General features: G+C 36.2%; 3 pseudogenes; 1 reads left to right on the forward strand and 2 right to left on the reverse strand.

Annotated features, from left to right (window-relative positions):
• The first annotated feature begins 34,126 nt into the window (after window positions 1-34,126).
• On the forward strand, window positions 34,127-34,534 carry LOC103011110 (putative 60S ribosomal protein L32'; annotated as a pseudogene).
• A 24,031-nt stretch (window positions 34,535-58,565) lies between these two features.
• Window positions 58,566-58,829, reverse strand: LOC130707397 (bolA-like protein 2; annotated as a pseudogene).
• Window positions 58,830-64,035: 5,206 nt separating this feature from the next.
• Window positions 64,036-66,061, reverse strand: LOC103015516 (cytoskeleton-associated protein 2-like; annotated as a pseudogene).
• Window positions 66,062-72,089: the final 6,028 nt, after the last annotated feature.

Here is a 72,089-nt window from a genome sequence, read left to right on the forward strand (position 1 = left end):
AATCTTAGAATCCAATCAGTGGACATAGACATGTACTATTTAGAAGATTTTATTCTCTGCTTTAAATGTATGATCACTGAGAGCTCAGAGGCAATATATTCTTCCATGAGATACTTAAAAATCGTGTGGAATAGGAAAAGCTTCATAAATAATGTTTGCTCTTATCTTGGATAGAAAATGAATGAAACTCTCTCCCAATGAAATAGAAAAGAATGGGTTATTTTTCTCTCTTCAGTTTGCCACTAAGAAAACATCTGCAACTGGAATAATTAGTTATTGCTTTCAGCCGATGGCTTTGACATTCTTTTGCTGTAAATGTCTGCCATATGTATCCCCTCTTCCCCTGAGTGGCACTTTCCACATTTCCTCCAGACACTCTTCTCATCAGAATTCTTCAATAGTTCCCACTACATTTAAGATAAAAATCTAATTTTTTTTACATGGTATAAAAGGGCACTTTGGCCCCTGCCAGCCTCTTGAGAAACAAATATATTTTCTCCCTTCACTTTGATGCTGTACAATATTGAATGTACAACACTCTCCCCTGCTTCTGCACCTTTGCCCATGCAGTTCTCTCCATTTGAAATACTCATATTTCATAACCAATAGCAATGTATTACTTTTGCAAACTCCAACCCATCCCTCAAGTCTTAATTCAAATGCCTTCTTCTGTAGGCTTCTTCTCGCATGCTCATTCTTTATTTTATACTTACATATATTGATATTATGGCACGAATCTTTAATATGAATATTACCTTCTGGGTACTAATCTCTTTGGGGGGTAGGAGATTACTTTTTTGTATCTCTGGTTCCTAGAGCAGTATCTGGTATACAATAGTTGGTGAATACATATTTTTGAATGAATAATAGGTTGTTTTACCAGTTTCAATAAGCTGTAATAAATAATGATGTAGCCTGCTAAAGAGTCCTATATCACAGATCTATGAAACTGTAATTGTACATTTAATTGTCTTGGCCCCAAGTACATGAATTATATTCCCATATAATTGTACAAAGTCCCCTTTGTGTGTTTTTCATACTTTTTAATAGTAAAACTAAAAGATTAATTATTGTAGGACTGCTGATACATTAGTAACCGCTTGAATGCCAATTTCCTTTATATAAGTAAAAGAAAAATATACATAAAAGAGGTTTATATTTCTAGGTGATACAGAAACGGCACAGGCAGGTACAAGCAATGCTGTTTGATTGAGTACAGGTTAGGCCAGTTTGGTGCAGCCTTCTCTACTCCTCTGTACTGATACAGTCTTGCATCTTTTTAACTACATGACAAAAGCTTGTCTTCTACGATGTCCCTATCTTTCATAAAACACCTTTAATGATGAGCCAGATTAAGCCTTCAACACACATTGACTAAATGCATTGAGTGATTTGGAGTTCAGAGAGAGAATTATTTTTTTCATTTTCATTATTTATTTAAATTATTTCATTCTGGGACTTTATCTTGGTAGTTGAGAGTAAAAATGAAAATAATTCTAATTCATCCAATAGAATGGTAATGACTGGGTTTGTCACAGAAGGACTAAACGATTTACTCTGTTGTCTTTATGTATGTTTGTGTGTTTTGGAGAAAGTACCTTGAACTTGGGGTTCACTTACCCCCAAATGAAAGGGATAAAACAGGGTGTTCTCAGATGGATTTAAGGAATTAAAAATACATGTAAAACCATTACTCTTTGTCTCTGAGTTTTCTAATAATTTACTAATCAATTAATTATGGCACGAGGTTTATTTTAATAACTTTCTGGATCTATTATCATAAGTCATTTCATGAATATTCTCTATTACATCATAATGTAAAGAGAAGACCATACATGCTCCATATTAAGTGGTGCTAAGCCTTTTTTTTTTTTTTTTTTTTTTTTTTTTAGGTCTCGAATCCATTTTGAGTTTATTTTTGTGTATGGTGTTAGGGAGTGTTCTAATTTCATTCTTTTACATGTAGCTGTCCAGTTTTCCCAGCAACACTTATTGAAGAGACTGTCTTTTCTCCATTGTATATCCTTGCCTCCTTTGTCATAGATTAGTTGACCATAGGTGCGTGGGTTTATCTCTGGGCTTTCTATCTTGTTCCATTGATCTATGTTTCTGTTTTTGTGCCAGTATCGTATTGTCTTGATTACTGTAGCTTTGTAGTATAGTCTGAAGTCAGGGAGTCTGATTCCTCCAGCTCCGTTTTTTTCCCCTCAAGATTGCTTTGGCTATTCGGGGTCTTTTGTGTCTCCATACAAATTTTAAGATGATTTGTTCTAGTTCCGTAAAAAATGCCATTGGTAATTTGATAGGGATTGCATTGAATCTGTAGATTGCTTTGGGTAGTATAGTCATTTTCACAATATTGATTCTTCCAATCCAAGAACATGGTATATCTCTCCACCTGTTTGTATCATCTTTAATTTCTTTCATCAGTGTCTTATAGTTTTCTGCATACAGGTCTTTTGTCTCCCTAGGTAGGTTTATTCCTATGTATTTTATTCTTTTTGTTGCAGTGGTAAATGGGAGTGTTTCCATAATTTCTCTGTCAGATTTTTCATCATTAGTGTATAGGAGTGCCAGAGATTTCTGTGCACTAATTTTGTATCCTGCAACTTTACCAAATTCATTGATTAGCTCTAGTAGTTTTCTGGTGGCCTCTTTAGGATTCTCTATGTATAGTATCATGTCATCTGCAAACAGTGACAGTTTTACTTCTCTTTTCCAATTTGGATTCCTTTTATTTCTTTTTCTTCTCTGGTTGCCATGGCTAGGACTTCCAAAACTATGTTGAATAATAGTGGTGAGAGTGGACAACCTTGTCTTTTTCCTGATCTTAGAGGGAATGCTTTCAGTTTTTCACCCTTGAGGATGATGTTTGCTGTGGGTTTGTCATATATGGCCTTTATTATGTTGAGGTAGGTTCCCTCTATGCTCACTTTCTGGAGTTTTTTTTTATCATAAATGGGTGTTGAATTTTGTCAAAAGCTTTTTCTGCATCGATTGAGATGATCATATGGTTTTTCTTCTTCAATTTGTTAATATGGTGTATCACATTGATTGATTTGCGTATATTGAAGAATCCTTGCATCCCTAGGATAAATCTCACATGATCATGGTGTATGATCCTTCTAATGTGTTGTTGGATTCTGTTTGCTAGTATTTTGTTGAGGATTTTTGCATCTATATTCATCAGTGATATTGGTCTGTACTTTTCTTTTTTTGTAGTATCTTTGTCTGGTTTTGGTATCAGGGTGATGGTGGCCTCATAGAATGAGTTTGGGAGTGTTCCTTCCTCTGCAATTTTTTGGAAGAGTTTGAGAAGGATGGGTGTTAGCTCTTCTCTAAATGTTTGATAGAATTCATCTGTGAAGCCATCTGGTCCTGGACTTTTGTTTGTTGGAAGATTTTTAATCACAGTTTCAATTTCATTACTTGTGATTGGTCTGTTCATATTTTCTATTTCTTCCTGGTTCAGTCTTGGAAGGTTATACATTTCTAAGAATTTGTCCATTTCTTCCAGGTTGTCCATTTTGTTGGCAGAGTTGCTTGTAGTAGTCTTTTAGGATGCTTTGTATTTCTGTGGTGTCTGTTGTAACTTCTCCTTTTTCATTTCTAATTTTATTGATTTGAGTCCTCTCCCTCTTTTTCTTGATGAGTCTGGCTAATGGCTTATCAATTTTGTTTATCTTCTCCAAGAACCAGCTTTTAGTTTTATTGATCTTTGCTATTGTTTTCTTTGTTTCTATTTCTTTTATTTCTGCTCTGATCTTTATGATTTCTTTCCTTCTGCTAACTTTGGGTTTTGTTTGTTCTTCTTTCTCTAGTTCCTTTAGGTGTAAGGTTAGATTGTTTATTTGAGATTTATCTTGTTTCTTGAGGTAGGCTTGTATAGCTTTTATAGCTGTTTTGGATTGTTGTGTTTTCATTGTCATTTGTCTCTAGGTATTTTTTGATTTCCTCTTTGATTTCTTCAGTGGTCTCTTGGTTATTTAGTAACGTATTGTTTAGCCTCCATGTGTTTGTGTTCTTTACGTTTTTTTCCCTGTAATTCATTTCTAATCTCATAGCGTTGTGGTCAGAAAAGATGCTTGATATGATTTCAGTTTTCTTAAATTTACTGAGGCTTGATTTGTGACCCAAGATGTGATCTATCCTGGAGAATGTTCTGTGTGCACTTGAGAAGAAAGTGTAATCTGCTGGTTTTGGATGGAGTGTCCTATAAATATCAATGAAATCTATCTGGTCTATTGTGTCATTTAAAGCTTCTGTTTTCTTATTTATTTTCATTTTGGATGATCTGTCCACTGGTGTAAGTGAGGTGTTAAAGTCCCCCACTATTATTATGTTACTGTCGATTTCCTCTTTTATAGCTGTTAGCAGTTGCCTTATGTATTGAGGTGTTCCTATGTTGGGTGCATATATATTAATAATTGTTATATCTTCTTCTTGGATTGATCCCTTGATCATTAAGTAGTGTCCTTCCTTGTCTCTTGTAACATTCTTTTTTTTAAAGTCTATTTTATCTAATCTGAGTATTGCTACTCCAGCTTTCTTTTGATTTCCATTGGCATGGAATATCTTTTTCCATCCCCTCACTTTCAGTCTGTATGTGTCCCTAGGTCTGAAGTGGGTCTCTTGTAGACAGCTTATATATGGGTTTTGTTTTTGTATCCATTCAGCAAGCCTGTGTCTTTTGGTTGGAGCATTTAATCTATTCACGTTTAAGGTAATTATCGATATGTATGTTCCTATGACCATTTTCTTAATTGTTTTGGGTTTGTTTTTGTAGGTCCTTTTCTTCTCTTGTGTTTCCCACTTAGAGAAGTTCCTTTAGCATTTGTTGTAGGGCTGGTTTGGTGGTGCTGAATTCTCTTAGCTTTTGCTTGTCTGTAAAGCTTTTGATTTCTCCATCGAATCTGAATGAGATCCTTGCTGGGTAGAGTAATCTTGGTTGTAGTTTCTTCCCTTTCATCACTTTAAGTATATCATGCCACTCCCTTCTGGCTTGTAGAGTTTCTGCTGAGAAATCAGCTGTTAACCTTATGGGAGTTCCCTTGTATGTTATTTGTCGTTTTTCCCTTGCTGCTTTCAATAATTTTTCTTTGTCTTTAATTTTTTCCAATTTGATTACTATGTGTCTCGGCGTGTTTATCCAGTATGGAACTCTCTGTTCTTCCTGGACTTGGGTGGCTATTTCCTTTCCCATGTTAGGGAAGTTTTTGACTATAATCTCTTCAAATATTTTCTCTGGTCCTTTCTCTCTCTCTTCTCCTTCTGGGACCCCTATAATGCGAATGTTGTTGCGTTTAATGTTGTCCCAGAGGTCTCTTAGGCTGTCTTCATTTCTTTTCATTCTTTTTTCTTTATTCTGTTCCGCAGCAGTGAATTCCACCATTCTGTCTTCCAGGTCACTATCCATCCTTCTGTCTCAGTTATTCTGCTATTGATTCCTTCTAGTGTAGTTTTCATTTCAGTTATTGTATTGTTCATCTCTGTTTGTTTGTTCTTTAATTCTTCTAGGTCTTTGTTAAACATTTCTTGCATCTTCTCAATCTCTGTCTCCATTGTTTTTCCGAGGTCCTGGATCATCTTTACTATCATTCTGAATTCTTTTTCTGGAAGGTTGCCTATCTCCACTTCATTTAGTTGTTTTTCTGGGGTTTGATCTTGTTCCTTCATCTGGTATATAGCCCTCTGCCTTTTCATCTTGTCTGTCTTTCTGTGAATGTGGTTTTTGTTCCACAGGCTGCAGGATTGTAGTTCTTCTTGCTTCTGCTGTCTGCCCTCTGGTGGATGAGGCTATCTAAGAGGCTTGTGTAAGTTTCCTGAGGGGAGGGACTGGTGGTGGGTAGAGCTGACTGGTGTCTGATGTCAGGTGGGCAGAGTGAAAATTATGGCTAGGTTTTATTTCCTATTGTTTTCAGAAAAATGTATTCATTAATTACAAATGTGGATATAAGTTATTTTAAGGTGCTAATTTGAAAGTACTGCAGATAAGCATAAAGTAAAGGAAGACTAATTCTCGGGCAGTTCTGCTGCATCATGGAAAAGGGTGTCTTTTTGGCAATTTGATAATACATTTAGAATATATAAATTGCAATGAAACATTACATTAGGCAAAATGTTTTGAAAATACCTTTCTTTTGTTGTTTAAAATGAAGGTTCTGCCTTAATAAATATGATTTCTTGATTAACTCTTTTTTGAGGGTGATAAATATTGAAAAGTTTATAGTCAAAATATGAAATATTTTGAAAACTTGGCATGTTTATAAATGGACAATTTTATCTGAAGTTTTAAAAACTGTCAGAGATAAGAGAAGATCTTTTAATTGAAATATAAGCATGCTACTACTAAATTTTGATGAGTAAGTTGTCAAATTTTTTTATATATAAAATTTAAATGGAATATATGTTCAAAATATGTTTATACATTTAAAGTAAAATTCTTGATAATTCACAGAATTTTAAATTATGCATACTATTAACAAACGATTTCTTCTTAATTTTTATGTGTTTTTGTTAAACTATACTTGCTGTTTAAACTGATCTTTTGTCTTTTGTTTTCTATTTTCTAACAGCTCCTTCAGGTTGGAAGGAATACCTTTATTTGGAGGCATGTCAGTTCATTTTTGTCACTTCAGATTCATCATTATGACTTCTTGAGGCCAGATCTATTTTTGAAGTAACCAGAAACCTGTCCATCTTGGAGCAGCAAACCCCTCAACTTGGAGCACAAATGATCACTGATATGGTCTACATAAAACCACCTGCCTCTAGTCTGACAGCCATGAGCAGAGCCCTGGGGGCAAAAAAAGCCACAGCCTTAAATCTCTTTACTCAGATATTACCAAGAAGATTAAAAAAAAAAAAAAAAAAGATGAAAAGGACTAAACAAGCAAACTTACAAAAAACCAAAAAGGAAACAAACAAAATCCAACTTATTTTACCATTGAAATTATTCCCAGATGTGAACACCAAAAAATTTATATTCAGTAATTCAGCCAGTAAATTATAATTTAATTTATCATTTGGGAAGGTGAAAGTATAGAAATAGGTATCTATAGCCAGAACTACTCAGCATTTCAAAATATGTAGACAAAAACAAACAAACAAACAAACAAAACTGAACAAATGATGGAACACTGCAGCAATGAACAGTATTAGAACAGAATGTTGCTGTTTGCAAAGAGAGAGGACGTTTGCCATCTTCTGTACACATTCAAAGCCATAATGGAATAAGAGTATTGTCAATTGCTTGAAAATTTTCTGCATTCAATCCTTCACCCCATATTGGTTGAGAGAGGAGGGGTCAGTTCTTGCTGATTACTTCTCAATGCACTTCTACTATTTGCACTGTCATTTCCATTCAGGGTAATGATGTGTGTTGTTATTTGCACAGATGGTCCCATGAGTTTTGAGACCACAACAAAGTTTCTTGCAGGAGCCCAAAAAGGAAACATTTAAGAATTCTCCAGACATTGATTTCTCTTTCTTCTATAAAAAATCAGTTATCTAATAAAAAATGGACTTGTCTCAGATTAAAGAACAACTACAAAATAATAATGAAAAAAAATCAGTGTGGTCGAATGAATGAAAAAGGAATCAAAAGTTTTTTTTAGTGAGGATCATTTTATATCATTAACAGCCAAGAAGTCAAATACAGTGAACTGTACACTAAACATCTGTGTTGAACATCTATTTGTTCTCTTAATTAACAAAACCATTTGTAATTTGTATTTGACATATAAGAGATTTTTATAGCCATTTATCTATGCTTCATGGGAAAATGTACTAGACAAACAGCATTTTCAGTTTATTTTTCTAAATAAATGTGTTGTTTGTATTATTTGTAGTTGCTTATTCGATTTGGTTTTCATTACCTGGAAGACATTTACTTTGGTCATTGGCAAGCTTTTATCATACTAATTCAGAACAAATGGAAGACTGAAATTTCAAATATTTTTGTGGTATAAAATTGCGCTTTCTATTCCCTAAACTCTGAAGAAGAAGTGATATATTTTTCACTAGAACCTTCTTGTCAAGAGTTATTTTAATATTCTAGTTATGCTAACTATCTGCAGTTAGTTTTAATATATTGGGGACATTCAAAACAGAAAATTTGAGTATTATATCAATAAGAATTTTCTCTAAGTTATCTTCTTGGAAATCTGCTCTAAAAGAAGATAAAAAATTAGATTTTTTTTTAGGCCATTAATTATACCTAATGAGTCCTCAGTCCCACCCAGAGATCCGCTGAGAACTTCCATCAGTGCGTATAAAAATGACTAGGCAATCCTACTGGAGCAAAAACAGAATTCTCAGTCAACAAGGGCTTATTGAGTGCCCACAAAGTTCTCACCCTTACTTGAGACTCATCAGCTGGAGCCTTGATCATTGCTACCACCAGTAAGTAGTGCACAGCTCCAACAAATTATTCTTTTTTCAACTGGAGTATAATTGACACCATTATGTTAATTTCAGATGTACAAACGTAATGACTTGATATTTGTATATATTGCAAAATAATTACCACAATAAGCCCAGGTAACATTTGTCAGCACACATAGTTACACATTTTTTTTCTTGTGATGAGAACTTTCAATACCCCTTCTCCTAGCTACTTTCAAATATGCAATAGAGTATTATTATTATTATTATTTTTATTTAAATTAATTAATTAATTTATTAATGGCTGTGTTGGGTCTTCGTTTCTGTGCGAGGGCCTTCTCTAGTTGCGGCAAGCGGGGGCCACTCTTCATCGCGGTGCGCGGGCCTCCCACTATCGTGGCCTCTCTCGTTGCGGAGCACAGGCTCCAGACGCGCAGGCTCAGTAGCTGTGGCTCACGGGCCCAGCCGCTCCGCGGCACGTGGGATCTTCCCGGACCAGGGTTCGAACTCGTGTCCCCTGCATTGGCAGGCAGACTCTCAACCACTGCGCCACCAGGGAAGCCTTGCAATAGAGTATTATTAACTATAGTTATGTTTGTGATGCTCTGGAGTGTGGCCAGGGGAGAGCAGGAAGATAGTGCCAGCCCTCTGAGGTCTCTGGAAAAGATGCACTCAGCCTTTAGATAAGTGCTTTAATTAGAGACCCTCAGGCTGAAGCTATGATAATCAGTTAACAGGTTTCTTTCATAGAAAGCCTGATCTCCTGGGTCTGTTTCCTCTTGCTGTGCCGGGGTGTGGGGGGAGGTAGTAGCCCTTTAAGGACTTGTTCTCCCTTGGTTCAAGTCCTGCGGGACCCACAAGCACAAACGCCACTGGCTACCAGAGCCAGGCAATGTAGAAGTGTTCCCTGGCAGCAGCCGCGAAAATTGGGTTGTCAGACAAGGGTACAATAAACTCCTTTCTGGGACACACCAGTGAGACGGAGCGAGGGGGAAGGAGAGAGGAAAGACTGCACGTACCAGCCTCCATACCCACCCACCTACCCCCAGGCCCTTCCTAGACCCGTAAACTGTGTGCCGGACCAGAAGCCTGCGCCTCAAGCCAAAGCTCCAGGACAAGTAAGTAGGCCCCTTTCTCAGAAAGACCGGGGGTGTGTTTCAGTCTGGTCTTTGTGCAGCGCCCTGGGGGTGAGGTCTGACAAGAACTGACTCTCTGATTGTTGCAATCCCATAGCGCCCAGGATCACAAGGCCCCCAGCCTCCAGAGCCAGGCAAATAAGGGGCGGCCCCTGAGCAGCAGCCCCCAAAACCGAGGGCACTGGACGTGTAAAACCTCCCCTCAGAGAGATACTGGTGCTCTGGAGGGAGGCAGAGGGGCAGTGTATAGACGGCGCCCATGGGCAGAAAAGAAAGGAAAAAAAGCTTAGAATTGGGGAGAAAAAAAAAGATGGGATCTGCCGGTTAAAAGGAGCCAGGGGCGGAGCATGTAAGCGGCTCCTGCTGGGGGGAAAAAAAGCAAAGATGGCGCCTGCTGGCTCCAGCGAGTCGGGGATGTGAATTTAGACGCCTGCCCGCTAGGCTGATGCTTTAAGCCTCGTTCACTTAAAAGTCTCCGAGCTTCTGGATCGGCTGCCTCTGCGTTGGGCGCCCTGGGCCAGGTGAGTCAGAGAGCCCTTTAAGAGCGTTCCTCCGTTTGTGGGTCTCGCGGTCATCGTTTTCAAAGCTAGATGTCTTGGGGCCTCGTTTCTCAGGCACAGGTTTTAAAAGTTGAGGTGCCCAATGTGGGGTTCAAACCCTTTGCTCCTCAGGGAGAAGCTCATGGTTGCGTTCCCTCCAGACTGTGGGTTTCTGCACTGCATGTGGGGTTTCTGGTGACCTTGTGTTCCACCCTCCCCCACCCGCTTCACTGTGGGCTTCCTCTCATTAGCCTGGTGCAAATGAGTTGCTCGGTTTCTAGGTTTTCTTCAGAGGAAATTTTTCAATATGTAGCTACAGATTCGGTGTGTTTGTGGAAAGAGATGAGTCCAAGATCCTCCTAAGTCACCATCTTATACTGGAAACCCCACAAACAAATTATGTTCAACAAATTAAAATAGGTCTTTAGGTTTATTCCCAAACTATGATCTGAAACCAAATTCCCATTATATTGTTCTTCACACTTAAATTGATTTACTCTCTGCAATCTCTCTTGGTAGTACTTAGAGTGTCCTGTAACATGATGAAGAAAATTAGTTTGTTACGCATGATTTGAACCCATTAAAATTAAGACATTGTACATGAAAATAACTCAGCTAGGAATCAAATTGCCAATTCCTGTGGGATGTGAGGCATTGAAGTATGGATACCTGGACTCATTCAAATTCTTTTAAAACCCATGCTGATTGCTTCAAGCTGTGAATTATTTAAGTTCATAAATAGGAAAGTCAACTGTTCTCCAAACATCTAATAACAAAATCCATCAAGAATAAATGATAAAAAATTACAGTTCTTCATTTTATGAGTATTCTTAGCAATAAGCAGTACTATATCTGCTGTAGTCTGTGGAGAGTGTCTAAAAGATTTTGCAAAGATGTGACATTATCAGGCCTGCTATTCAGCAGGATAACCCATAGTAATTTATAAAGGGAGTTGGAGTGAGGCTAAGGAAGGTGGGGCACAGACCAGAAAAAAAGTCTAAAATTTTCCTTGGATTTAGTTTATTTATTATCTTCCACTTTAATTACATTTACTTTTCAAGTAATTTCACTTGTCCATCACTGGATCTTCTTTCATCCTCTTTAAGAGGATAGCTTTGCTATCTTCACAATTCAGTATTACTTTTGCAAAACCTATTAAAGAATATTCAGTTCCCATTGAGAAGTACTATTATACTTACACATATTTTTAGAACTTAGAATGCCAGTGAAGTTAATCTCTACTTTCTTACATTTGCTTTTAGAGCACAGGTGTGTTATTTACATGCACCTCTCTCCCTGCTGGCCCCACTTCACGAAATTATCAGGTTTATTGACATGGGTAAGATAATTCTCTTTATTTACTGAGTGCCCACTCTGGAACATGAACTGTCTTGGGCAGTAGGAAGAAACAGGTTACAGATCCTATTCTGATGGACTTTATAATCTAGTTGGAGAGAAATACATTAAACATGTAATTTCACCAGTTAACAAAAAATACAACTGTACTAAATTCTATGAAGAAAGTTATATGGTATGCCCAGACCATATATCCAGTGGATCTAACTCAGTGAGGAAAGTAAACTTTGGCTGAGATCTGAAAGGTAACTAGTTGATAAACGGGGCAAAATCGTGTGAAAAGCAGTGCAAAAAGGAAAGAAAACAGGATGTTCAGACCACCTGAAAACAAACCTAATTAGCTTGGAGCAATGAGAGTAAAAAGCATAGCGCATAGAAAACTGGTGAGGTGGAAGCAAGATCTTATCTAGTAAAGCAGAGAACAAGCATCCATGAAAGGTAAAAGTAGTAAGTATACAGAAATAACAGAGGTAATAGCAAGTCTCTCTGATATAACAAATGTGGCTTTAATTTCTGAAAAGACCACGGCTGATCCCACTCCTTCCCTGCCACACAAACGTTTTACTTCTACTTCCAAACAAAATAATGCAGACAGTTACATAATAAAACAGTGGGTGAAATTATATCTGATTGAATGCAAACCATAAGAAAAAGGGGTTCAAGATGAATATCAAAGAGCAGAATTACAAATAAAAAATTAAGAATGACACTGGGAACATTTTTTGTTTATATAAGGTATACTTCTCAATGAAGGTATAAAAAATGCTTAACTAGACACCTGTGAATTCATAAAGACTTGAGCAACTACAGGTAGACTAATAACAGACATTTAGAAATATGTTGACACCAATTTCTATAAAACTAGGTTTGCCTATACGTGTCAGACCTGACTACTCTCTAAAATTAAAAGGGATCCAGGCTTTTTTAAATTCTCTGCTCTGACATCCTTAGAATATGACCTTTGTCCCTGTGCTGCAAAACAGTTACCAGAACTCCAGGTATTACCTGCATATTCCAGGCAGCATGATTAAGAAACGGCTCACTTCCTCCTTTTTAAGGAAACTTGCTAAAACATGTTCACATGATATTTTAGTATATTTGTTGTTGTTCAAACTGGCCACACCAGCATAAGGAGGACTAAGGAATATAGTCCCTGGGCTGGGTACATTGCCACCTTAAATAAACTTGGTATTCTGACACCACAGAGGCTAGGGAGAATGAATGATGTTGTACAAAACTATCTAATTCTGCCACAAGACTTTAAAAATGTAGCACCGATTCATCATGCCATGAGCTTACTGTTGGAGATTTTAGATACTAAATTATGTGCAAACCTTAGGGAATAAGATTTTCAACTCATATCTTTGGGAGCAAACTAACACTGTGGAGTCATATCCTGTGAACATTTAATTTTTATGGATTCTACTATACTCATGTCTATCCCTTTCCATGAACATTTATACCCAACATTAGTAATGACATGGAAAACCTCTATGTGTCTCCTGTTGTGAACATCTCATCACACTGACTGTGATTCTGGTCCAGAAGGCACTGTGCATGTACAGATGATATGAGAGATTTTCACAGGACATTTTGACTCTGGGGCTTTCACACTTCATCATTGTGATATTCTAATGTGTTGGTAAATACAATATTTCAATAACTCATTTGTGCATGCCTTAGTGCATGCCTTAATGGAGTATTTTATCAATTGTTTTTGGGGCAAAAGGAGTATTGGAATTGTCCAACATCTTTTTACTTAATAGGTACCTAAGTTTGGGAGCTCATTTTATGTTCATTCTAAGAAAACATTTCTTCCTTTTTGTTTGTTTGTTTGTTTGATTATAGCTAAAAAGATGTTTGTTCATTGGTTGTGGTGACAAAATCCAGGTATTTCAGAGGCTTTGGTAGAGGAAACCAATACACCATAAAATTAAAAAGTAAAAAGTAAATTAAAATTAAAAAGTAAAAGTAAAGTAAAAAAGTAAATTAAAAGAGGAAACCAATACACCATAAAACTAAAAAGTAAAATTAAAAAGTAAAAAGTAAATGTGCTGTCCTTGCAGCACAAGGACAAAGGTTCCCATAGAAAATGCGGGTCCACACAGATGTGTGCACTTGCCTAACCAGACTTTCTTTGGCCCTGTGCCAATTCAAATGCACACAATAACAGCTAAATGTGTTTGAGATTATTTAAAATTTAGAGGTGAAAAGTAGAGCATATTGTGGCATGCAGTGTCATCTGTCAGAGAAAGGATAGTCCACACTTTTCAAGTTACTTCAGTCTTTTTAATCATAAAATAAAACTAATCCATGACTGACAATTTAACCAAGCACAGCATGGCGACGTATGCTCTGTAAGCTCCCTTCAGTTTTTCTAGGGAAGTATTTAAATATTTCAAAAGTGTTTATTCTTTATTACCTAATGTACAGATTGAATCAGCAATTTGCTAGCCTGATATATTCTTCTGAATAATTTTTTGTTTCTGTATTGAATGCCAATAAAATATAGAGTAATTTTTTAATGAGACATGAAGATGAGACTACAAAAGTGAATAACATTTAGTGCGTTAACAATTCCTTTGCAAGATTATCAAGAAGGAAATATGTAATATTTTACCATAATCTAAAGAAACACTCTATTTTTAAACTGAAGTCGAGTTGATTTACCATGCTGTGCCAATCTCTGCTGTACAGCACAGTGACTCAGTTATACACATAAATTCTTTTTTAATATTCTTTTCTGTTATGGTTTATCCCAAGAGATTGGGTATAGTTCCCTGTGCTATACAATAGGCCCTTGTTGTTTATCCATTCTAAATGTAATAGTTTGCATCTACCAACCCCAAATTCCTAGTCCATCCCTCTCCTTCTCCCCTCCCCCCTCTCCCTTGACAATCACAAGTCTGCTTTCTATGTCTGTGAGTCTGTTTCTGTTTTGTAGAGAAGTTCATTTGTGCCATATTTTAGATTCCACATATAAGTGGTATCATATGGTATTTGTCTTTCTCTTTCTGACTTACTTCATTCAGTATGATAATCTCCAGCTTCATCCATGTTGCTGCAAATGGCATTATTTTGTTCTTTTTAATGGCTGAGTAGTATTCCATTGTATATATGTACCACATCTTCTTTATCCATTCTTCTGTCGATGGACATTTAGGTTGTTTCCGTGTCTTGGCTATTGTGAATAGTGCTGCTATGAATATTGGGATGCATATATCTTTTTCAATTATAGTTTTGTCCAGGTATATGCCCAGGAGTGGTATTGCTGGATCATATGGTAATTGTATTTTTAGTTTTCTGAGGAACCTCCATACTGTTTTCCAAAGTGGCTGCACCAACTTACATTCCCAGCAGCAGTGTAGGAGGGTTCCCTTTTCTTCACACCCTCTCCAGCATTTGTTTTTTGTAGACTTTTTGATGACAGCCTTTCTGACTGGTGTGAGGTGGTACCTTATTGTGGTTTTGATTTGCCTTAAAGAAACACTCTTAACACTTTAATTTTGAATACTTAGAAATTGAGGGAAAGGAACTTGGGCATGAAATGAGGAAGTACACAGTTTTTACTTTATTTTAAAATATATGTTTAATTCACTATCATAAAAATAAAAATAAGATGTATAAGAAAATCTCCCCATTTGCCACCATTTGCCCATCCACCCCATCTCCAAAGGAAACCACTGTAACCTTTGGCATGATACCTATACCAATAGAAAAATATTGTGTTGATATGCGTATTGATATGTATGTGATTTCTATGAATGACATCATAATTTATATAATGTTCTACAACTGAATTTGTTCTACTCAAGAATAAATCTTGAAGATCTTTACACATTGCTACTTGTATCTCCTGGTAATTCCCTATACAATTTAACGATTCACTTCTTTGTGTTTGCATGTTTAAGTTACTTATTTTTTGCTCTGATAATCAATTCTGTATGCAGCACCTGTTGTAGGTGATTTCCTGTGCACATGTGCACACCCTAAAGTGGAAATTGAGATTCATTTCTTCGTTATGAAAACACATGGTCAATGTTATAGCATTTAGAAATGCTACAGGTTTTTAAATTTTATTATTATTATTTGATATTAGTAGTAGTGGTATGTGAAAAGGCTCTTTTTCATATCAGGAAATTCTACTCAATTATTTGGGAGGTAATAGGAGATTTCACTGGAAATGTGCCACTCGTGTAGTAATTATTATTTTCCAAAAGTACCAATGTCAGCATTAGTTTAGGAAACATGAGGATAGAACATAAATATATTTCAATAAACAAAACATGATCCTTAATTATGCTTACAAAACATTGAAAACTACTGTGTTTGTTAACTGGTACTTGCCGTGTGGTTTCAGTTAATGTTGAATCTTTTCAAGATGCCATTAAAATTTTCTGGAATGAAATCATGCTTTTGAGATGAAACAGTGGTTTGGTTATAGTATAAAATTGGAGACGTGTTCTTCTGCATGACAACTTACGATCACCATTTTAGTCACAAAATTGCCTCCCTTAGAAATCATCATTTTCAACAGGAGAATATACATAATAATTAATGAAGAACAAACAATTGACCTGAAACAAATAGACTGCCAGTTATTCCTCCAGCAAAGATGGGTTTATTTGGGTTCAGCAGAGAATTGCAGTTAGGGGTCTGCAACCTTGGTGAGCCATGTACAGGTCCCTCCATGGCAAGGGAAGAAGAATGCTTTCTTGGAGAGGAAGGGGAAGTTGGGAGGGCTATAGTAAACAAAGAGTCCATGGCTTTTTATTGGTTAAGTTCTTGCCAGGAAATAAGCGGAGACTCTTCTTCCTGTTGGGCTCTGCTATCCTTGTCGGGCATGAGAGGTCCCCCTCTGGTCTCCCAAATCTGAGGCCTCTCTATTTAATTGAGGTTTTTGTTTGTTTTTTATTTGTTTATTTGTTTTTTACAAAACTAACATATCCACTTAGGTAGCCTAACACTTCTTTTAAATGAAAATATATAATGTATTTGAACTTCAAATGCCAGAAGATTTTATTTGTACATTTAAATTATTAATGTTCTATATTAATGATCTCCCAAATAATGACTACATAGGTGGGTATTAAAATTATGATGAAAAACAGATGGTTGAAAAATTAAAACCATCTAATTTTGTCAGATAAAAATCCATCCTAACTACCCTTTCCCCACCAAAAAGAGAAAAGAGAAAGAAAGATTCCTTTCTAAACTCCTAAACTCCTCCATCAAAGCAGAAGGCCATTTGAGGGGAGACCAAGAGGCATGCTGAAGTAGAAATGGCCTTTGCCAATAGATTTACCTTTGCACATCTATTTTCTCCAGCATGTGTGATATGAACTGGACACTCAAATGCTTTCTTGAGTAAAATAATGCAATTTTACTGAGAAAATTAGAATAACTGGAGCAAAGCAAAAAGCAAAAGAAAGAAGCAGAAAAAGTGTTGCTTTCAACAAAGGTTTGAAAAGCAGCCTCCTTTTTTGTGAGGAAGCTCTTTTAGATTTAAATCTTTCAGAGCAGAAAAGATCTGTCAACATTACCTGCTGGAGATACTGGCTGAGATAACCTAGATATTAAATTACTGGAAGATGCCCTAAGGTATTCCCTCTCAGTCTCTTCTGGGGGCAATTATCCCAACTTGAGGGAAATGACTTCCCTGAGTCTTCATATAATCCAAAACTTTCAGGCCATCAGTACTTTTTCCTGCAAAGCCATAATCCTCAAATTTAGGGTAGATCCAGTTTAATGTCTTGCTATTAACTATTCTCCTTTACTCATTCAACAAATATTGAGTGGATATTATGTCCCACATTTTCATTACTTCAGCCTAAAATTTAACTTGGCACTTCCTGGAAGTTCAGGCAAAACTGAAAAGGAGAGCTGCATAATTTGTAGAAAGAGGAAGACAAAGTGTCAAGAAATTAAAGCCAGGCGCTTAACAAGGAAGTACTGTGCATTTCAGTAAAAGGAGTTTTGTGGTTAGTAAGCTGATGCGGTCTGTTTGTTGTTTCTTATTTTTCCAAGACCGAACCTTGGAATAACTAGAGGACTAGATGTGTGAGCCTGTCTTCTGTATAAGCCAAACTTCTGTTTTGTCACCCTAAATAACCTCACTCTTGCCTCCTACACACTGTGGGATAAACCAGCTTCTTCTCAGAGTCTCTGTGGAGTGTGTGTTTCTCCCCATTCCCAGGTGCTCCCCTTGCCCACTTCCACTGATATGTTAATTCTGCATCTTGTCCCCTGTACCTGATGTTCTTCTTCACGGCATTTCTCCTCAGGCTGAACACTGCACCTATTCTCTTCTTGCCAAAGCAGAAGCAACACAAGACTTTTCCAAGTCGTCTAGAAAGTTTTACTAAAACTAAGGAGGGATAGTAGAGGATTATGATCTAGTTCAAGTGTCAGCACTCATTTTAATTTGTACATTAGATAATACTAACCTAAAATTTCACATATGGTAATGCACAAGGGGAGATTTCTCTTTGATTACATCCCACACCTCTTCTGCCTTCCTTAGCCAAATTACAGCCATCTCCTCAGCCAACCCTGCTTTAGGACCTTTATTCTCCCCTTCTAGCTGCCTTCAACCCCCAATTACTGTCACTTTATGACATAGAACAGTTGACCTTTAAGACCACTTTTTGAGATATTTTCTTCAATAAAGACCCATCTATACTAAGCTTCCTACTAAAACTTAGAAGTTAAGAGAGTGCTTGTTAACCCAAAGAGATTTTTAGGCACCTGGTAGGATTGCAGTAAAAATATTATCTTCTGTTTGCTCAGAATAACTCCTCAGCCGTTGTGGAACTGGGAGTGATGATTTTGTTGCAGATGTTCTGTTTCGTTTGTGTGTTTTCCTCCAATTACATTAGCACTCAGCTAAATACATTTTTATTAATGAATTTATGACCTCTTATGGTAAGATGATTAACCAGAACATTAACCTTGCTTTTGTTTTTAATTCCTGTGTTTTATTTGAGGAAAAAACAAAGTATTTGAATATCTATGTTCTGTTTATATTCATGGCTTACGGCGAGTGACAAAGATACAATAACCAAATGTTCATACAATTCTATTAATTAGATGGGGCAGAAATCATTTGAGAGAATACAGTATATTTGATTACTTTAGAAGTATATTAATTTTACAAGAAACAAATCTGTTAGCATTCCAAGAAGCCATGCTAGCATTCCTATAAAATTAATTAATGGATTCAACAAATATTTAATCAGTGTTTCTAGGCTAAGTTACTATTCTAAGAACTGGGGTACAATAATACACAGAAAAAACCAGTGCTTGCATTCTAATGGGAGTAGGCAGATGACAAGTAAACACAAATTTAACATCAAATATAGAGTATATCTGATGTTAATAAAAACACTTGGGGAAAAATACAGCAGTGTAAAGGGAAATAGGAAATGATGGAGGTTAGGAAAGTCAGGGTTGTAAAAGCGCTATTTTATTTAGAGCAGTTGGGCAAGGCTTTTTTGATAAGGTGACATTTGAACGTAGACGCAAAGGAACTTTGGGAGCCAACCTTGTGTGATCTGTGAGGAGAGGGTTTCAGGAAAGAAAAGAATATGAGTGAGGGCCCTGGGTCAAGAACATGCTTAGAGTGTCGAAGGAAAAGACATTTAGCTTAGAGTAGAGTGAGTGAGGGAAGAGCAGTGGAGATGAGGTACAATGTAGTAAGGGTGGTGTCAGGTTTTGTGGAATCTTGTAGTGATTTTAGGATTTTGGATTTTACTATGAGTAAAATGAGAAGTTATTAAACAGATTATATCTGAGAAGTGGCAAGATCTAAGGAGCAAGATGATTTATCTTTAAAACATATTACTCTGATATGTAGATGAGACTTAGGACAGGGTTTGAGACAGTTTAGTAGAATACTGGAATAATCCTGAAGAGAGAATACATTGTCCTGGACCAAGGTGGATCATAGTGAAGGTGGTGAGAGGTATTCAGTGTTGGGATATATTTTGAAAGTTTAGCCATCCGCATTTGCTTATAGATTGCTAGATTATGGGTTAGGAGAGAAATAGAGATGTCAAAATTAACTCCAAGTATTTTGGTTCTTTGGATTCTGAGCAAGTAGAATAATGAAATTGCTATTTATTCAGATGAGTAAGACTGAAGTGGAAGGAAAAGCAGGTTAGAGAGGGGGAATGAGGATTTGGTTTGGGAATACGGTAAGTCTAAGATGCATAGTAGATGTCTATATGGACATGTCAAGAGGGGCAGCTAGAATTCCAAGTAAGATATAGGATAGGGATATACATTTGTGACTCATCACATCATAATGTAGATTATGTGTAAATCCATGGGACTAGATGAGCTCATTTAGGGAAGGAGTATAAATAGAGAAGTTCAAAGATGGAGTTGTGCGTGCTCCAGTATTTAGAAATCAAGAGGATGAGGAGGAAACAACAAAGGAATATGTAAATATCGAGCTTGTAAAATAGAAGAAAACAAAGAGAAATTTAAAATGACAAAAATATATATGTTAAGAGGTCAAACTGCAAATGACATGAAAATGACTGTACTCATTTTAGCAAAAAGCATAGTGGCCAATCTAAAGGCAATCTACTTGTATCCTTTATGCTCACTTATGTGTTAGGGAGACACTAGACAGCTTCTCATTGGCAAGACCACAAGGGTAGACTACATGTGGTGATCATGATGGCCCATATTCAATCTGGCTATGGAATAATGATGCTGGTCTGAGACTATGATCTAGTAAATGATCACCTTCAAATTCCTCAGCCTCCCCAAACCCCAACCAGTTCAATTTAAGTGATATTTATGAGCTACTCTATTATGATTCATATTGTACCAACATTGGAAGAGTAAAAAGGCATCCAGGTTGCCCATATTGCTGTTAAAAATGGAGCAGAGATTATACTGTTTAACTTAAAAGAAGCAACTAAACATGATTAATTATAAAAGGCAAAGTATGAAGGCACAGTAAGAAGCACCCAGTAATTGGTAGTTGGGGTGATGTTACCAAGGGAATAAAGTCCTCTTTGCAGGGCTAATGTTTGTGGTGCTTATCTACACAGTGGGAAGGCCGGAGAGAGGGTAATTGGTAAAATAAAAAGTAAAGGTGGTGTGTCAGGTCCAGAGTTTAGGGTTCCAAGTGAAAGGTTGTCTGATCAATTTGGGTAAAAATTTGGGGGCAGTATGTTAATGGAGTGGATTGTAAGGATCCTTTCACCAGGGTGGATTGATAATGGATGATCAATCAAGATTCTTTGTTGGAACAACCTTGAACAACTCAACCATGTTGCTTTGGTGCTGATTCTTCCTCCAGGCCCTGTAAATGGGATTGTCCTTCCTGAACCTATCTTTCTGTCCTAGTTGGTCCCCTTTATTTCTTTGCAAAATGTCTAGGAGTCAGGCTGGCTAGGGCAGTGCTCAGCTGGTTAAGGCATGGTCAGATCTTCCTCCAGCTTTCCTACCCCTGAAGAGCTTGGAAGTATTGAGTAAGGCTGCTGTTCTGGGTACTGCATAGGACATTATCTAGGATATGAATAGCAGAAAGCCATGAGGTTACTGAGACAAAAAAAAGACACTTTAAAATGCAAGTGTCCGTGGTCCCAGAGTTCCTTTCAGCTCTCCCAGCAACTCTTAGTATTGATCTCAAAAGAGACTGCAAGGAAATAAGTTTGTTTGGTTGAAGTTTATCATCACTACTGGTAAACAGCAAGGAAATGTTCTTAGTCTTGAGTACCGAGAATACTATATTCATATGGGAAGTTCATCTGGTATTGATTATATTTTAAGAATTGGGAGACAGTCCTGGGACGATTGGCAGGATGATAGATAATGGAAGTAGTTAATGTATTTTCCACCTTCTATTTAGTTTTTTGAAATGTGGATTCTTCATATGTTGAAATCTCACTCTGAAGAACGTTGCAGATCTTGTTAATTATGTAGCAAGACATACAGAGATGATTAAAGGGTTAGATAATAAAAGCAATACAAAAAGAATTGCACATGCTTTAAGTTGGGGAAGGAACAGGTTAAGGACAAATTGAAAAATAATTTTCAAATGTGTGAATAATCCTTACAAGAAAGACTATTAAGTAGTTAGTTTCCATGTGGACAAAGTAAAAAGAAATTGGTATAATTAAACTTTATTAAATAGATTTTTGAAAAAAGGAGAAATGTTCCCTGTGGTAGGTACTGCGCTAAGCCTCCATTTATTGACCTCAGTCTTGTATTGATTTCTTTCTTTTTTATTTTCTTCAGTGTGGTTTCTCCCATCCAGAAGCAGGAGAACAAATTGCAGACATTTATGAACTGTTTCTGTTCATAGTTAATAATAAACCATAGAAAGGAAAAATAAAATTTGATAAAATAGAACAATGTACATATGTGCCCCCTCAAAAAAAATCCGTAAATTAACACATTTTGAATTTTCGAAATTGGGGATTTGTTTTATAATTAACTAAATTTGCAAAATAATATTTAATTTATAGAAAATATTAATCCAAAACAATGATTCGGCTGGTTTAATGACCACTAGCTAGTTGTCAAATTGAACATTAAGGCAAGTAAGAAATCTACCTATCCTGAAAATCTACCGGCCACCTACTTAGAACCAAAGCATACAATTTGAGCATCCATCTGGCTGCATCTTAAAATAATGATTGATGAAACACATCACCCTTGAATCCCAAATGCAGAGTTTTGGGCATAAAAATAAAAACAGGGTCTTGTCTAATGGCTTTCCAAATAATTGACCTTTCTATCACCTTGTTCCTTGAGGAGTTATTCTCAGTTTTTTTCTAGTGATGCTTCCACTTCTATGCTGCTTTCACAGCCCATGTGTGTATCTTTGATGACTGCGCTCTAACCAAATACCAGGAATGTTCTTGGGAGCATTGTTGTCAAAAGTACTCCTTAAATTTCTATTTCTGAGGTGGAAAGTGTTTCTATTCTGTCTAATAGCTATAATTAACAGGTGGAAATGAATGCTTTCAATAGTTCAATTGTTAAAATCTGCAAAGAGGAAATAATTGAATTCATTAAACACATCATTTTCATCCTCAAATGTAAAAGGTGATAAATCCAGGTGTTCAGTTAAAGGCTAAGAATTAAAACAGAGCAGCATAATTTTCTCATTCTGTGCACTGTTTTGGAAGTTCTCTAGGTGATCATTTTTTTCCTTTTTTTTTTGCTTTTCCTTTTTTACTTCTAAAATTTGTTTTTTTTGTTTTTAATTTATTTTAGGTGAGCATTTAACATATGAAAATGAAACTCTTATTAAGACAGACCACACATACACACACACACAAACACTGTTGTCTCATTTATTGGCATTTAGGTAAATACAAGGTCTATAGAGCCGGATTCTCTGGGATGAAATCCTGGCTTTAAACACTTACCAGTTTTGTGATCTTAGGCAAAATGTTTAACCTTCTCTGTCAGTTTTGTCATCTATAAAATAGGGATGAAAATCACATTAACTTCATAATGTTGTTTGAATTAATTGAGTTAAAACATGTATATACTTACACACTTACATTGCCTGACATCTACTAAATGCTTAATATATATTAGCTAAAAATGTGTAACTTTTCTTTACAAATGATAGAAAAATCTAAGTTGGATTAAACTTGGTGTAAAATACCCCTTTGTTAATATAAATCAAGAGTAAACCCATGTAATGGTCAAGGCCTATGTCTCCAGGCCTTCTATGGCCATCATTCCAACCATAAAAATGTCTTCACACTGAGTTAGCCCTGAGTTCCCAGATCTCTTTCCTCAATCAGCAGAGGTCAAGATAATGAACCAGATGCACACACCTTCTTACCCACCCCCACCCCCCCCCACCCCCGCCCCGCTATTCTCACAGTCTTGCTGTCTCCGGTTGGCTTAAATCCAAAACAAGTAATTTTATTAAACCCTGTATTCCCCTTTATAGTTGCCACCAGGAACTCAGGCTTCCCACTCAGGGTCACCTCACTCACTCTAATCACCCTTTCTACCTGCTATTCTATCTCTTTCTCAAACTCTTCCTTAATTTCCAAAATCCTTCCACTGGAACTCACAATCTGTTATCTTCTCTGAACATGCTTTCACTTTCTAGCACTTAAAAAAAAACTAGTCTCTCTTTCAAAGACAATACTTCCTTTGTAGCTTTCCATCAATGGCTGCTTTTTCATCTCAGCCTTATCACTGGGGTTTACGGTAGGGCTGGCTTTATCTATACTCTTCAGAGTTATTTTCAAGACCATTTCAGACCATTCTCTTGTTTCTCTCTAATCATCCCCACTATCCAGATTTGAATCACATGATAACAGATTGATTACCCACTACCTCTCATTGTTTCTGTCATTTACCTATGCCTGATCATTCTACTTTCATTTCTCAGAGACTTTAGCTCTCAGCTCTTTGTCATGACCTTCAACACCTCTCCTGTCAATTTGTCGCAATGTCAATATTCACGCAGATGAAACTTCCAGCACCTTGCCCCCTCAATTTCCTGAGCATGTCTCCTCTTGACCTCTATCTTTCCTCAGCTATTCCCTAGTCCTATTCTAGACCTCATTATTACCCCAAACTAAAATTTTCATTATCCTTATTTCCTGCATTTCACTTTGAATATCACTTCTCTTTCTCTGGCTCTTCTTTTAGTATCCCATGCCCCACTCGAACAACCCATTCATTACACTCTAATCAGTTGAGATTATAGTAATTCACACTCTTAATATCTTTCCCCAACTTGCATTGCTTAAATTACTCAGTCATTTTAAGCACTTCTTCTGATAAACCCTCAAGTCCCTTGTCCCTCTCTTCTTGCTTCATTAGATAGCTGAGCTCAACTACAGCTATGGTTAAGTCTAACTCTTCAAATATATATATATATATATATATATATATAATATAATATATATGTATATATATGTGTGTGTGTGTGTATATATATATATATATATATATATATATATATATATATCTCCATGAAATTGGATAGGACTGGAAAGGACACGCAACTACACACCTTCGTCCCACTATAAATTCATGAACAAGAAGAGCAAATGAGTGTTTAGTACTTTCTGGACATCTTACTTTATTTCACTGTTCCACTCATGTTATATTGTCTCCTTCTCTTCAGATCATTAAAATGTCTCCTCTCAATCCTCATTCTCATTGGATGACTTTGATTCCTACTTCACTGTGCAGACTGAAGCTATCAGGAGAAAACTTCCACAGACTCCCACCCCTAGCCTTACCCATCTACAGGTATCTACACCTGCATAGTCTGCCTTCCCATCTGTTATCATGGATGATCCATCAGTGCTTATTTATGTCCAAAGCTAATTCCTCTACTTATGAGCTAGACTACATCTTGCCTTATCTACTTAAGGATATCACTCCAGGAGCTGTCTCCTCTCTGCCCTTTATCATTATTTTGTTTTTCTTATTTGTTGGAAAATTCCCATAAACATAAAAAATTTTCTATTATTTCTTGTATTAAAAAAAAAAGAAAAAGGCACAACTATAGAGATAATAAAAAGATTTGTGGTTGTTATGGGTTGGGGGGTAGAGGTGAATAGGTGGAGCACAGGGAATTTTTAGGGCAGTAAAAATACTCTATGATACTATAATGACGGATGCATGTCATTATACATTTGTCCAAACCCATAGAATGTACAAGAGTTAACTCTAATGAACTTTGGGTGATGGTGATGTGTCATTGTAGGTTCATCAGTTGTAGCAAATGCACAAATCATAAGTGTTTAATTTGATGAGTTTGATAAATGTACAACCTTGTCAAGATATATACCATTTCCAGTACTTCAGAAATTTTCATGTGTCCCTAACATTCAATATCCACTCACCTAGGAATGGCCACTTTTCTGACATTTTTCACTATAGATTAGTTCTGACTCTTCTAGAAGTTTATATAAATAGAAGCATCAAGTATGTACTCTTCTGTATTCAACATCTTTTCTTCAGAATGTCTGTGAGATTCAACCATGTTGTTTTCTGTATAAGTAATTTGTTCCCTTTTGTTGCTGGATAGTATTCCATAATACAACTCTACCATAATCAGTTTGTTTATGTATTTTTCTGTTGATAGTCATTTCTGTTGTTTCTAGATCTTGGCTATGGGCATTTCTATGCATATTTTGTACAAGTTTTTTTGTAAACATACATTTTCATTTCTCTTGGATAAATACCTAGGATTGGAATTTCTGGGTCATAAAGTAGGTATATATTTAACTTTTAAAGTAACTGCAGTTTTTCAAAATTTTTGTATTATTTTACTTTTAGTAGAAATGTGTGAGAGTTCAGGTACTCCCTATTTTTTTTTTTTTTTTTTTTTAAGTTATACAATTTTTATTTATTTATTTATTTATTTATGGCTGTGTTGGGTCTTCGTTTCTGTGCGAGGGCTTTCTTTAGTTGCGGCAAGTGGGGGCCACTCTTCATCGCGGTGCGCGGGCCTCTCATTATCGCGGCCTCTCTTGTTGCGGAGCACAGGCTCCAGACGCGCAGGCTCAGTAACTGTGGCTCACGGGCCTAGTTGCTCCGCGGCATGTGGGATCTTCCCAGACCAGGGCTCGAACCCGTGTCCCCTGCATTGGCAGGCAGATTCTCAACCACTGCGCCACCAGGGAAGCCCCAGGTACTCCCTATTTTTGACAACACTTGAGTTGTTGGTCTTTTTAATTTTTAATAAATTTAGCCCTACCATTTTAGTGGATATGTAGTGGTATTTTTTTTTTTTACAGTTTTAATCTGAATTTCCATGATGACTAAAAACATTGAACATGCTTTCATAGGATTATTTGGTATTCATATACCTTCCCTTGTGAAGTGTCTACTCAAGTAGTTTTCCTGCTTTTTATTGGATTGTTTTAATTACCAAGTTGTAGCATTATTTTATGTATTATGGATAGAAGTATTTCGTCAGATATATCCTTGCCATATTTTTTCCTAGTCTGTGGTTACTTTTTCTGTCTATATAGTGTCCTTTGATGAACAGAGTTTTAAAAATGTTGATTGTTAGTCTATTTTCTTTCTTTTAGAATTATTCTTTTTCTGTGTCCTGTCAAAGATATATTTACCTACTCTCATGTCATAAATATATTTCCCCATCATTTCATCTAGAGCATTACAGTTTTAGCTTTTATGTTTAGGACTGTAGTACACTTAAATTTGTGGTTTTGAATTTGATCAGTCGGAGTTGAGTCAAGATCTTTGTCCCCTCTCCCCGAATATTGATATCTAGTTGTTTCAGCATAATTTGTTTCAAAGATTTTACTTTCACCCACCACTGAGTTACTTTGATTCAATTGGCATTTCAAGTGTAAGTCCATTTCTGGTCTCTTTTCTGTTCCATTGATCTATTTGCCTGTCTTTAGGCCAATGCCTCATTGTCTTGATTATTATAGTGCTATACTAAGCTTTAAATTCAGGTTGTTAAGTTCTCTAACTTTGCTATTTTTTTTTTTTCTAAAATTGTTTAGGCCATTGTAAGCCCTTCATATTTTCATTTAAATTTTAGAATTAGCTTGTCAAGTTTTACAAAACAGCTAGAATATTGATTGGATTTGTATTGCATTTTGGCATATATTGTGTTTCTAACTATACTGAGCCTTCTAATACATAAAAAAGATGTCTCTCTCCATTTCTTTTTGTCTTAATTTGTCTTAGCAATGTTTTCACGGCAAAGTTCCTGCATTTTTTTGAAGGAAAATTACCTATGTTATATTATTTGACACTATTGTTAATACAACTCATAAAATTATTTTTTCATTTGTTTTCTGCAATTATATAGAAATATAATTGATTTTTTGTACATTGACTTTGTACCTGGAAACCTTTCTAACTTATTAATTGAGGTAATTGCTTTGGAAATTAGAATTATCTGCACAGGCAATCATGTCATTTACAAATATAGAGACAGTTTTCTTTCTTCCTTTCTGATCTTTATTCCTTTTATTTATTTTTTATCACCTTATCTCACTGCCTAGAACCCAGAGTATATGTGACATGCATGCCGTGTTACTGATCTTTAGGAGGGAAAGTTCAATACTTCACCATTATATGTGGTCTTAGCTACATTTTTAAATGACTTTTTGCAGAGTGTATAGATTATCTTTTATTCATCTTTTTCATTATGAATGTGAGTTGAATGGGTTTTTTGTGACTATTGAGATAAATATATAATATTTATTCTATTAATATCTTATCTTACATTGGTTGATTTTAAAATGTTAAACTAAGTTTGAATTCCAGGAATAAACCCAGCTTGATCATGACATATTTTCTTTTTAAATGTTGGATTCAATTTACATCTAAGGATTTTTTTCAATCTATGTAATCTTTTCTTATAATGTATTTATCAAATTTTTGTATTAGGGTTATGATGGCCACATAAATTAAATTGGGAAGTGTTTCCTCCTCTACAATCCTTAAACATGTTTTTGTATAAAATTGTAGTATTTATTTATTTATTTTTTATAAGTTTGATAGAATTCACCAGTGGAATGCTATGAGGTTTGTGGAAAGATTTCGTTAATTAATTCAATTTCTGTAGTATTTACAGTGATATCAAAACTTTCTATATCTTCTTATGTCAATTTTGGTAAGTAGGTTTTACACAGAAATTTTCCCTTTTATCTATGTTGTCAAGTTTATTGGCGTAAAGTTGATCCTAACAGTCTCTTACTTTAAGTCCAAAGAATATAAAACTATTCCTCTGGCATTGTGAATTTTGATAATTTTATCTTTCTCTCCTTTTTCTTGATTGGTTTTACTAAGGTTATACAAATTTTAATTGTGTTTATTTCATTCTGATCAAATGCTCTCTGTACTATTTCCAATTACATTTTAAAATAACATATTTAAATTATCAAGTACTGTATTTATCCTACAAATATACTTAAGGTTAAATCAGAGATACCATATGTGTCATGGCAAAAAAAAAAAAAAAAAGCGCTAATTCTAATATGTTTATTATTCAAGATTTACAAAATAATGACTAAAATTGTTGACCCATTTTTAGAATTTATGAGCTTAAACAGATATCTTCCTTAGAGTGTTAATATTTATTAATACATGACATGATAATAATATTTCTATATTTTTATTAAACACAAAAACTTGAGCTCAAATTACATATTCATATGGATGCATTTCTGCCTAAAATATAAACTATTTTTAAGCTGACACACACAGTCTGTAATTAAACCTTAACTAGAAGGCAATTCATTGATAAAATAATTATTTTTTCCTACTAAGGGTTTTATTTTATTCAAAATTTCTGTGTTTCGAGGTAGTAAAGGGGAGACTCCCATTCATATCTCAGCCTATACTGAGCCATGTATAGTCATTATTAAAAAGAAGTTTTTTTAAAAAGCCTTTTTCCAACTCCTTGTTTTAATACTAAAACATTTATTGTTACTTGATATGAACTTCTAATGTAAAAAGAAATTTCAAGAAAAAAACAAAAACAAACTATAATCCAGACGTTTGGAGATAGAGCAAAGGACAAATTTTGCTTAGTGTTTTTTAAAGGCAAGTTGCTGTTACACCTAAAATTACATGTCTGAAAATTACTTTGAGACTGCATAGGAAAAATGCCTACAAGAAATTAATGATTAATTTTGAAGATTTATATGTGCTATTCCATTTAATCATAACTAAGAAAGAAATAAAAACAGGTTATAAGTCCAAAACTGAAGAAAGCTCTATGGGCTTAAAGCCATTATTCTAGAAAATAAATCCTGCCACACATCACAGGGAATGAACAAAGTAAATTTCAGGGTTTGGAAAATGTTTGTGGGAGAAAATCCCATTAAAGTAGATAGAATTACTTCAAAATAAGGTCCATGGTAGTGTCAACTGCCATTAACCTGAAGGATACTTCCCTCTTTCTCATTTCATTACATTTGTATCAAATTCTATGACTTTTGTTTATGATCAATAACCAGTTTCTTCTAAGATCACTGAAAGGTTACAACCTGGTTTACTCACAGTAATGATGATTTACTGGAATGTGAGTCATCCCTATTTAAATCAGCCTATTGAGGCATCAATTTTCAGAGGCCCTGATGGGCTTGTTGTATTTATAACTGTCCTTTGACTAATGGGGATTTGAGTTCCTATCATAATTAAGTCAAACATTGATTTTAGTTTATAAGACCCAGTTTCCTACATCAAATATGCTCTTAGTAGGAACCAATATTACATAGCTTCATTAGTAGTCAACTGAAGGAGAGACTCAACTGAGGGATGAACAGAGATGGGTGAATGGACAATTCTGAGCTCAGCTGATTTTCATGATTAACAATAAAAAGTTTACTAAGTCTTTGAAATTAATTCATATAAAATTTTTCTCTCGCATTTTTGAAAATACATGTAAATATAAAATATTTAACATAACATATTAATGTATATAATAATCCTTACCACTTTCTTACCCACTGACATTTTAACATTTTTATCATTCACTGTGTAAGTTAGTAAGCAACTCTTGTTTCCTTTTCACCAAATATGTTTCCTTAAAAATCCTCCACAGGGCTTTGCCTCTTTTCTTCAGTGTGGACAGAGTTGGTATTTGTTTCAGAAAATACTATGCTTATCAAGGTCACATTTATTTCCTTGGGATCTAATGTTTTCTAGGCATGTGCTTGTATGTGACTAAACTCTGACTTAAGGCATTCAGGGCTTTCAATATCTGGAATATTTAGAAGTTTTAATAAACTGGTCAGTAACTACAGCTAGTCCTCATGAAGGCTGTTCTTCTAGCTCAGGATTTTACCCTCAAAATCTACATGCTTTTTCTCAGAGAAGGCTGGTTCTATCATTTTAAAGTGCTACTTCTGTGTGAATCACTGATGGTTTTGTTGTTTTTTTTGTTTTTTTATCAGCAGTTAATACTCAAGCTAATCTGCCTAAAATTCTTCCTTGGTGAATATTTGAAATGTTGTATTTTTTCCATAGCAGTGTTTTCCACATCTGCAAGTGCAATGTATTCATGTCTATAATTTCTTAAAAATTTATTAACTGTCTTCTTAATGCAAGACATTGTATTAGGCATAAGATATGTAGTGATCAATAGAATATACATAGTCTCTATCCTTGTGGAACTAGAGTAAAAAATAGTAAGGAGCTAAATATACATCTAATTCATTACATTTGTGGAATGTGCTATAAAGTTCTAGTGTTCTGTGAGTGCAAAATAGGGTCTGCCATCTAAGAATGACTAATTCATCACTACCAGAATCTTGATATTGGCAAGCTACCAGCATATAAAAAACATAGGATTAGAAACCCAGACTTGTCATTTTATATTAAATGTGGCACATGAATAACACAGATTTATTCAAAGTTCAGCAAATAAGTCTTAAACATAACCTGATAGCTGTCCCTGTGCTAGTCACTGAAAATCAAAAGGAAATGAGACTGTGCCTGCCTTTTAGAAATTCATGGTATAAAGAGAAGTTATACATATACACTGATTATACTATTACAATGTGGTAAGTCCTTTGATAGAATAATGTATGCTATGGACTAAATGTATGTTACCTCCCCCTCAATTTGTATGTTTAAACTTGAAACCCCAGTGTGATGGCATTTAGAGATGGGACCTTTGGGAGGTAATTAGGATAAGATGAGGTAATGAGTGTGGGGCTCTCATGATGGGATCAGTGCCCTTATAAGAAGAGACATCAGAAAGCTTGCTTAGATGCTTTCTTTCTGCCATGTGAGGACACAGCAAGTAGGTAGCCATCTGCAAGCCAGGAAGAGAGCTTTCACCAGAACCTGACCATGCCAGCATCCTGATCTTGGATTTCTAGACTCTAGAACTGGGAGAAATACCTGTTGTTTAAGTCACTTTGTCTGTGGTATTTTGTGTGGCAGCCTAGAGGACTAATAGAATATACAAACTAAATTGGTGGTTTAGAGGAAAGAATAATTAATTTTGCTTAGAGCAACAAAGGTGGCTCCAAAGGAAGTGATATTTGAGCTCAATGTTAAAGGATACATAAAATTTCACTATGTAGAGAAGAGGATGAAAGGGCATTTTGATCAGAAAAATATTTAAGGACAGAAAAAAGGAGGGGAAGGTCTAAGGATGAATTCCAGAGTTCCATTTTATTTAACAAGGTAAATAGTGATGCTAAAAACTGAGATAAGAAATAGAAAAACAACAACAACAACAACTGGATTTTACTAAATAGAATGAAGGAGCACAATGCTAAGTTTGATCAAGATGGCTGTCTAAGTTAGCGCTAAGCAATTGCAAATATAAGTGTGGAAATCAGAGAGAAAGAACGAAGGAACTGCTTTCAACATTTTGTGTCTATAGTGGATATTGGGTTTTCTGCCCAGGTCACCTCTTTAGGACCAAAACATCTATCGACCAACTGCTGATGGAAAAGTTAAAGCTAAGTCATTCAGTGGGATTTTTCTTTGGTACCAAGGAGCTGATTTGTTCAAATTACATTCCTTCCTGTGGTTGGGTAAGCAGTGGATAAAGGAAGCTTGTGGACAGTGATTATAAATGCAGAGATTCAAACACCTGGCATCCTTATCTTTTTTTGGGACAACTCTAAAGGGCCCCCCAAGCTCCAGGTTTTCTGTAAATCAGCTGAAGTCTCAATTGCAACTACCGTTGACCCGTGAACAATGTGGGTTTGAACTGCACAGTTCCACTTATATTTAAATACGTTTCAGTCATAAATACTAAAGTACTACATGATCTGTGGTTGTTGAATCCATGGATGCAGAACCGCATATGAGGAGGAACCACATAGAGGGAGGGCCAACTGAAGTTAGACTTTCAACTGTGTGGAGGGTTGTTCAACAACTCTCTCATTGTTCAAGGGTCAACTGTACATTGTGATTCAACTTCTCATTCTGCCAGATCCTGCCTTTCTCACATTCTTACAGGTGAACTTCCTAAGAACATTGTCCATCAACTTTCCCATTAAAAATTCCATTTTCAGGAAACCCGATCTAAGATAGTAGCAGCACCAATCCCAGAACATCCATATGGAGAACTATTAGGCTTGCTAAGGAATGAGGAAAATTATGTGCTGCCGTTGCTGCAGGATTTGGCTAAAACTTACCAATATCCATGAGGCGACATGAGTAGATGCACAGGATTGGATGTTGAGGATGCTAAATGAAGGGAAACAGAACCAAAAAGAAAGTTGGAGATGAGAGAGTTTATCAATATGAGAGCATTATCCTGTGAAACAAAATTTAACACTCCGGCATCTACAGTATAAACTAACACAATATTGTAAAGCAACTATACTCTAATAAAAAAATAAAATTAAAAAAAAATGACAGTAAAGAAAAGTCACAATTTTTTCCCCTAGATTCCAGATGTGATCCAATTCTCAGACCATGAACCCACTGACTAAAAGAGAGGCCTATGATGAAGTATCATTTTTTTATGGTGACAAATGTATAACAGTAATTCCTCAGTACTTTACCTAAGTGACCCCTGACCTTTAATTCAGGTACCTCAGCACTGGTAAGTAGGAAATATCCAGATCATTCAAGAGTTGATGTAAACGTGAACATAGAGAGGAGTGAAATACAATATATTAAAAGGAGCCAAATAGAATGTCTAGAACCCAAAATACATTATGTGTATTGATAAACTTTTCTGCAGATTAAACACCACAGAAAAAATATCAGTGAGCTTACAGACATAATAGAACTTATCCATACAGAAGCGCAGAGGGAAAAGAGATACTGAAACAAATACATATGTAACTTTGGTGAACAGTAGAATGACCCTAAGAACTCTAACAATAGTGTTATTACAGTTCCAGAAAGGAGGTAGAAGGGAATCGAAGATATAATGGACTAACATTTTCCAAACTTGTTCAAAATTATAAGGCCACATGCCCTAGAAGCTCAAAAAGTTCCAGTAAGGAAAAAAGAAAAGCAAAAACATGTAATTCAAATTTTATAAAATCATTGTTAAACTAAAATTTTAAAAGCAGTCAGAGAAAAGATTAAATTCAGGGGAATAAACATAAGAAAGTTGTTGGCTTTGTATCAGAAACAATGCAAACCAAAATATATTGGAACAATATCTTTAAAAAGTTGAAAAATCTGTCAGCCTAGAATTCTATATCCAGAAAAATCCCTCAGAAATGAAGCTAAAATAAAAATATGTTCAGGAAAATAAAAACCTGGATAATTCATCACCCAAATATCTGAAGAAAACAAAGATTCTTCAGGCTGAAGAAACAGTAAACCAGAGTTTCACTAATAAATAAAAAATACTGTGAATAGTAACTGTGGGTAAATAAAAAAAATTCTTTCATTTTAAAATTTCTTTTAAATATATTTTATTGTTTAAATTAAAAAATAATATATTGTGGGGTTTATGACATACATAGATGTAGATTATTTGACAATAAAAGTATAAAGGAGAGGAGGGTATAATAGAAATGTACTGTTATACATTACTTACATTAAAACGAAGAGGCATAATATTACTTGAAGAAAGACTGTGATAAGATGCATATTGCAAATCCTAGAGCTCTTACTGTATAAACTTAAAAGTTATAGCTAGTAAGACCATGGTAGAGAAAAACTGAATAATGAAAATATTTAAATAGTCAAAAAGAATGCAGGGACAAAGAACAAAAAATATGGGCCACTCTCTTCCTTGGTGCTGCCTACAAAGGTGGCAGCCATCTCCTTGGCATCATGGCCGCCCTCAGACCTCTCACGAAGCCAAAGATAATCAAAAAGAGGACCAAGAAGTCCATCTAGCACCAGTCAGACCGATATGTCAAGATTATATGGAACTGGCAGAAACACAGGGACATTGACAATAGGGCATGCAGAAGATTCAGGGGCCAGATCTTGATGCCCAACATTGGTTATCGGAGAAACAAGAAAACAAAGCACATGCTGTCCAGTGGCTTCTGGGAGTTCCTGGTCCACAATGCAAAGAAGATTGAAATGCTGCTGATGTGCAACAAATCTTACTGTGCTGAGATTGCTCACAACGTCTCCTCCAAGAACCACAAAGCCATTGTGGAAAGAGTAGCCTAGCTGGTCATCAGAGTCACCAAATCCAATGCCAGGCTGCACAGCAAAGAAAATGAATAGACAGCTTGTGTGCACATTGTATTTGTTTTAATAAAACCATAAAACTCAAAAAAAAATGTATATGGGACAAATTGAAAACAAATAGCCAAATCATACTTTAAAACAACCATTTAAATTATTAGATTAATTATAAATGCTCTAAACTTTCCAAATAAAAGCCAAAGAATATTACACTGGATTTAAAAGCTAAATCCAATTGTATGTCATCTAGAGGAAGTACATTTTAAATATGAAGTTATGGATTGTCTAACAGTAAAATGACAGGAAAATATACAGAGAAGTCCTCACACCCAGGAATATTAACAAAGATGAGAAGAAGCATTTCATAATAAAAGTGTCAGTTCAACATGAAAATATAATAATTCTGAATATGTATCTAATAACAGATTCATAAATCTATGAAGCAAAAACTGAAAAATACTGTAAAAAAATTAGACAAATCCACAATTATAGTTGAAATTTCTGCAGAAAATTACTAAGGAGATAAAAGACTTGAATAAAATATCAATCAGCAGGACATAACTGAAATCATAGAATAATTCACCTAACAACGGAACATACAAAGTCTTTTCCAAGAGCACATTCAACAAGTGGAACATAAAATAAAATTAATTAATGCTTAACTGATAAAAAGAAACTGAACAGTTGTTTAGGACACCTTCCATATGATTTCACATTAAATGGAGGAGTATTGTGGAAATGACTCCTTAGTGGTTACCCAGACTATCAAGTACACACATCACTTATTAAAGATAATAGAAAGCAATTTCAGTTTGAAAGCAGGATTTTCTGTCTACTTAATACTACAGTAGTATTGACTACATTACTTGGAAATGCCCTATATTTAATTTTCCATTCCTTAACTGGAGGAGCATGTTGTCTCCACTGTGGATGCCTCAGATACCTCGTAATTGTATGTAAGAATTTCAAGGGATTTTATGCCATTTTTAGCTTGTCACCTGTGTGTGATTATCCCAGAAAACATAATCTCTTTTCCCCAAAACTCACTGTTTATCTACTAATTATGTTTAAACTAATTACTATACCTTACTACTTCCCCACTGAAGAACAGGCTTAGACATATACATCCTCTTGATTATGTGATTTTTAGAATGTTTGTTTTGTATACTCCCTAACAACATCGCCCTGGGCTGTAAGTTAACTTTAATTTTGGGCAGTTCATCGTGATGGTGTTAATTTTTTATTATAGCCTATTTAGTAGTTTTATCCTCTAAGATCACAAAGATTTTCTTTGATATTTTCTTAAACAAATTGTTGTATATCCAAACAATAAAATGAAACAAACTACTAGACACAACGTTTACGAATCTCAAAAAACGTGCTGAGCTACCTAGGACACAAAAGAACACACGCTATATGAACCCATGTATATACTATCATAGAATAGGTAAACCTAATCTATAGTAATGGCATGTCAGTTGTTGCCTAGGCCAGAGGTGAGGGTGGGTAAAATACAAATGGATACAAGGAAAATTTGGTGGGGGGGGGGGTGATGGAAATATTCTGTATCTTGATAGGGTTGATGATCATATGGGTGTATACATTTGACAAACTCACCAAATTGTAAATTTAAAATAGGTGCTATTTTATTGCATGTAAATCACACTTCAATAAACTTAGTAAGTAAAAACAAAACAAAAAAAACTTGTGTTGGGAGAAGAATGGAAGCAGGGGACTAGCTAAAGTGCCATGAATAATCTGAGCAATTATGGTTTAAATAGTAGAAATGGAAAAGAAGAAGACAGATTTAGGATATGTTTTAAAGGCAAATTTTACATGATACGTGGATAATTTATATGTGTACATTTGGGAGTGGGGATTCTGATGGACAATGAGAAATAAGGAAAATCCCTGAAAGTTTGGCTTAAGAAATTGGATGGAGTTATTTATTCAAAACAGTTAATCTGAAAGGAGCTAGTTTGGTAGTTGAGTTCTATGAGAATCAAGAGTTCTATCTTGGCTGTGTTAATTTTAAGATGCTTTTTAAAACACCTGAAGACAAATATCCAGCAGGGTGTTAGATATATGATTCTGGAGTTGCAGGGCATGTTTGGATCTTAAGGTACAGATGTGGAAGTCATAGCAAACAAGTTCTATTTAAAGCTGAAGCTTAAAAAAATGTCGCCTAGAGAGCCCAGGACATTTAGTGGTTGAGAAGCAGAAAAGGAACCAGCAAAGGAGACTGCGATGAAGCAGCGAATAATGCAGGCACTCAGTTACAAGCACATGGGGTCCTAGACATTAAGAGATGAGAGAGTTTTAGGAAGAAAAGTGAGCAGCTATGTTGAAAGCAATGGAAAGGTCTGGTTAAGGAAAGAACGGTGACCACTGCATACTTTTTTTTGTGACCCTGACAAGATTTTTCTCTGGGATAGAAGGGATGGAAACTTGATTGGACTGATGTAGAAGATCATATGACATGACTCTTTATTTGTCAAGAAAATTTACAATGAACTGGGAAGGAATGGAACAGTGGTAGGAAGATGATTCAGGTCAAGGTCATGGAAGGTTTTATTTGATTTGTTTTAAAAACCCAATATTAGTGCTTGTTTGTATGCTGGTGGTAATATTCCATCAAGAACTGAGAATTGGTTGATGCAGGAGAGGGAGTGTTTGAGGAAAGTCTTTGAGAAGACATGGGATGCCCCAAGTGGAGGAATATAATACATATTTAATACTGTACTTCATTTTGGGATACATAGCATTATGCTAAGAGAATGTATTGATGTCATTGTGCTCTATGCTTTAATACTCAATTTAGAAGTAAAAAAATAAAATAAAATAAAACTCAGCAAAATAAGATTTCAATCAATTTAAGATTTGGTTAACATTCTCTGATTTCTTTTTTGGTTTGGAACACACAATTTTCCCTGTTTTGTCTATCCTTCAGGAATATCTTGCCGTCATTAGATAACTACTATAAAGTTAAAATGAAAAGAATGCATTTTCTAAAGGTTATATTATTTGAGGTTGTATTTATTGAAGGAAGAAAACATATAAACAATTTTATCCTGTTGGAAAACATAGTTTCACCTGAGCCACAAATAAGACTATGGAAACAAAAGACAGAATCTGAGAATTTGGTTGCAGGGTCTTCTGTTCAAAAGAATACAGTTCTTGAAAAATCTGCAGCCATAGTAACAGCCATTCCCAGTCCTATGATCTGCAGAGCATAGGACCCTGTTAGGTGTCACAAAATTGCACACCAGTCACTAGGGAAAGGTTGAATTTCTAGAGTCAGTTCTTGAACAGCCACTAACAATCATTCAGGGCTAATGACATTCTTCATCTAATGTGGTGAATGGAGCTATTGAAATATTCAAGGGCCAGAGCAAGAAGTGAAGAAAAAAGCTGTGGCTTCAAAATCCCTTGAAACAAAGGATGTCTTACAAATGAGAAGAAAACTTGAGATTGTGAAAGCCTGAGGTCAGGTCTCAGGGAAAAAGAAAGTGAAAAAAGCAAATTATTTTCCCAAATACTGGCATTTAAGCTTTTAGTACTTCCACGGGGGTGACTACCAAGATCATGAGAGGATCTCCTACTCTTGCTGGTAGATCTGCGGAACTTGGACTATCCCCTCACTCCTTCTCCTACCTCCTTCAAACATAGATAATAACACTAAAACAGGTGTATCAGCGAGGATCCTTTAGGTGCAAGTCACTGAATAAACTAAAAGTGGCTTAAACAACGAGAATAATTCGCTACCTAGCATAACAGGAAGTCCCAAGGTCGGCTCTGTCAGAGTTGGTTACCTCCTCAGCTCCATGATGTGAGGGCTCCTGGTCACTCTCTCTGGGAGTCTCTTGACTTTCCCCTTTTGGGCACAAAAAGAATACAAGTAGCTCCTAACACAGAGGCCTCACGTGGCAGTGTCAAAGGCAGGAACAAGCGAGTCCCTGTTTTATTTCTCCTTTTTTAATTATGAGGAAAACAATCCCTGAGGCCTCTCACTAGACTTTCCTCTTTGTCTTGTTTTTCTAATACATGACCATGTCTAACAAATCACTGATAAGGGAAATGAAATTATGATGGCTGGCATAGACTGATGAGCATCTACCCCTGGGGGTAGGGAAGCCCCTTAAAGATACACAAAAAACTAGTTCCTAAATAGAGCTGGGTTTCTGCCAGCAGAGCAGAGAGGATAACTGTGACCGCTGAGAAGAGGGGGCAATGCATGCACAGTGATGAGCAAAGTGGCTGGTGCACAAATGCATTTAGTAAATATTAGCTGCTATTGTTGTCCTATCAAGCCGCTCTTCTGGGAAACACAATAGAAGACCCCAGCCTCACACCCCAGACTACGTATTCTGACCTCCATCCAATCTGTCATCAAATAGTACAGTTAACCCCTTAGCTGTAGCTTTACTTTCTTTCCCTGACTGTAAATCCTTTTCCCTTGTCGTCCTGTTTGTCTCAAAAAGTGGTAGCTAATGAGTTGTCTGCCTCCAGCCTCATCGATTTTCAAAAATTTTGCATATTGTAGCCAAACTGATCTTTCTAAAGGCAGAGCTAATCATGTCACCATCTTCCTTAAGAGCTTGTCACAGTTCCTCATTGCATTACATCTGAAGGTTGACCTCTTCAGGATCATGTCCATGTAGTTGTTCTTCAGTGCAGGTGGAGGGAGGCTCTCTGTCCTTCAGCTCTGCCGTATGGAACATGCAGTCCCCTTGGTGCAGGAGGAGAGAAACAGAAGACTCCCAAGTAGGGTCTCCATTGTCCACGAAGAGTGGGGTGCCCAGCCCATCTGTAAGGGGCTGAGAAGCACCATCTTGCATTCACCCGGAAGGGGAGGAGGACATACTTCTAGGGAACACTATTGTAATAGATCCAGAGATGTGCCTCCCGGATCCCCCTTCAAGGAAGGGCTTGCTGCCCAATTTCAGAGAACTTGTCTGTCTCAGTGGCTGAGAGCTGCCTTGTCTGAGGTCACGACTTTCCTGGGGTAGCCCACTTGTAACTGAGTGAGGCAGAGGGATAAAGACATGGCCGTTTTGGCCCATGCATATAACTCCGAGAGGCGCTGCTCACTCGAGGACTCCCTGCTGGGGTGGCCGGGGCTTCCTTGTGCTTGCTTCACAGTTGACTTCTTCCTCTTCTCTATCTTGTTTCACTGTTTCTTTCATATGTTTTGATCCTTTATGAACATCTTGTACCCCATACTCTACATGGTATCTGCTTCTGGAAATTACAACCTGCAACAACTAGTAATTTCTAGCAGAAAGTCCTTTAACCCTCAACTCTTTTTTCTGCCTCAAAGATCGTTACCTAACTTGAATATTTTTTGCTTCAGATTTATAGAAAGAGTTCCCTGAGTGCATCACCAAAATTTCGCAGATAAAAATGCAATGTATTAAGTACTTAAGTACTCTGTTTTGTTTTGTTTTTCTTTTCCACTCTCTCATTCTCTCTAAGGCTGCCCATGAGTAGATAGGTGCTTAGAAGAAAAATCATCTGCCCAGACCCAATAGTTGTTAAACCAGGGAGTTCTCTGATCCTCCTTTGCCCTTTATAACTTTACAGCCTGTTTCCTTTATAACTAGTTTAAACCACCACTGCCTGGAGCACCCTTTCCCTCTTCCCTTTGAGAGGCTCACTGCTACTCAGCTCAGCATCAGTACCTCCAAAAAACTTCCAAAGTTATCCCCTATCCTTGCATGGGCTGTCATCCTGTGTTGCTCTGATAGCTAATACCCCAAACATTTATCCCCATCTTGGTACCTATCAATGCTGTATTATAATCATCTTTGCCTGTCTAGCATCTCTAATGGCTGACCAGTGCCTGGTACATCTTTCTTTACCTACTTCTCAAAAGGGTTTTGAGTGATTCAGTGTCAGCACATAGTAGGTACTGAAAAGCATTTACTGAATGAATTTAATAATGCTCTTTTTTCCTCCAACTTTGCACTGACTCTGTCATCCTAGGAGATTGAGTTAAAAGAGGAAAAATCAGTGCTAGAATGTATTGCAACAAACATCTGCGAGTCTAAAGGAATTTGGTTCATTAATGTTTCTTTTCCAGCTCTGATAGTTGGCTATGCTCGTGGCTGACTACACAGTGTGACGTAGCACCGATAACTTGGGAAGGGCAGAGGTGTCTAGTGAATGGAGAACTCTTCCTAGACAGAGCTATTTTCTGTTCATTTTTTTTTTTCACAAGTCCACGTTCAACATCTATGACATGCAAGACCCCTCAGGTATTACTATCTCAGTCAGTTTAGATAATCACATTCAAGATGTATGTGTGTAACAGGAATTATGATATGAGTATTCACATTCTGGTTCTCTTCCCTGCCCCCAAATACTATCCCCATTAATTTTATTTGCAATTAAGCAGATGAAGGGAGAAACATTCTGAGCAAAATGTTCCATGAGATAAGATGAAGGTGAATGTGGGAAGAGGATGGGAGTGTAAATATTCATATTGATTTTTTGTGGCCATTGTATGTATTTCTGCTTATGGCAGTCAATTTCTGGCTTGTGAAGTTAGTTGATTAAACATTTCCTGCGAGTTTAATAATCAGCATTTGCAGGAGGAAGAATGGGGGTGATCTCCAAACACCATGGAGAGAAAAAGTGAAATGAGGGATGAAAATGCAACCTACAGGGGGATCACTTTATATTCCATGACAACTGTGTCATTGTGCGAGTTACTCTCAAAATATGAAGTGAGAGGAAAACATAAGGGCACAGTATCTAAAAACTGTGATTGGTTAGCAGGATGAAATATTGCCTGCTAAAAATGTATCAGGGTTAGGAGGATAGGAAGGAATAGGCATTAGTCAAAAAGAACAGGAATACTATCTATTAGAAGGAATAAATATACACAAAATTAACAGCTGTATAGAGCTTATATTCATTTAGAAGACACTGATAATAAACACTGAACTTGGTAGATATTCACTAACCTTTTCTATCAGGGATCTCCCAAGTCTCCATGATTCAGTATCTGAAGGATTAGTGCCTGGTATGATTCAGGGCACCTCCAGGACTCTGAATTAATGCTGTCACTAGTGTTCTTCCTGATTGATGAGTGTCATACTGATCATCACCTCTGATGTGCATGAATATTTAAACATAGCTTCTCTCTGTAAGCAGCAAAAGCCTCAGAAATTTTATTAAATTAAATTTTAATAGAATAAATCAATTTTAGTGTCCTTTCAGTGAATTCGGGGTTACTAAAGTAGGAGGTGATTAAATTCGTTAAATTCTCTTGGCAACTGCCTGCTGCTACCAGGTCTCATTCCTTTAAGGCACAGGGCTGTGGCCTTATCTTCACAGCAGCTCATTCAACAGATCCCAGATGTCTTCCTCTGGTTTATTTTGGGAGCTTCACCCTGTAAAATGAGTTTAGTCCATCATCTCCCCTTATCCGGCTGAAGCACATTCTGTCAAGGGATTCTACTTTTCCTGATGGTACTTAGCACCTACTGACAATAATCATTTTTCTTCTGAACAGATAAAGAGAGAGAAAGAAGGCAAAAGAGCATGAAAAATACTTTTTACTGATTTTAAATTAAAGAACAAATGACATTGTCCACCTTATACAATCAAAATAGCTCTGCTTTTAAAAATAAGTTTCTCAAACTTGATGAGCAGCTGATTCTGATGATTTCAATTGTAGTAGAGCATGGTTTACTGAGGGTTTGGAAAAATGATCAACTAATAACATTAAGTCATACAGGGAATTGGGAGGTATTACATTCTTTTATAAAAGTGTTCATAACATAAATGTTTTTCTCTGGTCAAGGAATACTTACTAATGGAGAAATACTTAACCCTTGATAATTACTAAGTTAAAAAAAAAAACTTTGACAATTAAAAATCCATTAACAGTCCTAAGTCTACACTGCTATCTAGGTGTACTTCAGAGAGTATTATTGTTTGGATAACAAAAGAAAATTATGCAAGTGGAAAAAATTTGAACCACTCTACAAAAGAACCATGTTGGGAGATTATAATATCCTTCATGGAATAGTACTTTATTAAAGACCAGAAAAATTTTTTTATTAATGGTTGCATCCAAAGAGCTGCCATTAATCTATGACACTGATGCCAATGAGAGCATCATCTTCCAGGTAGAACGTTCATTTACTTAACTGAATAAAAAGGGAGCATTTTCTAGAATTTTTATTTCATTTCTTATTGCTATGTGCTTTGAATAAAACAATCTCCCTTATTTTTCATAGAAAATGAAAAATACATGTACATTACCTATGCAATACAAATAAATACATATTTTATTGATTTCATTTTCTTAATTTTTAAATATACAAATATAAAGACATGACATGATTTGTGTTTATCTAATAATTAGTGATGTTAAGCATCTTTTCATGTGCCTCTTGACCATCTGTATGTCTTCCTTGGTGAAATGTCTCTTTAGGTCTTCCACCCACGTTTAACTGGATTGTTTGTTTTTTGATACTGAGCTCCATGAGCTGTTTGTATATTTTGGAGATTAAACCTTTTTCAGTTGTTTCATTTGCAAATATTTTCTCCCATTCTGAGGGTTGTCTTTTCATCTTGTTTATGGTTTACTTTGCTGTGCAAAAGCTTTTAAGATTAATTAAGTCCCATTTGTTTATTTTTGTTTTTATTTCCATTACTCTAGGAGGTGGGTCAAAAAAGATCTTGCTGTGGTTTATGTCAAAGGGTGTTTTTCCTATGTCTTCCTCTAAAAGCTTGAAAGTGTCTGGTCTTACATTTAAGTCTTTAATCCTTTGGAGTTTATTTTTGTGTATGGTGTTAGGGAGTGTTTTAATTTCATTGTTTTACATGTAGCTGTCCAGTTTTGCCATCACCACTTATTGAAGAGGCTGTCTTTTCTCCACTGTATGTTCTTGCCTCCTTTGTCATAAATTAGGTGCCCATATGTGTGTGGGTTTATCTCTGGGCATTCTATCCTGTACCACTGATCTATATTTCTGTTTTTGTGCCAGTGCTATACTGTCTTGATTACTGTAGCTTTGTGGTATAGTTTGAAGTCAGGGAGCCTGATTCCTCCAACTCAGTTTTTCTTTCTCAAGACTGCTTTGGCTATTCGGGGTCTTTTGTGTTTCCACACAAATTGTAAGATTTTTTTGTTCTAATTCTGTGAAGAATGCCATTGGTAGTTTCATAGGGATTGCATTGAATCTGTAGATTGCTTTGCATAGTATAGTCATTTTCACAATATTGATTCTTCCAATCAAAGAACATGGTATATTTCTCCATCTGTTTATGCCATCTTTGATTTCTTTCATCAGTGTTTTATAGTTTTCTGAGTACAAGTCTTTTGACTCCTTAGGCAGGTTTATTCCTAGGTATTTTATTCTTTTTGTTGCAGTGGTAAATGGGAGTGTTTCCTTAATTTCTCTTTCTGATTTTTTGTTGTTGGTGTATAGGAATCACCTTATGCTGGTCAGAATGGCCATTATCAAAAAATCTAGAAACAATAAATGCTGGAAAGGGTGTGGTGAAAAGGGAATCCTCATGCACTGTTGGTGGGAATGTAAATTGATACAACCACTATGGAAAACAGTATGGAGATTCTTTAAAAAACTAAAAATAGAACTACCATATGACCCAGCAATCCCACTACTGGGCATAAATCCTGAGAAAACCATAATTCAAAAAGAGACATGTACCACAATGTTCATTGCAGCACTATTTACAGTAGCCAGCACATGGAAGCAACCTTAGTGTCCATTGACAGATGAATGGATAAAGAAGATATGGCACATATATACAATGGAATATTACTCAGCCATAAAAAGAAATGAAATTGAGTTATTTGTAGTGAGGTGGATGGACCTAGAATCTGTCATACAGAGTGAAGGAAGTCAGAAAGAGAAAAACAAATACCATATACTAACACATATATATGGAATCTAAAAGAAAAAAAAAAAAAGGTACTGATGAACCTAGTTGGAGGGCAGGAATAAAAAGGGAGACATAGAGAATGGACTTGAGGACATGGGGTGGGAGGGCGAAGCTGGGGCGAAGTGAGGGTAGCATTGACATATATACACTACCAAATGTAAAATAGTTGGCTAGTGGGAAGCAGCAGCATAGCACAGGGAGATCGGCTCGGTGCTTTGCGATGACCTAGACGGATGGGATAGGGAGTATGGGAGGGAGGCTCAAGAGGGAGGGGATATGGGAACATATGTAAGTATATGGCTGATTCGCTTTGTTGTGCAACAGAAACTAACACAGTATTGTGAAGCAATTATACTCCAATAAAGATCTACTAAAAAAATTTATAGGATATTATGAATAACTTTATGCCAACAAATTTGGAAAGTTATGGAATGGACAGATACAATTTAGCAAGACTAACACAAAAAAAAATAAAAAATTTAAAAAAAAGACATGAGAACCTACTTTGTCCTGAACAGTATTTAATAACTATGTCCTATAAATGGGTGTGACCAAGAGAGTTCCATGTTGTGACAAGGTGGGCAAGGTGAAGATTACAAATAACATTTAGTCAATTGTGGGCCTGCAGAAGCCAGTGCTCAGGTGAATGTCAAAGTCAGGCCACGTTTCCCAGCTGTGATGACAGCCTTTCTACTCCATTTTTGGACACTCTTCACATTTTTAAAAGTACACCCACCAGGTGCCCCTCACTCCCTCCTGAATTTTCTCTTTCCCTTTTGTCTTTCTTTCTACCTTTCCTTCCATCTGGCTTTCCCTCCAATTCTCTCTCCTTCAAACTAGTATCCAGCACCTGCTCTGAGTTCAACCACATTCTGACCTGGAGAGGTACAAAGGTGAATAAGTCAGCCAATTATTGTTTCCAGGGGCCTTTATTTTTGCCTCTCTTCTCATTTTAGACTTAACATTTGCTTTCCCATCTATCACAATAGGGCTTCAAACTATTGAAGTTTCTGTAACTGTCTCCTTCCAAATCAAAAAGTTACTCCTTTCTTCTTCCATTGGATCATGTCAGAATATCTCCCATTTATATGCAAAGGATGCTAATGGAATAAGGATGTCCCTCACAGACAAATTTTCATATTTTCAACATCCTGGGTTGTGTTTATGCTTAAAAGATGTATCAACCTGTAAGAACTGTGGGCTGTAGGTGATACATATTTTTGAAGATGTAGGTCTTGAGAAAAGGGTTTGTGAATGTTGTTCAGAGTTGAGCTCATGGAGAGAGAGGGTTTGGGAAGCAGTTAGTCCTCTGGTCCATTCCCAGCTTGGCCATTTACTAGTTATGTGAAGCTGAGACCCTTGGTTTCCTCATCAGAATTCAGTAATGGGAATTAAATCAGATGCAATTTGTAAGGTGTTATGAGTTAATGTCTGTGTTATAATTCTTAAGCTATTCCTACCCTAAATTTCTTCTCTTTATGTACGTGTCTAAAACCTCATTAATGAGGAGTTGGATCCTTAGCATATATTATTATTATTTCTAGATGCTTCTCATTTTATGCCAGTGTGTATGGCTTAAAAGCAGTGTGATGTGCTTGAGTTGGCTGATTCTACCTCTGAAGACCTGATTGTTAGCCTTTCTTCCCAAATTCACATTGCAATACCATTAAATTGATAGCTTGAAATAGGTCATATTGGGAAAATTTACAGCATGGAAATGAACAAACACTACAATAAAAGGCTCTGTTTTCTTCTGGAGGGGAAAAAAAAAAAAAGTTAACCCTTTACTAGCACATTAGTGCCAAGAGTCCAGGCAGAGATTGAGAGAAAAGCCTTTTTTCTTTTTCCAAATAACAAAATAGGATACTACATGTCCCGAATTCTCATTTCCCTATGACTGTGCTTCTGCTAGGAAGGGAACGTATTTCCAAATTCTCTCCAAACCCAACTCTACCTTCTGACCAAGGTGGCCTTAATGTTCTCTCCTGCCTTTTGTTTCCACAGTTGAGTTCAATTTATCTCCATGACTGCAGTAGTCTTGACCCCTAAGCAATAGTCTTGAATGAAGTCTTTCTTGCTTGTTTAACTCCATCAGTGCAGTTTTTCTTTGACACTGCCCCGATTCCAATTTTTTGGCAATATCAATCTGTATTCACACCTTCTTAAAGCATATATTTCATGCTCCAAACATCAGGTGACTCTGAGCTGTCAAATTCTTTGACCACTTATTAGATAGTCTGCCTTATCTTGTCTCTATGATAGAAAAAAAGGCAAGTTGTCTGATATTTACAGAGAATCCCAGGTAAATTTTATTGGCATCATTTATTTTATTTTATTTTTTAAAATATTCTCTATTTATTTATTTGTTTTGAATTTTATTTTATTTTATTTTTATACAGCAGGTTATCATTAGTTATCTATTTTATACATGTTAGTGTATATATGTCAATCCCAATCTCCCAATTCATCCCACCACCACCACTGCCCTCTGCCCCTCCGCTTTCCCCCCTTGGTGTCCATATATTTGTTCTCTACATCTGTGTCTCTATTTCTGCCTTGCAAACCGGTTCATCTGTACCATTTTTCTAGATTCCACATATATGCATTAATATACAATACTTGTTTTCCTCTTTCTGATTTACTTCACTCTGTATGACAGTCTCTAGGTCCATCCACGTCACTTCAAATGACCCAGTTTCATTCTTTTTATGGCTGAGTAATATTCCATTGTATATATTTACCACATCTTCTTTATCCATTCATCTGTTAATGGGCATTTAGGTTGGCTCCATGACCTGTCTATTGTAAATAGGGCTGCAACGAACATTGAGGTGCATGTGTCTTTTTGAATTATGGTTTTCTTTGGGTATATGTCCAATAGTGGGATTGCTGGGTCATATGGTAATTCTATTTTTAGTTTTTTAAGGAACCTCTGCACTGTTCTCCATAGTGGCTGTATCAATTTACATTTCCACCAACAGTGCAAGAGGGTTTCCTTTCCTCCACACCCTCTCCAGCATTTGTTGTTTGTAGATTTTCTGATGATGCCCATTCTAACTGGTGTGAGGTAATACCTTATTGTAGTTTTGATTTGCATTTCTCTAATAATTAGTGATGTTGAGCAGCTTTTCATGTGCCTCTTGGCCATCTCTATGTCTTCTTTGGGGAAATGTCTATTTAGTTCTTCTGCCCATTTTTTGATTGAGTTGTTTTTTTTTTAATATTGAGCTGCATGAGCTGTTTATTTATTTTGGAGATTAATCCTTTGTTGATTCATTTGCAAATATTTTCTCCCACTCTGAGGGTTGTCTTTTCGTCTTGTTTATAGTTTTCTTTGCTGTGCAAAAGCTTTTAACTTTCATTAGGTCCCATTGTTTGTTTTTGGTTTTATTTCTATTACTCTCGGAGGTGGGTCAAAAAGACCTTGCTGTGATTTATGTCAAGGAGTGTTCCTCCTATGTTTTCCTCTAAGAGTATTATAGTGTCTGGCCTTACATTTAGGTCTTTAATCCATTTTGAGTTTATTTTTGTGTATGGTGTTAGGGAGTATTCTAATTTCATTCTTTTACATGTAGCTATCCAGTTTTCCCAGCACCACTTATTGAAGGGACAGTCTTTTCTCCATTGTATATCCTTGTCTCCTTTGTCATAGATTAGTTGACCATAGGTGTGTGGGTTTATCTATGGGCTTTCTATCCTCTTCCATTGATCTGGATTTCTGTTTTTATGCCAGTACCATACTGTCTTGATTACTGTAGCTTTGTAGTATAGTCTGAAATCAGGGAGTCTGATTCCTCCAGCTCCATTTTTTTCCCCTCAAGATTGCTTTGGCTATTTGGAGTCTTTTGTGTCTCCATACAAATTTTAAGATTTTCTGTTCTAGTTCTGTAAAAAACGCCATTGGTAATTTGATAGGGATTGCATTGAATCTGTAGATTGCTTTGATTAGTATAGTCATTTTCACAATATTGATTCTTCTAATCCAAGAACATGATATATCTCTCCATTTGTTTGTGTCATTTTTGATTTCTTTCATCAGTGTCTTATAGTTTTCTGAGTACAGGTCTTTTACCTCCTTAGGTAGGTTTATTCCTAGGTATTTTATTCTTTTTGTTGCAATGGTGAATGGAATTGTTTTCTTAATTTCTCTTTCTGATCTTTCATTGTTAGTGTATAGGAATGCCAGAGATTTCTGTGCATTAATTTTGTATCCCGCAACTTTCCCAAATTCATTGTTTAGCTCTAGTAGTTTTCTGGTGGCCTCTTTAGGATTCTCTATGTATAGTATCATGTCATCTGCAAACAGTGACAGTTTTACTTCTCTTTTCCAATTTGGATTCCTTTTATTTCTTTTTCTTCTCTGGTTGCCATGGCTAGGACTTCCAGAACTATGTTGAATAATAGTGGTGAGAGTGGACAACCTTGTCTTTTTCCTGATCTTAGAGGGAATGCTTTCAGTTTTTCACCACTGAGAATGATGTTTGCTGTGGGTTTGTCATATACGGCCTTTTTTATGTTGAGGTAGGTTCCCTCTGTGCATACTTTCTGGAGAGTCTTCCTCATAAATGGGTGTTGAATTTTGTCAAAAGCTTGCTCTGTATCTATTGAGATGATCATATGGTTTTTATTTTTTGTTAATATGGTGTATTTTAACAAATTTTAACACCAACTTGTTAATGTGGTGTATCACATTGACTGATTTGTGCATATTGAAGAATCCTTGCATCCATGGGATAAATCCCACTTGATCCTGGTGTGTGATCCTTTTAATGTGTTGTTGGATTCTGTTTGCTAGTATTTTGTTGAGGATTTTTGCATCTATATTCATCTGTGATGTTGGTCTGTAATTTTCATTTTTGTAGTATCTTTGTCTGGTTTTGGTATCAGGGTGATGGTGGCCTCATAGAATGAGTTTGGGATTGTTCCTTCCTCTGAAATTTTTGGAAGAGTTTGAGAAGGATGGGTGTTAGCTCTTCTCTAAATGTTTGATAGAATTCACCTGTGAAGCCATCTTGTTCTGGACTTTTGTTTGTTGGAAAATTTTTAATCACAGTTTCAATTTCATTACTTGTGATTGGTCTGTTCATATTTTCTATTTCTTTCTGGTTCAGTTTTGGAAGGTTATACCTTTCTAAGAATTTGTCCATTTCTTCCAGGTTGTCCAGAGTTGCTTGTAGTAGTCTCTTAGGATGCTTTGTATTTCTGCGATGTCTGTTGTAACTTCTCCTTTTTCATTTCTAATTCTATTGATTTGAGTCTTCTCCCTGTTTTTCTTGATATATCTGGCTAATGGTTTATCAATTTTGTTTATCAAAGAAACAGCTTTTAGTTTTATTGATCTGTGCTGTTGTTTTCTTTCTTTCTATTTCATTTATTTCTTCTCTAATCTTTATGATTTCTTTCCTTCTACTAACTTTGTGTTTTGTTTTTCTTCTTTCTCCAGTTCCTTTAGGTATAAGGTTAGATTGTTTATTTGAGATTTTTGTTGTTTCTTGAGGTAGGATTGTATTGCTATAAACTTCTCTCTTAGAACTGCTTTTGCTGTATCCCATAGGTTTTGGATCATCATGTTTTCATTGTCATTTATCTCTATCTATTTTTTGATTTCCTCTTTGATTTCTTCAATGATCTCTTGGTTCTTTAGTAACATATTGTTTAGCCTCCATGTGTTTGTGTTTTTTTCATTTTTTTCCCTGTAGTTTATATCTAATGTCATAGCATTGTCAGAAAAGATGCTTGATATGATTTCAATTTTCTTAAATATGCCAAGGCTTGATTTGTGACCCAGGATGTGATGTATCCTGGAGAATGTTCCGTTTGCACTTGAGAAGAAAGTGTAATCTGCTGTTTTCAGATAGAATGTCCTATAAATATCAATTAAGTCTATCTTGTCTATTGTATCATTTAAAGGTTGTGTTTCCTTATTAATTTTTTTCTGGATGATCAGTCCATTTGTGTAAGTGAGGTGTTAAAGTCCCCCACTATTATTGTGTTACCATTGATTTCCCTTTTCATGGTTGTTAGCGTTTGCCTTATGTATTCGGGTGCTCCTATGTTGGGTTCATAAACACTTATAATTATTATATCTTCTTCTTGGATTGATCCCTTGATCATTATGTAGTGTCCTTCCTCATCTCTTGTAATGTTCTTTATATTAAAGTCTATTTTATCTGTTATGAGAATTGCTACTCCAGCTTTCTTTTGATTTCCCTTTGCATGGAATATCTTTTTCCATCCCCTCACTTTCACTCTGTATGTGTCCCTAGGTCTGAAGTGGGTCTCTTGTAGACAGCACGTATATGGGTCTTGTTTTTGTATCCATTCAGTGAGCCTGTGTATTTTGGTTGGAACATTTAATCCATTCACATTTAAGGTAATTATTTATAAGTATATTCCTATTACCATTTTCTTAATTGTTTTGGGATTGTTTTTTTTTAGGTCCTTTTTTTGTGTTTCCCACTTAGAGAAGTTCCTTTAGCACTCATTGTAGAGCTGGTTTGGTGGTGCTGAGTTCTCTTAGCTTTTGTTTGTCTGTAAAGCTTTTGATTTATCCATCAAATCTGAATGAGATCCTTTCTGGGTAGAGTAATCTTGGTTGTAGTTTCTTCCCTTTCATCACTTTAAGTATATCATGCCATTTGTTTCTGGATGTGGAGTTTCTGCTGAGAAATCAGCTGTTAACCTTATGGGAGTTCCCTTGTATGTTATTTGTCATTTTTCCCGTGTTGCTTTTCATAATTTTTCTTTTTCTTTAATTTTTGTCAGTTTGATTACTGTGTGTCTCAGCGTGTTTCTCCTTGGGTTTTTTCTGCCTTGGACTCTTTTCGCTTCCTGGACTTGGGTGGCTATTTCCTTTCCCATGTTAGGGAAGTTTTCGACTATAATCTCTTCAAATATTTTCTTGGTCCTTTCTCTCTTCTCCTTCTGGGACCCCTATAATGCAAATGTTGGTGTATTTAATGTTGTCCCAGAGGTCTCTTAGGCTGTCTTCATTTCTTTTCATTCTTTTTTCTTTAGTCTGTTCTGCAGCAGTGAATTCCACCATTCTGTATTCCAGGTCACTCATCCGTTCTTCTGCCTCAGTTTTTCTGCTATTGATTCCTTCAAGTGTATTTTTCATCTCATTTTTTGTATTGTTCATCTCTGTTTGTCTGTTCTTTAATCCTTCTAGGTCTTTGTTAATCATTTCTTGCATCTTCTCGATCTTTGCCTCCATTCGTTTTCCAAGGTCCTGGATCGTCTTCACTGTCATTATGCTGAATTCTTTTTCTGGAAGGTTGCCTATCTCCACTTCATTTAGTGGTTTTTCTGGGGTTTTATCTTGTTCCTTCATCTGGTACATAATCCTCTGCCTTTTCATTTTGTCTGTCTTTCTGTGAATGTGGTTTTCGTTCCACATCCTGCAGGATTGTAGTTCTTCTTGCTTCTGCTGTCTGCCCTCTGCTTATTGGCATCATTTAAAATGTGCTTAGTCAGTGGATTCTTTTTTAAATATAAAAACACTATTATCAAAGGGCAGATTGAAAAATAGGAAGTTGTTCCCTTTTAGTTCCCCAAACTTTTATCAGGTTCTGCAGGTTATCTCACACAGCTGTGCTTTATTAGAGGCAAGGAACTGTATTTATTCAGCAGCTTCTCTGGGGCAGTGAACTCTGAGCTCTTGCCAAGAATTAGCATAAGTAACCAGCACATTCCCGTTTGTCAGGCACTTTTGAGTCTCCAAGTCACCCTCAAAGGAGGCATAACACAGACCATCCTATAGTGCTTCCACCTATTTCAGTTCTGTGCTTGCTGCCCTACGTATCACTTTAAAATGCAAATATCTCTTTTAATATTTGATGATTCATGCCTGCTTCTTCCTTTCGCATTAAATTATCCCTCCACCCACCCCCACACCAAGGTGGGTCTCTGTGGATTGCAGACCAGTTTCCAAGAACCTTAATAAGAACTGAAAACCTTTCACTTTCTACCCCATGTCCTCTCCTTTTTTATTTGCTGTGGTCTCTGTGGCTGAGAACTATTTCTGGAGCAGTGCAGGCTAACAGCCAAGCCTTAGTGTGCTTCTTTCTTCAGGTTTCACCTAAGTAGATCTCAATATCATGCTGGCCTCGGGAATAGAGGTTCCTTAGAATACTTTGCTGCCTTCCCACCTGCCTTTTATGGTAACTAGAAATAGATTTAATGATCTCCAGGTGCATCTATAACCATCCTCAAACAATCTGGATTTCAATTATTCAGCTTACTGTGGCCGGGGACCAGGACTCACCTTTCTTAGGGAACTGTAAGTTCTACTTACTCCCTATTTCCTCTCCATTTGGGCTCTTTACTGCCCTTCCTGTCCCCTGCCCCCCACCATCAAATCAGGAGAATCTTTGGCTGTTATGGTGTCATTGTAGGAAATCTATCTCTAACTCTCTGTTTTCAAATCCATTCAGACTCAGGTTTTTGCCTTTAGAATCCCAAATGGCTTTTTTTGCTGTAAAATTATTTTCATTGAGCAATGAATGTCTCACAATGTGTGCATGAATGGTGAAAAGGCCACAGTCTTACAAAAGAAAAGGAAAAAAAAGGTTAAAAGATGGAAACTTCTGCTGATATTTCAAAATATTGTGCCACCATATACATATTGACATAAATACCGACTGAACAAGGTGTTTTGGTGTAGATGCTGTCTTTTATTATCTTTAAGTAAAACCCACTTAGAAGATGTAAAAGCCCATGCTTTACTTTTTATGTTCCTTAACCTCAAATAAAATGGAAGTTGATTTGGGTGGAGATTAAACATAATAAATACTTTCCTACCCATAAATGAGTTCCATTTACAATAAATATTTTAAATCAAATCATCCCATTATACACTTGAAATGTCTTGCAGTTTTATCTCTCAATTATACCTCAGTTATGCTGAAAAATATGATTTGTTTTTCAGGAGCACTTTTGTATTGGTGAATGTAAATTATGATTTAAATCTGGCATAGTGACTGTTACATGTTGTTTGAAATACAGGCAGGGGATAAGCATGTACTTCATAGAGTTTACAAAATGCAAATTGGTATGGTCTCAGGTGGTCTTGGCCTGCAGCGGCTTGAAGCAGGATTTCGGTTCCTGGCCAGAGATTGAAGTCAGGCTGCAGCAGTGAGAGCACTGAATCCTAGCCACTAGACCACCAGGGACCAATGGCCAGTGACAAGGCCTTGGTAGTCATCTTCCAGAGCAGATGGAATGTTGTTGTAATTAGAGACCAGGGTGACTGTTAATGGCAGGTGGCATGTCATATATATCATGACATTTGGATAGTAAAAACAAAGATGTTTCTAATAAAATTTTCATATCAAAGCTCTAAAAGCAGACACTCTCATTTGAATAACTTTGTAACATGTTTCTGGGTGACCAGTAGCAGAAAGTTATTTTGCAGTAGTTAACAGTTTTCCTGAGCTACAGTCAGCAGAGTCCCTACTGACTAATAAAAACATGCCAAGTTCTTTGAGGTTATTTTGGTAAGTTACTTAAGTTCCCTCAGCCTGAATTTGTTTATTCATTAAATGTATATAGGACCTGGCTCTGTAAGCACACAGTAATCACCTGTTTTTCAACAAGTAAGTGCACATGTACCTTATTAATATGTACGGGTTTTTTTAAAATAAATTTATTTATTAATTTATTTATTTTTGCCTGTGTTGGATCTTTGTTGCTGTGCACGGGCTTTCGCTAGTTGCGGCGAGCAGGGGCTACTCTTCGTTGTGTTGCGTGGGCTTCTCATTACGGTGGCTTCTCGTCGCGGAGCATGGGCTCTAGGCACACGGGCTTCAGTAGTTGTGGCATGCAAGTTCAGTAGTTGTGGCTTGCGGGCTCTAGAGTGCAGACTCAATGGTCTAGGCACACGGGCTTAGTTGCTTCATGGCATGTGGGATCTTCCTGGACCAGGGATCAAACCTGTGTCCCCTGCATTGGCAGGTGGATTCTTAACCACTGCACCACCAGGGAAGTCCCAATAGGTAGGTATTTAAAAGATAAAGTGAGATAAAATGACATCATGTAAGCAAAGGTTACATCATGCACTTGGCATTCATTAAGCACTAACCACTTGAGCTTCTTTCTCTCTGTTTCACAAAGTGTCTTCACATCAAATACCTTATTTAGACCAGACAATTTCCAGTTTTTATTTAGGGTACATGTTACCTTCATTTTCCAACAAAACACTGAGATTCAGAGAAACTAATTGGCTTTCCAGTGTCCATGTGGCAAGTTCATATCTGAACCTTGAGTAAATATTCAGATCTTCAAGGTTGTTTCAGGGCCTAACTTCCAGCCCTGTTTCCACTATTATCCATCTGCTTCCACTTTGGGGTCTGGTTTTCTCCTCTATAAATTGAAGGAGTTGACGTTGTTGGGTGTGGCATCAACTAATATATGGCACGATCCACCACATAATCTCAGTATCCCACAGCAACATGCATTTACCTAGATCACAAATCCATAGGTCACCTGAGGGTCTCCTGTTCTAGGCTGGGTACATCCCTGGCTGGCTCAGCCCTGTAGGTCTCTAATCCTCCTCCTCAGCTAGCCCAGGCTTACTCTCCTGCTCTGACAGATGTGAAAGAGAGCAGGCACAATAACACAAACTATTTTCTGTTAACATTCCATTAACCCAAGCAGATCATGTGGCAAACCCAAAAGCAAGGGGTAGGGAAGTATCTTCTGTCTCTTTCCTGGGAGAAAGTACTGCCAAGTCATATGTAATGGATGTGGATAAGGGAAGGGTAAAGAACTGAGGACATCAATGCTGTGTACTTCAACTGCTAAGATTGCTTTTAGCTCTAGCATGTTGTGATTTTCCTCCAGTTTATGTTTACTCTTTCCTCATTTACTTTCTTAATGTTTTAAAAGTTGCCTAAGGCAAATAGGATTTCGCGGAGGGGCAGAAAACTCAGGTCATCTTGCCATTCTGTGTTTTTTTATATGTTAATCTTGCTGCTCCCTGAACATATTGTTCCAGAAGGCGATATTAAAGGACAATCTCATAGGAGGTTGGAGCACTACATTCTCTTCATTGTAAATATGCTTTCAGGGTTCACACAGATGCAGGCCTTTTGTTTAAACAGAAAAGAATGAAATAATTAATCCTTTCTAGATGCAGAATATAGGGATTTTGATCTGAAAAGAGTGTGAAAAGGTTATGGGTGGGGGGGGGGAAGGAGATGTGGGGGAAGGTGCAGGCTCATTTCCGTCGATCACTGCAGACTTCTGCTCAGATCCATAGGGATTGCCATATTCAGTCCCAAAGTTCAGCCTCCTTTCTTTTCACTCAGCATCTGTCATCAATCTGTCTATCTTCTGAAGATACATTTCCTCCCTATTTCTAACTATTCTATCTTTGAGCTTTTGTTTATTTTTTATATTTTTTAAAAGTATAGAAATACAGTGTACTCTTCAAAAACCTTTGAGCAATGCAGAAATACATATGGGAGAGTATTAAATTTATTCTTTGATTGATGTTGTTAGAAATAGTCACTTGGGCTTATTTACTCTTAAGGAAATTTACTGACAACCTACATAGGGAAACAGATGAAAAATAGCAAATATTGGAAAGGCATAAATATTTAAGATTCCAATGTTGGGAGTTGGAGGAAGCGAAGGGGTCACTAGCTTGAGCCTATGCTGTATTCATCCCAGCATTCAGGCATGTCTGGAAAACTAGTGGTTTAGGGCAGGTATTTATCAATTTATGTGGGAGAATGAGGAGACTTCTAATAAAGAATTAATTATAAGGCAAGCTAACTGAAGCAGTTAGGTCAGTGATATAGAGAAAGTATTACGATTATAGTAAAGTAATTTCTCTCACATTAGCTTCCTGCCCAACATGACAAAATCATAAGACGGTAGAATTGTAGGAAAAAAGAAGAGCAAGAACTAAAGAGACTTAGAGTTTAAGGCATCAGTGAATTTGTAGAATTTGTGTGGGGAAATTCAGTAGCAGGTGGAGTCACTGGCTTTTGTGTAGAAATCAGTACCTGAACCTTACATGTATAGCTGCAATGTGGCCATTGGCATCTCAGGAGCTGGGGTCACCATCCATACTCACAGTACTTACAATGCTTGAGGAGCGTAGGGGTGATCCTGACACAGCACTGTCACCAGTGTTTGAAACTACCAGCACTAATTGTGACTTGAGAAAAGCATCCCCTGTATCAGTAGTCACCAACAAGTGAAACTTTGAGGTGGATCAAATTAATGATTTCTGCCAGTTGATAAATTGAAGGGAGGGCCCATTGAGGGAGGAGCTAAAACTGTCTTTGTAGGGCTCCCAGCTACTTGGAAATCTGTGAGTAAGGGATAAGAAGACATGATAAATCTCTTTTTATTGCTTTAACCTTAGTGGGAAAATGGTAGGTTGTATCTGAATGGACCCAAGTAGAAATTAGGATTGCACTGGGTGGTTCTCACTTCCCCTGTTCTTAGAGAGGACAATAGTGATAAAAAAAATTCAACTTTTCTATCTTCACAGAGCTTATTATGCAATGCCAGAACAAAATCTTAAAATAGAGCAATTTGACATACCTCCAAGGAGAATGATAAACTTCAATTTGGATGCCAAAGTCAAACAGGGAATAGATAGATTAGGATGAAGGAATGACAAATAATATCACTCTTTTCCTATTCAGCATGTGGACAGGCTAATTTGCAAGATGGAAAATTTTTACTTGATGAGACCATGGGGAAGACTTCTCTGAAAATGATTATATGTTTTCATTCTGGATTGCTGGGGAAATAAGCCAGCTGGAACAAGTCCACTCAACTCTTTCTAGTGGAAGGGCTGTATCCAAAAGTTTCCATGGTAATAGTGACCTTCATTTCTTCGCAAGAAGATTGCAACTTCTTATAGAACCCATTGTTTTCAGGTGTTAGTCAGCTATTATTCCCATAAAGCTCCTGTAAAAACCAAGCACTAAAATCTTGGTGTCCGTGCAGTGTGTGTATCCTTTAACTGATAAGCAAAAATGAAAAGTATTGGAGGATTGGGGTCCCTTCACTGAAACAGAAACACACACTTTGTTCCAGCAAATCTCCCAGACTCCAGCACTGTTCTTTGTGGAATAATTGGAAGATGGAGGATGATTACCTTCTCTTATAAGCTCTATAGCTTTGTACATTTCCCCTTTTCCCAGTTAAGTCATTTCTTAATCCATACTGTAGGACTTATGGAATTTGTCCCAAGTCCTAGTGTAAGACAAATGGTCACCAAAAGCAGCAGCATCTTGCACAATATTGAGAAAAGATCCCTAGTAAGGTAGTCATCATTGCTAGGCTACCTGTTAGCCATTTCTCTGGCTTTTTGTGTTAAAAGACTTCTTAGTGTGTTTGGATGGTGATGTGTCCATCACCAGGGAATGAGCTGTATTAGTCTGCGCCAACCATAGCAATTCCATGCTCCTTTGCCAACAGTCACGGAAGCCCATGGTAGCTAAAAAGGAGTCTCACTGGAGTGCTTTTTATTAAGGTTTATCTTATGAATAAAAGAAAGGATGGTATAAGATAAAGGCCCTATATGACATCATCTACTTCCTTCCTGCTTGGTGTGCTGTTAAGAATATGATGGTTGGTACTACACCAGCTATGCTTTGCTCAGAAAACCCATCACTAACACCTGATAATGGTAAAATAGAAACTGGAAAGAATCTAGGTTCCAGTTGTTCAACCACTAAACCAAAGTTTACTGTGGACTTCTTTTTTTAATATGGAATAAAGAAATATGATTCTTGCTTAAACCACCTTAGTCAAATATCCTTTAACTTGTAACTGAAAGACTCTAACTGAAATAGCTGCCTTACAACAAAGATGACCCACCCAGTGACTACAGTTTTAGAAAAAAGATAACTGTATAGGAGCCTTTATCCCATATTTAGGAATTGGATTTGAAAATTTGGAGTAGAGAAAAAAGAGAAAGTGAGGAATTTAGAGCAATTGTGAAGGTTTATTTTTCCCCAAATAGTCTTGAAAATAATAAAGGAAGTGATAGTGAGTCAAGTGGTACCTTATTATTTCCTTCTTGACTCTGTTATAAGAGAAATAGCTGAAGCATTTTATTTTATTTTATTTATATTTTGGGGGGGGCCTGAGTCATAATTTAATAGGTGTGCTGGTCTGGGTCCCTTATTTCTGCTGCTCACAGGCCCGCTGCTCTGGGGTCAGGGTTTTCTGCTCAAAGGCATGGATGTGCAGGAGCTCTTCTGCTAGGCAAGTGTTCACAAGCCGGTGTCTCTGAAGCAGCGGCTTCCCCTCGAACTTGGCTGACACCACGAAGACTCGGAAGCTGGACACGCAACGTGGGAGTCGTGTCCTCCACTTCCACGTGCTCCGCCTCCAGGTCCCACTGCAGCTTCTCCGGAAGGTACTCAACGCTGAGTTCCATCGTGCGAGCCCGGGGTGGGGGGAGTGCAGCCCAGCTCGGACCTCTGCCACACTGCTTCCACCCTTACTAGCTGAGGCATTTTTTAAAAATTCATGCTTTATAATCTGGAATTGCATTTATACCAGAGGAGTGATGCAGCAATGCAAAGGGCAATGGGTATGAGTTAGATGGGTCTTGTGTTTATGGTATCACCGGGCTAAAATCAAGTTGTCAGCCGGTGATGTGATCTCTTTAGAAGCTAGAGGTCCTCTTACAAGATGAGTCAGATATTGGCAGAATTCATTTCCTTGTGGTTGTAGGGCTGAGGTTCTCATTTTCTTCCTGGCTGACAGCTGGAGGTTGCAGTCAACTCCAAGAGGTCACCTACTTATTATCCTTGCACAACATAGCAATTTACTTTTTCAAAGCCAACAGAAGTACAACTCTCTGACATCTATACCCTCTTTTAAGAGCTTGCCCGCTTACTTAGGATAATATCCCCTTTGATTAAATCAAAATCAGCTGATTAGGGCACTTAATTACATCTGTAAAATATGATCGTTTTACCATATAATGGAACCTAATTATGGGAATGCATCGTGTTTATAGGTCTCACGCACATTCAACCAGAAAACCATATAGGGCATGTACAGAATGAACCAGAAATCTTGGAGACCATCTTAGAATTCTGTCTACCACAATGTTGTCTTTATTATGTAGCTGAAGAAACTGAGGCTCAGAGAATTAAGTAATTTGCTCAAGTTACATAATCAGTAAATGCAGGACTATGATTAGAACTTCAGTCTCTCTGATTCTCAAGCCTATATTCTTTCTGTTTGTAGCTTCTGCTGAAGGAATTTATAAACATCTAGCTGAACTTTTATAAAGAAACATTTCCTATAATTATCAATTCCATTAATAAATCCAGAGATAAAACATGTCAATATTCTTTTTATTTAACATATTGTCTTTTTTATCTTTATTTTACATAGGCTTTTATAGTTTCCTTTATGAATTAATTATTTTAATGCAACTTTTAACAGAAGTTAGCTTTCTCAATTGTGAATTCTAATGACAATGGACTTTCAAAAGCCTATATCTCATACTTTAAGTATTATATAATTGATTAACCTTCAATATAAGATTTATTCTCAATTTTTAAGAAAAGTTGACTATATTTGTCCAAATGAGAAACAAGGTAATTAACAGTGATTATCAAACAGGCCTGGATTGAAATTACAGTGTTATCACTTACTAATTATGTTGTCTTGCCAGGTAAGTTACTTTTCTGGCCTAATTTCTTCTAATTTGTTTATTTTTGGCCCTAAGAATTTATTAGGGTCAAAAATAAACAATGTTAGATACTAAAGTGGTAAGGACAGATTTTAATCAGCAATAGGGAAATAGGGAAGAGACTAGTGTGAATTGAACTCAACTTTGATTTGTACTGAGGTGACCCAGCATTCTAAAGGGAGAATGAGGGAATAAGGAGGGAGGTGGGCAGGGTTCAGTAGAGCCAGGGAAGTGTAAAATTACAAAAAGCAGGAAGCGGGGGGTGGGGGGGTGTTGGTGGGGGGGGGGTGGGGGGGGTGGCGGGGGGGGGTGGGGGGTGGCGGCGGGGCGGGGTGGGGTGGTCTATATGAAACTGGTATGGTTTTGCAAACCAGAGTTTATAGAAGTTAGGCTCCTATCCTCCCATGGAGACTGGGAGACAGGGGCCCTATCTTCAGGTATTGGCTGGAACAAACTAAATTCTGTTGGCAGCTTTGAGTTTTTGCAGGCATGAACTATTAGCGGAACCAGGATCATCCTAAGGATGTGGCCTTGAGCTGTTAGAAACTCTGCTGGTATTCAAGTCTTTATAGATCAAGGTTGAGGTCTAGTTGAGAAAGGGGTCAGAGGAGCCTAGCTAGAGTTTGTTCAAGGAGAGAATAATGTACCTAAATGTCTGACACAGATAAGCTACCTCAAATATTAGCTATTTTAAATCACACTTGCCAGTTTTACTTTATTAGCAATTAAATTTTATTTTGTAATTTTAAGGTTTGTTTGCAATTATAAGCAATTAAAATTTCAATTAAAAGCAATTTTAAGTTTTAATTTTATTAGCAAGACAGTACAAAAGAAGACTTTACTACAGTAAGCACACATAAAATATAAAAACAAAAACACACTAGGCCAATTAACAAATATTTTTTCTGCTTCCGAGTTGAAAAGAAAAGATAAAAATAAATTAATTTAATAGATACTTCCCAAGTATAGCTTTCTTACTCCACAAGCCTTTATAATTGTGATGACTATAATAGTAATTCTTTCCATTACCATTTTATTAATGGTATTCATTTTGATTGATTTGTATTTTTTTTATTCATAAAATCTTCCAGTTGCTCTGCTGCTTTTTAAAATGACTGTTCTTTTTGAAATAGTTGGTATCTTAAATAGGCCAATCTTTACAGAATTAAAAGCCCTGTATATTTTAAGAAAAATGTCATCATTTTAATGCAGCAAAGGGAAAAAAAAATCATTGAATTCTGGTCTCAAAAACAACATGTGATGATGAGCAGTGCTGGGCAGATCATTGCATTCCTCCTCTTGTGCTCTATCACAAGACAGTAACTTGCCAGGAGGCTGTGGCAGTTATTAATGTTTCATTTTGTTCCTAGATCCAAATTAAACCCCTGAAAAATATAAAACTATGAAGCTAAAGTTGAAATTCAAACATATAATCATGTAATATATTTTTAGCATTATTTTAATACTTGCTTTAGTATCTTAAACACAAGGAAAACTCTTCAAGAATGAATTTGTACCTTTTCAGTAGAATCATATGATGTAATAGAATCATGCTATTACAGAATAAATCATCCATTTATTTTTCTGGAGGGACTTTGGGTCATCTAGCTGAACTTCTCTTTTTACAGATGAAGAAACTGAAGGGAGCAAAGGTTAAGTGCTTTACTTAAGGCCAGCCAGCCTCTCTGAGCTACATTTTGTAGTCCCCAGTCCCCTCCTGTTCTTGCCCTCCCTACTGGGTTACCTATCACTCACTCTTCTTCTTTTTCTTACCTGATTTTTTTGTTTGTTTGTTTCTCCATCTTAGCTTTTTTCCTATGTGTTTTCTGAGGAAAGAAACCAACAATGTTTACTACAGTAAACATTTTAGACTGCAAGAATTTAAAATGCAGAGGAAATGCCTCGAGCCATAGAGCTCAGGGTATTGAGCAAGTCACATTGCAGAAGTGCATTTTCTGTAGAAGGTCTAAGCATAAATGCTAGAAAACAGTGCTTGCATTAAATCTGAAAAGTAAGTCAAATCACAGTGCTTTTGAGCCCCTCACAGTTCTTCCTGTTTCTGAACTTCTCTTTCCAATTCTTCTTCCACAGGACAACCAATTAGCTTTCAAATGTAATATATTGAGGATATACTATTTTAAAAATCTTAACAGACTTCCAATGTTTCTTATACAAGAAACAAAAGAAAACAAAAACAAACCTCACAAACTCATTCACTGAGCACTGAAGTCCTTTCGGGTTACTATCTTTATTTTCAGGCTTGTCCCACATCTTTGGCTTTCTCAGTTTCACAGTAAAGCCACCAGTTTCCTTGCCATTCCCTGGCAGCTGTTCCCTTCTCCAAAGGGAACTTTGTATATTTTCCTTTTCTACTTGCTGAGATCTTATTTATCTATTCATCCTTTAGCTTTCCTTTTCTTGAATTTGGATTGAGTTCTTTCTTTGACCTTCCTCCCTTCTCCAATGACTTTTTAAAAAATCTACATATTATTTTCTAGTTATGATTATCCTTAATTTTTTCTTTTGCTTTTTTCAAAATTGCTAGTATGAAAGTTGAAATACAAAATAGTATTTATAACATATGATTCAGTGTAAAGAATAAAAATACAAACACCCTTTTATTCACTATCTACCTTAAGGAAAAAAGAAACACAGAAAATAATCCAAAACGTTGAGGTTTCTAAGGGTTCATTCCAGATCCCATCCTACTCCTCTACTCACAGTGATAAAAATTCACTAAGTGTATTAACTAATACTTTTTGAAACATCTACCACATGGGGTTGTATCTCTAAACAGAATATTCTTTGGTTTTGCACGGTTTTGAAGTTCACAAAAATGGAATCATATTGTACCTTCTTTTTTTTATCATTATATAGATGTTTTCATTTATTGTATACATATTAGGTACACAGTTTAAAAGGAATAAAAACCCTACTCTCTAGAACATAAGACAATAAATAGAACAAAGATTGGCACTATTATACAAATGGAATTAATGAACATAAATAAGTATGTGATTTTCAACCACATTCATATTATGCAGTTTTAAAACTAATCTTTTACAATGACTAAATCCTTATTTGAAACTGTAGAGTTGGTAAAGGATGTATGCCATTTAAGTATTAGTTCAGAGACTTAACAAAACAATTTTACTTGTGGTATTTATTGTGGGGAGCAGAGACCTACTTATTGTGTATGACTATCATGTTTTAGGAAACATGATGAAGTTTTTATATTACAAGGAAGAAATCAATTTTTAAGTATTAGTTATTTTAGAAATACTACCTAAACTAGGATGACATTTATGAAATATTATATATTCCTTCTCTAACTCCCTTCTATTAGTCTATAAACTATATCAAACAAAGCAATGGAAGTTAAAATTTTTAACATTTTAGATAGTCAAGTTAGAAAAGGAACTAAAGAAAGGAACTCAGATTTAAAGTTCTCAATGCCCACTAGGTTTGGCACATTTTCTTTCTTCCAACAAAGTATCTTCTCTTAGAAATGGAGTATTTAGTTAACTATCCCTCTTGGGGACCTCGGCTACAATAAAAAAGAGGCCAAGAGACCACAGATGCAGACTCACTGGCATTGCTGGAGAGTGACAATGAAGAACCAGGGGCAGAGTCCCAGGGACACAGGAGACCACAGCAGTCTGGGCTACTAGAATTGGGTGACAAAGCAAGCTAACTCTGTCTTCACAAAATTTACCTGTGTTAGAGAAAGTCAGTCTATTGAGATCGACAAGGTAGGATTAGCTTTCCGACGCACAGAAGGCAACACCTGCTTTAGAGTGGACATTAGTAAGGGCGCTGACTGCTGTGAATACTTAGGTACTTGGCAACTCCTGACCTAAGGGACATGCAAAGCCACAACCAACCAACCAACCAAACGCCCTCGGAATAATACAACCCCACTCCTATCAGAGCTTCACTTCTCTTCTGTCGTGTCAGTCTCTGAGTACATGTGGCACACAAAAGCATCAGTTTCACGTCCCAACTCTGTTAACTGTTCCCGTGAAGACACACAAGGATGATGGTCTTTTAACGTATCTGGCAATTTAGAAGTCTTGTCTTGAAGACGTCGAGAACGTCTAACTGGTGTGAGAAACTTTAGCTCTTTAAATGCAGAATTTGTTTCGTTAAACGGCATCTTCTTTTTCACACTTTGCAAGCATGGAGTAGTAGACACATTATATTTAATTAAGCAACCCGACCTAGTTTCTGTATTGGGGGTTTTAATATCACTGGTTGGATCTTTTGTTTTGTCATCTTGCTCTTTTTCACAACCTTGAAATACCACATTCCTAGGATGCTTATTTTCTATTTCTGGTTTTTCTGACCCCAGATTAAGATTTATATCGTCAATGGTGGCTTCTTGGATTTGTTCCTTGGTTGCACAAGCCTCCTCAATATTTTCTCCAAATTTAACTTTTTTCTTGACTCTTCATTGTCAGAATGTCAACAATTGCATGTCGCATCTCGTCAGCAGGCTGAGCTCCTGCCAGAATGACCTTCTCATAGATTGCGAAAATATTTTCAATAGACTTGTAAGTGGTTCAGTATGCGCAAGGCATATCCAATATTTAACAAGTTTTTTGGCATCTGGAATATTTTTAATCAGGTCATTCAGTGTAACTAATACTTCTTCTTTTGGACATCCCTCATTAATCAGGTGTAGGCATTCAGAAAATGTCTTGTTTACTTTTTCAGTAAACAATCGTTGTTCATCTTCTGCCATGGTAGTCCAGAAGGACCCAACTAGTTTTTCATTTTGTGCTTCGGGCTCAGGCTGGGTAACCACTGAGCTCAGAGGCCTTTTCATTACTCTTCCTTTGCCAGCTTTCCACTCACTCAGACGAGCCTTTCTCTCCTCTGCAGTTTCTCTGGGCTGAGTCCATCTACTATCAATAGCTGCTTTCACCATGGTATGTCTGTGGTGGTCAATGCTTTTTGACTTTTCTATCAGTTTAGTATTAGAAGACTAAGCAAGCCTGGCTACCATTTCAGATGCCATACTTCTTGATAGTGTCATTTCTTTTTATGTCCTGAGAAGAAATGGTTTTGATAATAGACAAAAGTATATTTAACTGTAATAATTCTTTCTCTCGAGGCCCTTTCCGAACTGTAACACTGGCAGACTGATGCCTTGTTTCATGGCATCCTGGTTATTACTGTGGTGACTGCTAATAGAAGTTCATACAAGTTGACTGCTCTGAGATGTAGTGCTCACAAATTTAGTGGCAGTCGTCATATGTGAGGCTCTATCACTTTTCACTGGTACACTGCTGGTGTCTACAGGCTGAGACTTTGTGGCTTTAGAGACAGTAGCTGAAAGTTTCTTCATTGTTGCAGAACTCTCATCTTTGACTTGTAGAGGTTTTCTAAAGGAATTAATCTTAGACTGAACAATTTGGCTATGATAAGATCCAAGCACAGGTTTCTTGGGCATGTTAGCACCTTGCTTTGGTTTTTCTGTAGTCATTTTGTTTCTTTTACTGTTGTTTTTAAGGTGAAATGCTTGGCTTAACATCATATGTTGACTTTGGGGGTCATCTTTAATTGGTAACAACGGCAGAGTTTGATTATTATCCTCAAAATTAGGTGTATCAATTGCTGTAGTTGAATTGGTTAATTCATTAGAAGGTTTTAAAGGAATACAGTTTTTTTCCATTGTTATATTATTCTTGATCCCTGTAAGTCTGCCGACATTCTCTTTATCAACCATTTTTGCCTTAAGTTTCAGAATTTTTGTCTCTTCTTGGATCTGGCCTTCAGATGTCTTCACTCTCTGGTCTCTACCACTGAATAATATCTGATTGTCCTGTTTGTATGCAAAAAGTTTTTCTTTTTAACAGATGCTCCTTGAGTTTTTGTCTTCTTTGCTCTCTGAATGCAGACTGGGCCCTCTGACTCAGGGGCAGCTGCAGGTCCTGGGGCACGGCTGGGGTGCTCATCACAGCTCCAGGCAGGGGAACGCATCTCCAGCTCGACCGCCGCAGACTCCCTCAAGCCAGCGCGGCTGCACACTGCCCATATTGTATCTTCTAACTTGCTTTTTTTCTCTCACCATTCTGTTCCTGAGATTCATCCACTTTGATGTTAAGGCATGATTTATTTATATCAATACTGTATATTATTGTAGCATATGACTATACCACAAGTTATTTATCCGTTCTCCAGCTGATATTTTTATGTGGAGTAAATACCACAAATGATCTCATTCTATGTCTGTGTCCAATCTCCTCTGACCTGATATTGAACTTGATACAAAAATTATATGATCATCTTAATAGATACAGGGAAAGCATTTGACAAAATTCAACATCCAGTCGTAATAAAAACTCTTAACAAGTTAGGCATAGAAGGGACGTATCTTAACATAATAAAAGCTGTCTATAACAAGCCCACAGTTAACGTCATACTCAGTGGTGAAAGGTTGAAAACTTTTCCCCTAAGGTAGGGAAACCACTCTCACCACTCTTATTAAACATAATATTGGAAGTCCTAGCTAAAGCAATCAGGCAAGAAAAAAATAAAAAATAAAAGTATCAGAATTGGAAAGGAAGAAATAGAATTGTCTCTATTTGCAGATGGCATGATTTTATAGATAAAAAATCCTAAAGACTCAACCAAAAAACTGTTAGATCTAATCAATGAATTCAGTAAATTTTCAGGATACAAAATAACATATAAAAATCAGTAGCATTTCTATATACAAACAACAAAAAGACAGTTTTTTCAATAAACGATGCTGGGATAATTGGATATTCATATATAAAAGAGTGAAACTGGACCCATATCTTACACCACTCACAAAAATTAACTTGAAATGGATTAAAGACTTTAATGTAAGACCTGAAACCATAAAACTTTTAGAAGAAAATATAGGAATAAAGCTCATTGACATGGGTCTTCACAGTAATGTTTTTGAATGTGATACTTAAAGCACAAGCAACAAAATCAAAAATAAACTAGTGAGACTACATCAAACTAGAAAGCTTCTGCACAGCAAGTCATCAACAAAGTGAAAAGACAACCTATGGAATGGGAAAAAATATATGTAAACCATATATCTGATAAGAGAATAATACCCCAAATATATAAAGAACTCATACAAATCAGTAGCAAATTAACCAAACAATTAAAAAATGGGCAAAGAACCTTAATAGACATTTCTCCAAAGAAGATATAAGAAAGGCCAACAGGCACATGGAAAAATGCTCAACATTACTAATAAGTAAGGAAATGCATATTAAAACCACAATAAGACATCACCTCACACTTGTTAGAATAGCCATCATAAAAAAGAAAAGAGATAACAAGTGCTGGTATGGATGAGGAGAAAAGGGTTTGGTGGGACTGTAAATTGGTATAGCCACTGCAAAACAATATGGATGATCCTCAAAAAATTAAAAATGGAATTGTCATATTATCCAGCAATTCCACTTCTGAGAATATATATGAAGAAAATAAAGACTCTAACTCAAAAGATATCTTTCCTTCCATATTCATAGCAGCATTATTTACAATAGCCAAGAGATGGAAACAACCTAAGGTGTACATCTATAGATAAAATGAATAAAGAAGTTTGCATTTCTCTAATAATTAGTGACATTGAGCATCTTTTCATGTGATTGTTGGCCATCTGTATGTCTTCTTTGTCTATTTAGGTCTTCTGCCAATTTTTTGATTTTTTAAAAATTTTATTAAGCTGTATGAACTGTTTGTATAGTTTGAAAATTAATCCCTTGTCAGTAGCATCATTTGCAAATATTTTCTCCCATTCTGTGGGTTGTCTTTTCATTTTGTTTATGGTTTCCTTTGTTGTGGAAAAGCTTTTAAGTTTAATTAGGTCCCATTTGTTTATTTTTGTTTTTGTTTCCATTACTCTAGGAGAGGGATCCAAAAAAGTATTGATGTGATTTATGTCAAAGAGTGTTCTGCCTGTGTTTTCCTCTAGGACTTTTGTAGTATCTGGTCTTTCATTTAGGTCTTTAATCCATTTTGAGTTTATTTTTGTGTATGGTGTCAGGGAGGGTTCTAATTTCATTCTTTTACATATAGCTGTCCAGTTTTCCCAGCACCACTTATTGAAGAGACTATCTTTTCTCCATTGTATACTCTTGCCTGTTTTTTCATAGATTAATTGACCATAATTTCATGGTTTTATTTCTGGGCTTTCTATCCTGGTCCATTGACTTATATGTCTCCTTTTGTGCCAGTACCATACTGTTTTGATGATTGTAGCTTTATAGTATAGTCTGAAGCCAGGGTGCCTGACTCCTCCAGCTCCGTTTTTCTTTCTCAAGATTGCTTTGGCTATTCAGATTCTTTTGTGTTTCCATACAAAATTTTAAATTATTTGTTCTAGTTCTATGAAAAATGTCATTGTTAATTTAATAGGGGTTACATTGAATCTGTAGATTGCTTTTGGTAGTATAGTCATTTTGACAATATTGATTCTTCTAATCCAAGAACATGGTATTTCTCTCCATCTGTTTGTGTCATCTTTGATTTCTTTCATCAGTATCTTATAGTTTTTTGAGTACAGGTCTTTTGCCTCCTTAGGTAGGTTTATTCCTAGGTATTTTATTCTTTTTGATACAACGGTTACTGGGATTGTTTCCTTAATTACTCTTTCTGATCTTTTGTTGTTAGTGTATGGGAATGCAAGAGATTTCTTTATTAATTTTGTATCCTGCAACTTTACCAAATTCATTGATGAGCTCTAGTAGTTTTCTGGTAACATCTTTGAAAGTTGCTATGAGAGTTGAACTTAAATGTTCTCACCATAACAATTACAATCACAGAATGGTAGTCTTGTGAGTTGAAGGGTGTGCTAACTAACCTTATTGTGGTAACATTTTGTTATATATATGTAAATATATATATATATATATTTATATGTATGTATGAAATCATCTCATTGTATACCTTAAACTTACATAATATTTTAAGTCAATTATACCTCAATAAACCTGGAAAGAACATATGTAAAAGAACATATGTATTCTAGATATTTGCTATTTGCTTGTCCTTTTTCTGCCTTTCATCCTCTACAAACTCATATTTCAAATTTAGGACCAGTTTAAGTTTCCCCCCGTGAGTTCACTCTAAAAGCATCAGAGTGGTATGTAAGTGTTACTCGTTTCACAGAGGAAATGGGGGAGAAAATTATATATCGACTTAAAAATTGTATGAGACATTTTACTTTCCCTGTATTCCTTTTTGCCTCTGCTGTCCCCAGGCACTTCCTTATGTTAGCTCAGTTTCTACACAGTGCCCAGCAACATGGTCTGTCTCCATTTCTTCCCAGAATGCCTTTCTGACCTCTTTCTCTGTTAGGCTACTCTGATCCAGTTCCTGCCTTCCAAATTGCATAACCACACAAAATTCCATTTCTTTTTCTTCCTTTAGTTTCACTTTGGAAATGCATCGATTCAGGTCTTTTTTTGGCACATACTTTAATTGCATGAACTTTAATTGAAGAATATTCATGTCCATTCTAAGAAAATGCCAACCCTTAAGAAGAAAATCCTGAACATAGTACTTTTAGTTTAGTTTTTTTTTTAATTGAAATGGAACAAATTGAAAGGAAAAAAAAAATTGTTCCAGATGTTTGAAGAAAGCATATGTGATTTTGTTGACTACAGTAGAGAAAATCTCAGCAGATGCAGTGAAATAAGAAAATTTATGTTTTCTTTATAAATACTTTTGAAAGAAATTCATTTCCAGGTAGCATGTAGTCATAATGAATGACTTCAAAGATATGTGCTTAAACATTAAGACTAATTCGGTATTATCAAAAGCAGCATGGCCACATATTCCCAATATGTATTTAACAGTAAGGTAGAAAATTCACAGAAAATACACATCTGACAGACTCACATACCATGCCCATAAACAGAGACACAGACCCAAACACACACATACATGCTGCACACCCCATACAATTACTTCCTTTCAACCATACTACATTGTCTCAGCTCACTCGGTTTTCTTTTTCTATCAACCCCAGTTATTTTTGAACAATTTCTATAATTCTTGCCAATATTTTCCTCTCACAGAAAGGCTCACAGGATTGACTGTGGTGTCCTGTCCTGGCTTCACTCTCTTCCTGGGTCTCACAGGTTACCTGTGGCAAGAGTATTAATCTAACAGCCACGAGCCTTTTCACTGTGTAGTTGCATCTTTCATGCCAGAGGCACAGGCTCTTCTTCTCAGGCACAATCATGAGTGTGGCCTGAGCTATTATTTGCATGTGATAATTGTCCATTTTATTTCTGTTACATTAAAAAATAGATTCAAGTCAAGGATGTTTTCATTCTGTGTTTAAATATTTGTTCACTTATATCCAAGTATCCAAGTATATTCACTGTCTTTTTTTTTTTTTAAGCATACAATGCTATAACCTGTAACAATGGCACACATAAAACTCTATGTTATTCCCTTAACTAAAATATACCCAGAATAAAGACACTACCAGCAATTTACAGGAATATAAGAATGAACTTAGTGAAGACAGAATGAACTGTGTGCACATTTACACGAGCATAGCACTCATCGTTTTGCAGCCTCTAGGAAACTGGTTGGGAAGAGAGCAAACACTTTCTAGATATTAAAAGTTAATTCAAATTGAATCAGCTTCTCCAGAAGTATGAGGTGTTCACATTGGACTTCATGTTGCTTTTCGCTATTTCAATGTGAGATATGTCCCTGTATGTGGCTTTACTCATAGTTCTTTCCAATTGCTATATGTATATAATTATAAATTGGTCACATTCATTTTCTAGAATTTCATATAAATGTATTGCTGGAAAGCCATCTCTCCCAAAACAAGTAACCATTATTTATCTTCCAAGTTGTTTTTTAGCAAGGAGCTACTGCAGAGACTTTCTCTCTATAAATACAGAAACAGAAAGTTATTGTTCAGGTGCACCAGGCGTGCTGTATTCTCTCGACCTTATGCTATTACGGAGATACTACAGTTAGATAGTGGAACAATGCAGCTTCCAGTTTGACTAAAACATTTTAAAGAAAAGAGTATTTTTAATGAAGTAGCTCTTAAAAAATTGCCATCCAATTATGGGCAACATGCTAAGGTAATATTTGTGTTCCACAAAGGAATCTGTGATTAGGCAAATTCCTGAACTAACATTTGATATTCATCATGCCACATTCTTACTTCTGAAGTGAGTGATGATGAAAAGAAACCAGTCTTTTTTTTTTAATATATCCATTAATAGTTGAATTATACACAAATTGATTTGAATTTGTCTCCTCCTTAAATTCTGAGTTTAGTTGAAATTTCTAGGAGCAGAATTGTTGAACATATATAATATTTGCTTGGTCACTACACCTTTTGAAATGTTCTCTGGTGGATATGGGTGCTGGTGTACTGAACTCCTTACCATAGGCAATTTCTGATGTCTTAAGAAGTGTTAAACAGTTTGTGGGGCAGATGTTACTTCCACATGTGGCTTAGAAAAGCATTGTATTTCTGGCATATGGGCCTATCCTTTTTTTAAAGGAGAGGAAGGTTTTTATGATTTTATTTTTATGGACACATTTAATTATATATCAAGGGGATCTACCACACACATTTTCACAGAGGGCATTACACAGTTTTATAGTGTGCCTTCAGCTTCCTAAAAAATTACCAATATCACAATTACAGTAAAATTACTGTACAATTATAACAACAGCTTCTCTAAACACTATTTGTAGATGTAAAATTGTTTTTATGAGTAATACATAACATTACTATCTCATTTTAGAAATCTATATTGAATAAAGCCCATTTGCCAATATTAAGTTTCATTCATATAAATTCTCTTTTGAAGAAATACATGTTTAAGTTAAAAATATTCCTCCTGCATTCATAACTGTAGGATAAAGCTCATCAATACGAACAAACTCTAAAAATAGACATTTAAATAAAAATAAAGATGAAGTACTGATTTCTACTCTCTTCATTATTAT

This window comes from Balaenoptera acutorostrata, chromosome 2 (genome assembly GCF_949987535.1).
Source record: "Balaenoptera acutorostrata chromosome 2, mBalAcu1.1, whole genome shotgun sequence".
Lineage (NCBI taxonomy): Eukaryota > Metazoa > Chordata > Mammalia > Artiodactyla > Balaenopteridae > Balaenoptera > Balaenoptera acutorostrata.